The sequence below is a fragment of the Tachypleus tridentatus genome, chromosome 9 (genome assembly GCF_004210375.1).
Source record: "Tachypleus tridentatus isolate NWPU-2018 chromosome 9, ASM421037v1, whole genome shotgun sequence".
Lineage (NCBI taxonomy): Eukaryota > Metazoa > Arthropoda > Merostomata > Xiphosura > Limulidae > Tachypleus > Tachypleus tridentatus.
This window is the reverse complement of record NC_134833.1, coordinates 62720402-62792490: the sequence shown is the minus strand read 5'-3', so window position 1 is coordinate 62792490 and position 72089 is coordinate 62720402. Positions and strand designations below refer to the sequence as shown.

General features: G+C 32.4%; 1 protein-coding gene and 1 long non-coding RNA gene across 2 annotated transcripts; both read right to left on the bottom strand.

Moving 5' to 3' along the window:
• Positions 1 to 22578: 22578 nt before the first annotated feature.
• LOC143225310 (uncharacterized) lies at positions 22579 to 27410 on the bottom strand. The gene is made up of 2 exons (XM_076454457.1): positions 27144 to 27410; positions 22579 to 24969 (listed from the first exon to the last, which is right to left on the bottom strand). The coding sequence occupies exon 2, from the start codon at positions 24786 to 24788 to the stop codon at positions 24198 to 24200; it is 591 nt and encodes a 196-aa protein (XP_076310572.1). The 5' UTR covers positions 24789 to 24969; positions 27144 to 27410; the 3' UTR covers positions 22579 to 24197.
• A 21100-nt stretch (positions 27411 to 48510) lies between these two features.
• LOC143227111 (uncharacterized) lies at positions 48511 to 59742 on the bottom strand. Its single transcript, XR_013014887.1, has 2 exons — positions 59328 to 59742; positions 48511 to 48872 (listed from the first exon to the last, which is right to left on the bottom strand). It is a non-coding gene; the product is annotated as an uncharacterized LOC143227111 (long non-coding RNA).
• Between the last annotated feature and the right edge of the window lie 12347 nt (positions 59743 to 72089).

Here is a 72089-nt window from a genome sequence, read left to right as displayed (position 1 = left end):
ATTAGTAAAATATTTTCTTATCTATCATAGTAACACTATTAGAATGTTCGATATGTATAAATGAAATGACAAATGTTGGAAGGATTTAACACTGAATTCTACCCTCTTGGGTGTTTAATGTAGCGTTAATATTTTGTTTATGTGTAACAATTTTAACTATAAGTTGCAACTACTATTAGGTTCATTGATAGAACAGTCTTTAATTTATGGATTTACAACGCTATAACCAGGAGTTAAATTTTTAGCGTTGGACATGAAAGATAATACAGTTTCACTTTTGCTCTAAAATAAACAAACGAACGAACTATTCTTATAGAATTAAATGTCAAATTTCGATACCTACGGTGGTTAGATTGCAGACACGTCACTGTTTAGCTTTGCTCTAAACAGCAAACAAAAAATTATTTAATAACACGTGACCACTATAGCTATGGTTTCTTTCTGTCTGAAGAAAGTTTCTATACCAAATTAATAAGCTTGAAGAATGAATTACAACTTTGAACTCGTGTAATTTGGAACATTTCTTATTTTGATTCTTTTAGGACTTGAAAATGATGGCTGTTTTCTCCATTGAACCTTTATGTTTAAAAATAATTTAAAAGATTTCTTTTTTATTTTATAAAATATACTACTGAAACAAACAACACATAATTAAGTAGCTTATCAAAATCACACGGCACTCTTTGCTTCATCACAACCTGAAACTGATATTTCACAAATCACTAAGAACTCAACAATGTTATTGTTTTGACAGTTTTATTTTCAAAATAGACGTATTTAAGTGTTAAACACATTTCAAAGAAAAGGAAATCACGACAGATTCATATTATTATAAATAATATGTAGATGCTGATTCTCATTAGCTGTTAAATGATCCGTTGAATCTGTAAATATAAATAGCATTAAAATGATTAAGTATTATGTAAATTACATCAAATAAATCCAATAACTTTTCGTATATCAGTCCAATTAGTTAATACCAAATATGGTAGAAGAATCACATAATACTGACAAGCGTTGTAAAATAGTGACAAAACTTGGTTATTTTAAAATATTTTCCTTCTTGGAGTAAATGAATCTTGTCTTTTTCAGATATTTGAGTTAGAATGTTTTAGTTCATGATTCAGATTCTTTGTATGTACCGTTTAATATTTCTTCAGTGAATGTCGCATTTCATTCGTCAACTAAAAGTCGTTACTAATGTATAAAACGTGAAGAAGACACATTTATCTTTTGTGTCCATTAACCATATAACAATCATTCTCTGAGAATTGTTATTCTAAAGTGTTGTGTTTATTTTGTTTATTAGTTTCGCGCAAACCTACTCATGGGCCATCTGCGTTAGTCGTACCTAATTTAGCAGTGTAAGACTAGACGGAAGACAGCTAGTCATCACCACCCACCGCTAACTCTTGTGCTACTCATTTATCAACGAATTGTGAGGTTTACCGTCACATTATACCTTTCCCAGGGCTGAAAAAGCGAGCATGTTTGGTGCGACGGGGAAACGAGCCCGCGACCCTCAGATTACGAGTCGAACGCCTTAACCCACCTGGTCTTGCCGGGCCTGAAGTTTAGTGTACCAGAAACTTGTAAATGTGGGTTACCAGTGTCGAGTTTGTAATTACTATCCTCACCTGTTGTTTTGGCATGATTGGTTTTATTTTTGCTTGCCGTCTCTTATTTAGCAGTGAGAGACTTGAGGGAAAGCAGCTATTCATCACCACCCATCACCAACTCTTGGGGTACTATTTTACTAACAGGTAGTAGGATTAATTGTTATAATTATTTTATTTTGGTTTTGAATCTGTTTTTCAAATTAATCTCTTCTTTAATTATAAGAAATATTTCATTAGTTTCTGACAAATTTGTAGAGTTATCTTACCCATTTTAGCTTTTTTTTCTATAATTTCAAAACATAAATGGAATAAAAGTCAACAAGAGAATGTTAAGAAAAAACATTTGTTTTAAAGGAAAAGAGACTTTATAATCATATGGTTTTCATGATGCCATTGTTCCTTCATAATTATATTTTTCCTGTCAGTATTCAATGTACCACACCTAAAATATCTAATAAAAATAAGATTCTTAAGTTATAACACAACTTTTAATCATGTGGTTTCTAATCATTTACAAATGCCATTTCTTTATTAGTTTATAAAAATTAAGCTTTGTGACCACATTTATAACAATTATTTCAGTGATAGACTTTAATAATTCCTTTTGGAGTTACAAAAAAATTGTGGGCTGCCATGTAACTTTTTTGGACACCTTATTTTATACCTTGAAATAAAACGTTTCACAGAGAAAAAACATTAAGAAATTTATTAAGAGTTGCTGTGATTCGATTGTACTAATTTCTAATTTGTATCACTATAAACTTTTTTTAACAAAGGCAAATTATTTAACAAATAAAATGTTAATTTTTCATTTCATTATTTCAGAATTAAACAACTCTTAACACTTATTTGAACAGAGCTGAAACCTTTCAGCAAAAGCAATATATATATGTTAAATATTTATTTTCTTTCCCACAAGAAAACCGGACTGAAGACCGGAATTTGGTTATCCAAGGCTCATCAACACAGCTTTGGCCAGCAAATCAAATAAATAGTTATTAGGTCCATTACGTCGGTGAAGCGTATACAATACTCAAAATGCCAGAGATAAAACTTGTTATTGATCTACAACGATCTTTAACCATATAAGCATGCGCTTACCATAACAAGTGTTTATATTATCGAAAAATTCATTTAATCAGTGTAGTAAACTTTATATTCTGATGTATTACATAATCAAAGTAAACTACACTTAGGAACCTGTGTCTTGTTAAATATAATTCAAGTTACAAAAAACTTATACTGAAATAAATGCACTTTAAACTGAAGAAGACGTGATAAGTTCAGTTTCGGAAAACTGTGAGAGATATATTGGATATCAAATATAACAATAAGTAGAGGATATCGAAGGAATAGCGTTATATAAAAACGAATGTGAAATACTGAAAACTATCAGATACCATGAAGAAAGTATGAACTTCAGAAAGTAACGCATACATGAAAAATAGCAGATGCTGACGAATGCACCGTATGTGGCAGATACTGAAAGAAATTACATCAATAACAAATAGTAAATTAAACGTAAAGAATTACATAAGATATTTATAAACACAAGTAGTAACATAAGGAGAAATAGTAGGTGCTACAAAGGGAATGACAGAGATTATGGATTAAACGGTATGTTATAAATATTAGATACAGAAAGAGATGTGGGAGCTGGAAATAAAAATGATGGTCTAAGTAATTCATAAGTTTAAAATTTTTTAGCATGCAAAGTTTTTCAAATAATATTTCACTTTAAATATATTTTAATATTATAAGTTCCTTAAATCTACACAAAATTACTTTAAAATATTTCAACTGCTGGTTCTTCGTACAAGCTTACTGCAAATTGTATTTCAAGTGCGACCATAATAATTAGAATATTTTCCTTCCCTCAATTTTTCTTTATATATTATATTGAATTTGGAGACCAAAGTCTCAAGATTAATGTTGAATTAAGCTCAAATATCGTATGATGTATATTGCGAATAAACTATCTATTAATTACTTACATAAAAAGAAAGTCATACCCTTTTTGTAAATTAGTAACTGATCTGTCCCTTCAGTTAGTTTACGTAATCTAGTGTGTATGATGTAAAACTATTTTGTTTTAGGACCACCACTGTATGTATGCATTACAACAACTTAAAACAGATCTATTTCACAAACAAACAATTTTAACATATTGATCTTACCTTATCGACGTGCCTAACTGTCTTCATAAAATTATTCTTTCTTTCTTGTGGACAAACCATCACACTTACAATTTCTAAAGAAGTATGGCTATCAAAGTTTAGTGATACTTACATAGTGTTGCGAGCTACAAATTTCAAATTTAATAATAAAAAAATGGCTTTTGGTTAGAAACTTGTTTGTTTGTTTGTTTTGAATTTCGCACAAAACTACTGAAGGGCTATCTGTGCTAGCCGTCCCTAATTTAGCAGTGTAAGACTAGAGGGAAAGCAGCTAGTCATCACCATCCACGGCCAACCTTTGGACTACTCTTTTACCAAAGAATAGTAAGATTGATCGTCATATTATAACGCCCACAAGGCTGAAAAGGCAAGCATGTTTGGCGCAACGAGGATGCAAACCTGCGACCCTCAGATTACGAGACTCCCCCCTTAACACGCTTGTCCATGCCTGGCCTGGTTAGAAACTACTCATTTACTTAAGTGTGCATATATGGATATATTTTATGAACTTCACACTTATTTCAGTATTTGAACATAATAAGTCTAGAGCTTTGCAGTATCAAGCTATCAAATGAAGTAGGATATACTTTACTGTGTGAACAATTCACAATTTGTTTTAAAAAAGTACCATTTTTCTGGTAATGAAGAGTGCTTATAAGGCACGCTGATGTGACTACATCATCTTGATTTTGTGGTCCTAGAAAAAATCGTGGGCATCTTGTAGCACTAACACAGAAGAGCTGTCCAAATGTTCCAGGTAATGTTACATGAAATATGTTTTGTTTGTTTTTGGAATTTCGCACAAAGCTACTCGAGGGCTATCTGTGCTAGCCGTCCCTAATTTAGCAGTGTAAGACTAGAGGGAAGGCAGCTAGTCATCACCACCCACCGCCAACTCTTGGGCTACTCTTTTACCAACGAATAGTGGGATTGACCGTCACATTATACACCCCCACGGCTGGGAGGGCGAGTTTGAATAGTGTGACGGTGTTCCGAACTCACAACCCTTGGGTTGCGAGTCAACTGCCTTAACCACCTGGCCATTTTTAGCGCGACACGGGCGCGAACCCGCGACCCTCGGATTACGAGTCGCATGCCTTACGCGCTTGGCCATGCCAGGCCTACATGAAATAACAAATAACAATTTTTCCCTGAAACGCAATGTAATTGAAATGCTACCACTACGTATCAGTTATTAAGACGTATTGGTTTTCTGTGTAATCATTTCAATATAATCTACTCAACATCTCTATACCTTGAAGGACTGACTTAAAACATTAATGAAAAGAATGCACTGAAATATTCAACATTCTAATATATTAAATAGTATTTATAAACTATTTAAATAAATTATTTCACTTTAATGAACTGATTTCAATCCTTTTCTAAGATTACATACTTTGTCTTGCTATTTTTATGAAACCATGCTAATTCTTTACTAAAATTGCTGGTTCTCTTATGGAATAACAGATGTAGTTCATAGTCATGGCAGAATTGTATCTTTGATACTATTATTATTATCTGTGTCAGTCTTTTTCACAATAAATTCTCAATTTAGATAATCAATATTTAAATTAATGTACATAATATATTGAAACATACAGGCAAGACATTTGATAGTTAATACATCATGATGATGAGAAACCCACATGAAGTAAAAATTTATTCTAAAGACTGTTGGTATAGATATTAAAATTTTGATTAAAATAAAGTACAGAACAATGTGTTGACCTGTGTCTAAATCGTCATTTGTATGAGTAATACTGTATATTTTCATTTCTTTTGCATTCTGAATCATTGTGTAAGGTCACATTACGGTGAAATTTATATACTCACAGTTATCATGCAATACTTCTAATTAAGTCTTAAACGGAATAATTCAATATTGTTCATAAAATGTCAAAAATTAATAATTTCAGGTAATTTTTGGTAATTAAGTAATTGAAGTCATCATCTAAATTGGATTAAAGAGACCCAGATTTAAGTAATCAAACTTTTTTTTCCTTCAACACATTTTTAATTTTAATTTTTATTCATCATCATCATTTGCCACTCGATTCCATCAAGGAACATCGGGCCGCAATTACTGCGGTTTCCGTAACAGGAATTTAAGTGAGTAGGTTGTTAGCCCACTGCATCTAGCCGTTCCTAATTTAGCAATGTAAGACTAGAGGGAAAACAGCTAGTCATCACCACCCACCGCCAACTCTTGGGCTACTTTTTTACTAACGAAAAATGGGATTGACCGGCACATTATAACGCCCCCACGGCTGGGAGCGCGAGCATGTTTGGCGCGACGTGGACGCAAACCCGCGACCCTTAGATTACGAGTCGCACGCCTTAACGCGCTCGGCCATGCCGGGCCATAATTTTTAATACACTGGCTTAAAAAGTAATAAATTTATGTTGTTTATTTCATATAAGTATGTAAGAAGTAATGACTTTAAAATTTCAAACACATTAAAAATGACGAATGCCCCTTCTTCTATCTTTATGCCCTTATGTTTTACGTAGTGCAAATTCTTTATCATTCAAACTTCAAAAATTATTTAAATTTGATTTTGTTGTAGTTAAGTGTAAAGTTACACAGTGAAGTAACAGCACTACCACAAGTAAATCTTATTTAAAAGCCTTACCAATGTATTCAGGGAAAAAATACTACTAGTATTATAAGAATTGAAGCTATAGAATTTAATTAGGTCACCTTTCATAGAATTAAAACTTGTGTGAGTATCTAACAACAAACACCACGTTTAGAACTGATATTAATGAGTTCAATACCTTTACAACATAAAACAATTTGAATTTAAAAAAAGAGAAATAAAAAGTGATGATGGGCAGTAATAAAAAATATGTAGTCAAATTAAATTAAAAGTAGAATATGTGTTTTTCGTATAGTAAAGCCACAAAAGGCTATCTGTTCAGACCACCGAGGGGAATCGAACCCCTGATTTTAGCGTTGTAAATCCGGAGACATACCGCTGTATTAGCGGGGGACAAAAGTAAAATAAATATAAAAATAATGATCAAAGACTTATGAAATATCTGAACATTTGCTAAATTTAGTATCAAGAATTTGGTGTCTGAAATGAGAATTAAGCACTGAAACATATTGAGCCATTTCAGTCTTACACAATTATTACTCATATATATATATGTGCTATTCATGTTTTAACCACCTACAAATTTTGAGAATAATTCATTGCAAACTGTTTAACCTTGTAGTTGTGGAGTTGAACCCATTTGACTATTTCTGTGATCCAAAGTTCAACAATATGTAATATAACTCTTAGCTTTTTTATTACAAAAAGAAAGAGATTATTTGAATATGTATTTTAACTAAAGAATTGTTATTTTTATCGTGTAGTTGTTTCTACTCTGACTGAATAATTTTAGTATTATCAACAATGTATCATCCAACTAAATGTTTAAAATTAAAAACAAAATATGTACATACCTTTTCATTTCTGATTGATTAAACTTAAATTATCTCTTTTTTCTTATATTCTTAACTGTAAGTTTGTACTTTTTTGCATATAATTTAATTTTGATGTTTGATATTTTTTCCTGTCCTTTATCACTTAATTATTATTGCAATGCATGTTAACAGGTATTCACTGGCATTATTAGGGTATCAGTAGGCAAAGACACTAGTTTTCTTCCGAAGAGGTGGATATTTACCTACTGCACTAATCCCAAAGAAACAAAGCAGTTTGACTTATATTGTAAAGTATTATTAAAATTTTCTGACGTGCATTTTAAAATATAATTAACACATAATTAACTTAAATGTAAAACTAAAGCCCATATCCAATCTAACTATCTATCTACTTAATATATTTAAAATGCAAGCAAGGACAAAAGCACCAAAAACGATATGAACGATTTCACAAGTTCCATATGGAAGCTGAACTAGTTGAGAAATCACAACTCCATGTTTAGAAATCTGGAATCTGTTAAGAGTTAAACTAAATTCTTTTTTCTCGGAACATCCGAAATAGCTCGAAATAAGAATGCTTAAACTGAAGAACTGACCTAGCTTTTATCCACACTGGAATGTTTATGTATATCAAGAAGTATACAAGTTACAAAATTTATAAGATAATATTTTGTTAACCAAACTGAAGTTTAGGAATATTTCTTTACGTTTTCTTTTGAAATAAAGAAATTAAAACTTAGATAACATAAAATTTTGAACTACAGGTAAATGTAATGTTAATTTTCTTGGTATACATTGATGGTAAGATTGTTTAATTCAATTTTGAAACACAGTTAAATTTCATGATGTGCACTGATCAGATGTTCCTACAATCATATAGTTAACGTATTCAATGAGCAAAGAAAACATAAGCATAATTTATTTAGACTTCTGTTGAATCTGTGCTCATTTACTTAAAATCTTAAAGGATGTTCCAATTTTAAAATTATGGTGCAATTTTGAATTTTAGAAAATGAACAGAAAATTAACAGAACCTAGAAATAATGAGATTAACAAAATTAAAGTAAAATACAACAAACATAACTGTATTTAACCTTACCCTGGTATCACTGTATTCATTTATAAGCTCTTATCTGTGATCTTAGAGAATTTTCTGAAGGTCCTTAGAAGTATTTTCATCAACAAGAATTCCCAGGTTTCACCCCAGTTTCATTTCCAGTTTCATACTTAAAAAGGAAAAGTCAAAATATAAAACTAAACAAAAAAGATTGTTTAAAACTCTTTAACACAAATGAATCACTGCATTCTCAGTTGTACAGTTCCCTGAAAATTTATTACAAGGTACTTCAAAAAATATATAATTATAAATGAAGAAAATACATAATACAGTGGTCAACTGTTTCGTCTACTGTATGCAAATTACTAAATAAGCAAGATATTTCAACAGATAACATGATTTATTTATGTTGATGTGAATAAAAATGAAATTAATGAGGATTCATGATCAATGATATTTAAGAAATTTTAAATTTTAAGTTATGTGCACTTTTGTTTGAATGAGAAAATGAAATGGGATTAAACAGTGGAGAGAACCAAAACATTGAAGAAAAAACTAGCAAGTAGAGAAGGGTATAGCAGTGTTAGAAGATAGTTTTAACAGTAGGCTAAATTTACAAAACTGTATTGTTAGGAGTATAAGAAATAAAACAAATGACCTTAGAAACTAGTCTAAACAAAGGATTCTGATATAATAGGATTAATTGATAATTGGTTAAATATTGACAATTATTTTATGATTTAAATTTCTCTGAATTACAAGCTTATAGCTTATTTATTAAGGTGATAGAAAAAGGAGTAGCTTTCATGTAAAATCTGAGTTACAGCCTGTATAAGTTGAGGGAATTCAATCTAGGACTAATGACATTAATTCAATTTCTGTTTCTTTTAGCTGGATGAAACTGATAAGCTAATAAGAAACTCTATCATGACATAAAAAATTCAATTATTTGCTAGGATATAACTATAAAATTTTAATTTTAAACACACAGAATAGAAAATTCTAGTATTAAATTACAAGTACAATAGGTTTTTAGAAACTGTTCAAGATGGTTTTCCTCAGTAGTCCATGGTATTTTTGATTTACTGTTAATATCCAATAAAAAAATAGTTGATAGCATGAAGACTGCTGAGTCGGTGAATGTAATTGATCATTGCTCAATTACATTTAACGGTTTACTGCAGACACAGATTAAGAATAAAATGTTTTGAGGCAGAAAATATTTAAATTATGAAACAAGAAGTATCATTTGTGAGCTTGGCAACTGAGATAGTTTGAGATACTGATGAAATGTACAATATGTTTAAAATAAATTATTAAATATCCATCTTTTTTATGGACAAAAGGAATGGTTGCAAGAAAAACTCTGAACCTGATAATCCCGAGACATCCACGATGTATATAGCACAAACAATAAGTAATTATAATTAAACTTAACACCAAATATCATTATGATCCTCTCTATATTTCCCCTTGAAGATGAACAGAATTTTCTGAAGGTTCCTGCATGAAGAAAAGTTCTTTGGGCTATCATCAATTTCCTTTCCTGTACCCAACCTGGAAAATTATATCATACAAAAAATAAAACATTTTAAAGGAAAGTTTGATACCTATTTGAATAACAATGGAATATTCTAGGTACTTATACAGAATTTCTAACATATCAAATGTTAGAGATGCAACTATTTGTAGTTGTTTAGTTGATAACTCTGAAGTATTTTTAGTATTTTGCTTTTAATTTTACTTTTAAATTCTCTAGAAGTACTAGATTTTGAGTTATTTGTAATTTTAGTATTTAATTTAGAGAATACGCTTTCCTAGTTCAATCAATATAAACACTTATGTGAAATATTTAATAAACTTCTCTAAAAGCATTATATTTCATTTATACTAATACTTAAGAGCTTTGGCAGTAGTGGTTAAACATATTTATTGACATCAATAATATGAATCAAAATCACATTTTTACCATAGCCAGTGACGTAGTTTCAATATGAAATGCATATTCCAAACAAATGTTTAATCTACGACTTAAAGAATAACAGTAGCAAATTTCCCCTATTTATTTATCTAAAATGTTTGCTTTAATCAATTACTGAAGCATTATAAAGTTGGTAAACAAACTTCAAAACATACATGATAAAAATATTTTCATTGCTACGTCAGCTTTCTTCTAATAAGTATAACATTTTAATAAAAAATACCAAAGAACTGTCTTCATTGGAAATGCTACGTAAATGACACTGCAGTTACAAATAGCATATAGAGATGTGTGGGATAAATGACTAATTAAATATGATATAGAATACATGTATTAAGTTTTCATTAAATAAAGTAATAAAAAAGTATAAATAATTTTAAAGCTTTATATATAGTTATAAAAATATTTTAATGTTTTGTTTTATATGAATTTACAGACTTTTGGTTTCAGGAAGTGGTCTATCCTGAAGCTACAGTAACAAAAAAAAAACAACATCTCCACAAGCAATTACGCACTTCAATATCTCAAGTACGGTATATAATATCGCCTGAAATTTTCTCAAAATTTTGAAATAGTTGGAGGAGATACTTTTAATATACGGTTAACATTATACCTTAAAATACACTAGTACTTTACTAATTTAGATAATAATAGAACTTGTTCTAATCTTGTTATTATATATGTTTTTCTTTTACACGCAGTTAAGTTTATAATGATATAATTAGTTGCTTCCTCTCTTTGTACACAGTGAAATATCATAGAACCACATTATTAATAATCGTGTGGGAAACCAACTCTTGTAAGATTGGTTGAATATTTTTTATCTATTGTAATGACACTGTTAATATGTTTTATACGCATAAAAACTAAAACGTCATTTTCCAGAATGACCAAAGAGTATCTTTATTTTTTTTTTATATTTTACGTGTGTATTTCCGAGAACAGCTGCTTATTTAATTTTATGTAGGTCTAGTGGCTAATTACTTTTATGGGTCCGACATCCTATGTGATCTTACATAGAATAAAACTGTCAATGAGCTCATATTCAGACCATGGGCACCGCTTTGTGTACAGCTTAGATGTTTATTTAACAAGAAACAAATAAATTTAGTCAATAACACTTGGCTCGACCACGTGTTAAGAAAGTTCTAGAAATACATTGATAAAAAAGTTCTAAGAACGAATTATAAAAACATGATTTCATGAGGTATTTTATTTTCTTTCCTTATTGAAATATTTTGTGTAAAACAAATTAGGAGACATATTTATTTTGTTGAGAAAAGAAAGAACGAATTTTCTTTTTCTAAACAAGACATCGAAAAAACAGCATATGTCAAATAAAAAACACAAACTAAGTAGTTGTATTGCTTTAAAGGAGTTTTATTTTCGAGATAAAAGGTATATGAGAGTTAACGCATCCAAAAACGGAGGAAACCACGAGAGATAATGTGTAGATGCTGTTCCTCATCAACTGTTAAGTGACTCGTTGAAGCTCTAAATATAAATAACATTGAAATACATAAATGTTGGTGTCTGTTCACGTACAACAGATCCACTAACATTTCATTAAATATACTAGTCAAATTATTTAATACCAATTGTGGTATAAAACAACATCATGTAGTCAGTGTTCTATAATGGGGACACAATGAGCTATCTGAGTTCTGTCCCTTACAAGTATGAAAACTCGGTTTCCAGCGGTGTGAGTTCACCTTGGGGAATATAACCCAATGATGTAGCATTGAGTCAGTGTTGTAGTCGAGACCACAGTGATCGAGAGTGAGATTACAGAGCTCGATACGAAGACATTGTAATAATTTACATAATAAAAAAATTATAGCAAGTAGAATAAAAATATATATGCGTCAAACAAACTTTATTTATATCTTAACCACAGATATTTTAAAAATTAATTGCGTAATCGTCATTTTAACGTCTCGTCCCATGAAGAACAAAAGAACGAGTTACTAAAATAAATCAAGAAGGTCAGTAAATAAATAGTTTAAAGCCAAACGAAATCATAGTAGACATCTTTTATGAGATCCAGTGGTATAGCGATATGTCTACGGACCCACAACGCTAGAAAAGAGGTTTCAATACTAATGTTGGGAGGAGCACAAACAGTCCATTGTGTATCTTTGTGTTTAACTAAAAATAAAAGTTGTGGAATATCAAAAATAATAGTTCAGATTTAACGTAAGCGTGCACCTGATGAAGTTAATGGAAACTTAAAGTTAGCTCATGGGTAATATTAAACGTAAGTTTTCTGATTCGCATACTTACAATACATTATACTAGATATATTACAACAGATTATTTGAAGCATCGATGTGAGTTGGTGAGATGAATTCTTATATAAAGTACCAGAAATACCCGCAAGTACAACTGCTAGTTCCTTCGAAAGGTTATCGAGCCTAAGTCTTTCCTGGAAAATCTTGACATTCAACAATATTTATCAGCTGTGAGAAAAATTATTTTATTCAGATTTAAGTTAACAATGAGACAGCATTACTGTATTACATCACAGTATAGATTTTATTGAGGCATATCTTTGTAGGCGCATTTTTATGTTGCAACACTCCTGATATTTTTACTGAAGAAAAACAAATAAACTTATGGTTTGTTTGTTGATAGTTTTATATTTGAAACTTACTTCTTTTTTATGATTTGTATTACTTAACTGTAAAACTTACAAGCCTTTATTTTTAATTTCTAATGGTAAAATCTGAAACTTACCAGTTTTTTTTTCCAATTTTGATTGGTTTAATCTGAAACATATAATTTTTGTGGAAATCTCAATTGCTTTACTTATTGTTCAGCTATAAAAATACTTCCAAGAACTTATAATAAAAATAGTTCTAGAAGTGGATGTTACATCCTTGATAGAAGATATCTGTTAAAATTTTCAAAACCGTACCCTATCTCCTTAAATTAATTAAAAATTGCAATGGTACGAATGAGACAATTAACTTTAATAATATAGCTATGCATATGACAAAATTTTGCTCTAATAATATTTGATATAGTTTTCAGACTTTTTTGTGTTACTCCTGATCAAATATAGGCATTAATGTCAAACATCAGTTTCCTCATCATGTCTATAGAGTTGCGTTTTGTCATCGTCAGGCTTACCTCCACAACAAAAGCTGCAGAAACAGCTTTCATGTTGAATGTTGAAAACGTTGCCCTTTTCGTGAATATTGCAGTTGAGAAAACCCACTTTTATATCATTCATTCATAATTTGAACTATATTATAATTTCACTAAAATTATCAGAACTTTGTTGGTATATTTACCATTCATTGCGTAGCTTTTTCCGGACTAGACAAATTGTATTTAGATTTAACTAATTGTTTGAAGATACATCCACTAGAAGAGGGTAATAAAGGCAATGGTGTAGTATTGTGGAAATGCTTTCCCATCTACATATATAAGTTTTTCAGAGACGTTACGTTGTTCCCTGATTAAATCGAGCAAATACGCCTTTACAAATTTCTAGCTTCATGAAGATTTTCCTTCCATTAGAAGAAGGAAGACAAAAATTCATATACTCTTTCGTCCAAGCTGTAGGCAAGTAATAAAAGTATAATAACAGCAGTAATCACAAAATATAATGTGTACTTCTGCAAATAATGATTACAAAAGTTTTCAACAAATTATGGTCAGAATTTTTACTTCTCAATATTAACACGTACTTTAAGTAGTTATGTTATTCAGAGTTGATTTAGAGAATCGACGAAACAAATTCAACAGTATTGTCGAGATTTTTCAATACGAACAATGGAATTCCAAAATAAATATCATAATAGTTTCAATTTTTAATTCTTTCATACCTCTTTCCTATGTTTATTTAACATTCAGAGGCTGAATTAGAAACCTTCCGATAATAAAGCAGTGAATAGCCGCTACTTCATAGCAAATTAACTTATGCTGTTTAATCCCCGACTTCATAGTCGCAAGGATTTTCAGTTTGTTTGTAGTATAATGATTGCAATGTACAATGTCAAAAGTATTACATAAAAGTGAAAGAAAATATTTACGACATGGCTCTGTACAAAGTCTGACGAAGTCTAATAAACTTGATAGGTATTTGATTGTTAGTTATCCTCCCGTGTTTATCGGGAATAGTTGTAATAGGTGTTTAGGAAAATCCAAATTCCTATTTCGCCATATTTACCCTGTAACCAATAAATTTTAAGTTTCTAGTAATACAAATACGGCCTGTTTTGGTTCGGCTACTATTATTATTCGTCATCTGTACTCCAACATATGGTTCCTGTCCACTGATAACGATGGACATATGCAAAAATGTTCGTATTTGTTAAGGACCGAAGACCATCAACGCTGCATAACAGATATATGTACTCTTCTGAGAGCCCCTTTAGTTTCATCCTGTAGTTTTCGTAAGATACTATTTGTCCTGGGCATATGAGATACAAATACAGTATTTGTTATGTGATAAGTCTCTTGACTGTGACTCAGGTATTTCAAAATGGACAACACCTATTTTGTATAAAATCTCTCGACTAAATTAATCTGTTTCACTGATTCAACTAAATTTCTAGGTTCATCATTAGCCTTACCAATATTTTGCCTCAATTCCACTACAAAATTTGTTAACCGATTCGTGTGTAGGAATGCCAAAAAATTTCAGTTTACAAATTATGCTCTACAGGTGGCAGAACTTCCGTCATAAAGAGAAACCACTTAAAGTAAAAATGTTTCCTCAAGAGGACTTGGTATGGGTATTAGCTATTTAACTAAAACAATGTGTAGAACAACGTTTCAAATTTCGCACAAAGTTACTCGAGGGCTATCTGTGCTAGCCGTTCCTAATTTAGCAGTGTAAAACTAGACAGAAGGCAGCCGGTCATCACCACTCACCGCCAACTCGTGGGCTACTCTTTTACTAAAAAATAGTGGGATTGAACGTCACATTAAAACGCCCCAACGGCTGAAATGCTAAGCATGTTTGTTAAGACAGAGATGCAAATCCGCGACCTTCAGATTACGAGTCACACGCTTTAACCCACTGCAGTTAGATGTTAGGTTAAGATAGTTTTGGTTTTAGTTGTTGTATCACTAAAGTTTCTTTGATTTTGGTTTAAAGAAGTTCACATTTCCTCTTTTTCGTAATGAAAATAATTTTGTTAATAACATGTAAGAAGCAAACTAGTTTAGTCTTAAGTAGAGGTCAATGTCATTATTTTAAAGGACCTCATCAATATTTATTTTCACGGTCTATGTTACTTTGATGCAACATATAATAACGTTTGGTACACAATGGACTACTTATGCTCTGCTCGCAAAGAATATTTAAGAATGATTTAAGACTATCTTTATTTTCTTTCATATTATACGTGTGTATTCCTGACAACAGCTGCTTATTTAATATAATATTTAAAATTGTATTTATTTGTAATCATTTTAATTATGAGTTTGGACTACTTCAATATCGCAAAAACTGAAGTTTTATTACTTCGTAGGCCTTACATCCTAAGTAATTTTAGATAGAATAAAATTGTTAATGTGCCCACATTAAGACTATGTACACTGGGGCTGAGCCTGATCTAGCCCCCCACCAAAATACGCCACTAGTGGTCAGATCACAAAATGCTCATTGTTTAGATGTTTACTTAAGGGAACAAACAAAGTTAATGAATAACGCTTGGCTCGATATTGTATTAAGAAAGTTTTAAAATTACATTAAAAAAGTTCTAAGAGGAAATTAGAAAAACATTATTTCCTTAAGTATTTTTCTTATTGGAATATTCTGTGTAACACAAATTTACATGGAAATATATAATTTTAGTATTATTAAGTATATCTCGTGTATTTCTCTTTTTATTCTCCTTGAATTTTTCATATTTATTTCTTACTTTACAAGTTCCAAGAAATAGGTACTGTGTGTATCGTAGATTATTTGTCATAATATACTTTTTCCAAAAAGACATATCTACATTTTGATGTAGGACCAGGTGTATACTGATAACAGAAGTATGAACATTATTTATTCTTAACAAAAAACGAAATTTTCAAAACTGAATAAAACTTACTTACTTTCAGATGTAAAGAATGATGTTGTTCTGTGTTTTTTCCATAACCTTCATACTTTTTTTTAAAAAAGAAATATAATTTTTGTTGAATTTATAAATTGCAGATTAAACCTTCAATAATGGAATATTATATGGTAGAGAAATAAGTGTAATATGAACAAATATATACAATGTATTATATAATATTATTTTAAGCTACAGACGTGAATACATAGAACCAGTCTTCGTTGTTCATTACCTTAAGCCTTGGTTATATAAAGTGAAACATTTTGAAACTTTGAAGAGAACAAAAGGAATGAAGCTATGGGTTTTACTATTTTACATCACAAGTCGAAATGTTACTCAGTTCCATTTGCGAAACACCAAAATGTATTATAATTTATGTTTGACAGCAGGTAAAGTTACAATATTTTCCAAGTAAACATTAATGTGTTAAAATTTGATAATTTGCTGTTTACTGTGTGAATTTTGTTTAAATATTAATTTTAAATGTAAGTAACATATATTTATGTTTAATGTGTAATTTAACTAATCTTAACCCTCGTATAACTGGTATGGATACATCAGGCGTCCAGGGTACTCTTGCATGTCTTATTTCTTACGTTCGATAAAATAGTAGCATCTTATTCTGTGTCAAATTTAAAATTAATACTTTGATGTTAAATCTAGTGCATAATGCAAAGAAACATGAAAAATGTGTTTCAACTGTCATTTCTGTATAGCTTCACAGAATCTTGCATATAAACAAGGCATTTATATAGTTTACTCATAAGTTTACAAAAGGTTATCACTTAGAAGTACAATAAGCCATACCTTCTTCTCATTACAATTTATTTGTTCCCACTAGAACCGCTTACCCTTTGTTAAGTAGTAAGGCTCTTGAAATTCAGCTTTCCTAGAGGAAATACTTCATAGGACAGACACAGATGACATAATTCTAATATGTGTAACTTACAGTAGATGGAGCTCTTGTAGAGTAAAGAAGTAATGTTTTTGTTTTTTTGTTTTTTTTAAACTAAGCACAAAACTACTCAGTGGGCTATCTGTGTTGTGCCCACTACGGGTGTCGAAACCCGGTTTTTAGCGTCGTAAGTCCGCAGACATACCGCTGAGCCACTGGGGGGTAAGTAGTAATGTAATCATAAAGGTATGAATACTGGGAGAAATATGTATATCTCAGAATTCGCGGAATTTCTTTCAATATCATTATTTTTCCTGATAATTTTTTGTTGTCTACTTGATAATTACATGAACATTTTTTTTTTAAATACAGGATATCATGGTATGATAACTTATATTTATTTAGCTAGACTGCAATGGACAGCTAACTAAATGTAAGGCTTCTTAAAATACATCTATAGATTTTTAAACAAGTTGGTTCATTTGATAGAAAAGTGGCTGGATGAAAGAAAGCAGAAGGCTGTTATAAATAGAGTTCAGTCAAACTGGATTAATGTTACAAGCAAGGTACCTCAGGGTTCAATGTTAGTACTTAGTGTTAGTACTTAGTACATCAGTGAAATAAATGAAACAATGGACAATAAATTACTTAAATTTACAGATGATATTAAGGAATAGAGTGTTACTAGTTGTGAGGATGCTGTTGGTTCTTTACAAAATGGTTTAAGTTATTTAGTGATTTGGCCAAATAAATAGGAGTTGGGTTTTAATTATAATAAATGGCAGGTAATGCATGTGCATCATCATAATAAGAATTGTAAGTGTTATTTGGATGAGAGTAACCTTCACAGTGTCATGAAAGTAAATGGATCTTGATGTAACAATTATTCAATCTCTAAAGTCATCCAAGCAGTGTGCTTGTTGCTAATGTTAGGGCAAATAGGATTTTAGGTTGTATCAACAGAAATACCTGAACATTTGATTGTTCAACAATAACCTTACCTAAATTTTGTAAATCAACTTCTAAGACTTAATGCTTTATTTGTTTTGTGCTATCAAACTGTGTAATTCATATCTTTTACATGTATATTTAGTTACAACTAAAAAGTCTAAATACTTTTAAGTCTGCAGGAAGTTATTCCACTAGGTGAGGACTTATTGATTATAACTTAGGCCAATATAGTATTTTAATGCTTTGGAAAGTGGTACTTAAAGTGTTTAAACTATTTACGGGTGAAAGTGTATCATCTCTTAATGTATTACCAGTGTAAACAGTTACACTGGGGAGGCTATTAATCTATTTGCTGATATATAACACTACATAATCAATTTCCTGATCGTATGTTTCATCTCTTTGCTGTTGGTGAAGACAGCTGTAATATCTTTTTTGAGAATGCATCATCTTTTGGTACATATTGATCTTATTTTTTGTCTTCCATGAAACGGTATTTTTTGGAATTCCGTTATACATATATTGATAAATGTGGTTTATCAGAGAACATACCAGAGTCTACATATAATTTATAATGTTAAATGTGTTTTGCGAAATTCCTGCCTATTCACTAAAGTTATGAAAGATACTCTAGTTCAAGAATGAACGACATACTTTGTGGCTATATAAGTGCTAGTGAGAATTAAGATTATTGTGGAAGCTGAAATTTCTAGAAATTCGGCTCATCCTTTTGAAATTATCCACTGGAACGCCAAGAGACAGTATGTATTGTTGGTTTGCTACATTTGGTATTCTGTAAACCTGAGAAATTATAACTGTGATTATTGCTTATTCATTTCAGATACTAAACAGGAACTTTTATAGATTTCGAACATAATAAATTATTTAACTTCATTGGATTAACATCAGATATTGGTATTTTTTGAAATATTACATTTCTTCATTCGTAAGAAACTCGACTTGTAATCGGTATGTGATAAGCAAAGAATTAGCTTGCTCCCTCTTTAGTGAATTGTATTAAAATTAGTTTGAAATTAATTCGCTCATCGTAAACCCTCACTAAAATATCAAGGAAGTTCTGGATCAGATGGAAGACTAATACTGTTTGTATATTTGTAAAACTTTGATATATAAATCATTATATCTAATTACTATTATTATAAATTGTATTGTATGTATTCTAAAATGCATTTGTATTGAGAAAGAAAATATCATAAATTTAATACATATCAACATTTAATTAATTTCTCAATTTCAATTATCAATTAACTTGTAACATGTAACCTAATAAAATGGAGGCTTGTTTGAGATAAACTATAATACGTAGCTGATTATAATCGTTTTGAAAGTAATATATTAGATAGCACAAAGAAATTGATGAAGTCTTTCCTCGAAAGTGTAGAATATATCGTGTAATAAAACTATTTACATTAAAAATGTCATTATTTCAATAAAACGCATAAATTAATATAAAAAAGTGACATCACAATAAAACTTTTAAAGTTGAATCGTATAATGTATTTTGCTGAAGCATTTGGATTTTTTATTGAACAAACTTTAAAAAAAAATAATTTCAAGTGGCCTGAGTTTTATAAGAAAAAAAGGTTTTAAGTTGTTAGACAATCGAAGCTGCCTCTACACCAATGATATGCTGTGCTTATTTGTAAGTAATACTCTGCTCGTTGTGTTAAACTTTGAATTTAATAACGAGAAATTAAAAACCATGCATATTCTTTATGTGTAAAAAACATTACTAACATGTTAAATTGTTTTGGTTACTGAACTCTTCAAGGTTAGCAGTATGTTTTATTTTATCTTTAAATTTGCTGCACACATTACACTATCTAACATCTTAGGGATAAAGGTTGAGTCACGTTTGATATAGTTTACAAACAATTGTTTTTAGAATTTCTTTATTTATTGTATTGCCTTTGTAAAAGCAAATGAAACAAAATATTTATTTAAATAGCATTATGCATTTTTTATTCAGACTGTAAGAAAACGGGTAGCATACTACATACCAGTTAATAAGAGGTGCCGTTTTTCATCATGGTTAAGCTTACAACCAAAATAGAAGTAGCAGTTTTTTAACTTTTGCCATTCGATTGTTATTGTATTCATGAACATTTTAGTTTGAAAACCGTTTGAATATATCACATATCATTTTAAATCTGAAACTAATTTAGAAACTTTTTGATAAACTGTTTAAATCTGTATTTTCTGATTATTTTGTGTATCTTTTAAGTTAAGGCGTGTATGTGATTTTTATAGCAAAGCCACATTAGGCTATCAGCTGAGTCCACCGAGGGAAATCGAACCCCTAATTTTAGTATTATAAATCTGTAGACTTACCGCTGTACCAGCAGAGGATTTTAGGTTAGGACAAGTCTACTTAGTTAGCACAAGGTAAGAGTATTAATTATGAAAATAGAGTTGTTATGCAACACTGATATGATTGTACAACAAGGCCACAGTTATATTTATTTTTGAGACATCATCAACCTACATGGCACCCTTTCTTGAAGAAATAGCAATAGAATTCTAAATTTCACAATCTTAGCTAATGAAACAATAATAATACAGTATAGTTCCATATTGTACAGTTACTGGTATCACTAAACTAATTTTTGAACATTCAAGTTTCTTGGTAGGAGAGCAGCAAGCTAACAGACGTAGAATGCGAAATTGCAAGTTTCAATTTCTCTGTGGTTCAAACAGTAGCTAACGTAATGCAGGTTTGGTCTAAAACAGACAAACATCGTGTACTTGTTAATTGTAAAATTTAACATATTCTATAACATGTATCATATGTAAGTGTTTCCTTTATATTTATAAAAGAACTCTTGAAAGTAAAGGTAAAGTTCATATTTTACTGCTCCTTGTTTAACACAGGTGACAAAATATTAAATTCAATAATTATCACCAAAATTCCTTAAAAGATTATGTTCAAATTTTATACAGGTTATTTGAAGTCAATGGAGAAAATAAAAATTAATTTTTATTAAATTACAATTGTATTCCTTGTTGTTTTATGTTGATAAACTCATAATAATATTAGCATTATCAGTTTTTCATTTTTCTTGTTGTTTCAGGTATACATAATTATTTCAGCCTGATTATGTTTTTCAATCTGTAATTATAAGTGCCAAATTATCAGGGGCAAGAGGCATGGATCTTTGGAATTTGTATCTTGTACGGGTAACTGTATCCTTCCCCAAAACAAATGATACTGTATCTGCATGCAGTGGACTAATAAGAGCTGTATCATCCCGATCCCAACAATTTCCAAAAATTGCGGTATTAACATTTGATTTAGATGACAATTTAAAACCATACTAAACGGAAAAATACTGTCAGAAAGTTCAAACTAGTTTTAGAAAGTTGTTTAGGTCAAAATGTTATAGGAGGATATTAAAATTAGACAATTTACTGGTAAAGTAGCTTTTTACATTTTGTTTTGTTTATGTAGTTATCTATTTTTGTATAAAATCATTGTTAATTTCCAGTCAATTTGACAGCAAGGATGTCACACATGAATAAAAATTCTATTGCTCATGTTCCGTGTTTGATATTTTTGTTTATGTTCAGAAACTTCTAGGTTGTCATTTATTCCAATTTAACTCACGTTATCCCTTTTTACAGGCTTATAATGGTATAATAAGAATGCTACATTTTTATCTTCAAGTTTTGTTCTATTTAAAAGTAGATTATTTGAATGGTGCTTGGATATTTTTTAGCTTTGTGATTATAAAGCTGATATTTTATTTTGGATACGTTAAGTTCATGTATACAACAGCCATAATAACGTATGGTGTGAATTGTAGGTGTATTGACTTATTTTCATTTGGTAATGTTTTGTTAATTTGATGATATATGATATGGATAAAAAAGTAAGTTCCATCGACGTCATTCCTTGCCCATCCCACTTTATAACTCTCGGTAAGGTCATCACTTTTAAATTAACTTAATTTATTTTTACTTTACCAATGGTAATCTTGGACAGCATGAGATACGTCCAATATGAATGAAAGCTTATAGTACTTTAAATACTATATCTTAAGCTATTTTTTGAGGTATGCAAAACTTCTCCTTCAGTTTTTATCTTTCTCTCCGTTGTGTTTCGACATGTTTTCTTCCTCCTCATTCAGTGCCTTTAAAAGTTAATGATACAATACATAAAAATTTTTGCTTTTAAAGTAATAATCAAGGAATACAAAATTATTAATATGTATTCGTGTTGTTCTTAAGAATTCCAGAAGCAGTTATATATTAATTGTAAATTATCATGAAGTACAGGTGCAAACTCTCTAATATAATGATATACTTAAGTAAAACTGATTAGTCCTGTTAAAATGAGATAATCCAAATGAATAACAAACAGGTTTTGTTAAACAAAATTTAAATGTCCCATTTTTTTTGCTCAGTTGCTCAGTTGTGCCACTGCATGAGAAAAGATCATAGACAAAGTTTCATTTCAATCGCGAATTATTTAGGGGTCGCGCATCCCTCGCAAAGTTCACTATTTTTCTTAAATTTACCCTACATTACATTGTTAATGGTAATTAAATTATTTAAAGAAAGTATTTAATATTTATTGATTGTACAATAAGCAAAAACATAAAAAAACTTGAAAGAAAAATTTATTTCATTGAAGTTTTATCTTGCCTGCCCCCTTCGCATTATTTTCGCCGATGTTCTTCTGCTACCTGAATCATATACTGAAATTGATCTTTGTTCTTGGTGCGGCCCTTTGCCGTAAACTGTTGAATTAAAGCTACTCCTCTTTCAGCTGCGTCATTTGTCACAAAAAAGTTTCTTTACTCTGTTTTTTTCTTGTTTGTACTCTTCGGAGGCGCTCCACTCTTTCGGTGGTAATGATAAAAATGCGCTACTAATATCCAGATGGTAGAAAATTTTCTTCGTTGCCGAGGTAAAAAAATCTGGAAGTTTTCTGGAAACAGCATTGCTTGCAGCATCAACTGTTAAATGTGGAGTTGGCCTAGGAGATCCTTTCACGGTATTCATATTTGAGACCATCTTGAGTTTGTCGCTATTCGTTACACCGTCATCAAAGAGCGCAAGCCCAACTGCAACCTCAGATAAATACCATAAATGCCGATTCATTGCCTTTGTACCAACTTCCTAAATCATATGATTTTCATGCAATGCAAGTTCCTTGAGTAGTGTAAGGTCCCTTCGAGCTGCCACTGAAGCATCCTTAGCTGTAAACCATGAGAGCAAGTAATGTTTAGATATAAAGACACACAAATCGCCACGTTTGCTGCAGAAATGTGCAGCACCAGAAGTACGGAAAGAAACTGAAGAACGTCCGTGTGGAAGAGATCCAAGAAAAATGACAGCTCATTCCAAGAGCTCTTTATAATCGTCCCGTGGTTGATGAGATTGAAGGAGATTCTGACAAAATTGAATAATAACATCCTTCCAAGGTTGTGAATACAAGGAGTGGCATTGCTTCTACTGCTGTTATGTACTTAGTTTTATTAATTTTAGACCAACAATCTCTAAAGTTTAAAAACAAAATAATATCTGGACCTTTTGATGTCTCTATCACGAGAGTAGAGAATACAGCGCTCAGGAGAATCTCCAAAATGTGATGTCTACAGGCAAAGTGCAAGAGCTCACGTTCAAGTAACATTTCAATCCTCAGACAGACGCCAGATTTGGATCCTGTATTGGTCGCCGTGGTGTCAAAGCGAAGCAATTTAATTCTGTCTTTTACATTCCATTCTACTAAAACTGATCCGATCTCAGAAGCTACTGAATTTGCATCCCCACTATCAATCTTGGGCACTGAAAGAATCTTCTCTACACCTTCACCTGAAACTAAAATTGCCAAACGTTCGATCTTCTCTCTGCCAACCAAGTTAGGCATCATCTTACCATCCCAATGTAATGCCAAAGGAACGTTTGGAGAAAAACTTTCCTTCAATTCAGGTGCTAGAAGAGTACGGTTAGTTCGTTTCCTCCTTATGGAACTTGGGCTAATGGTAAGATCCTAGATATTATGTCCATTATGAGCTACAAAAGGAAGCAAAATTTGCGCGGCTTTTTGGTCACTGATCTGGGTTCTGTCTAAAGCCGAAGCTAGCCTTTCACTAATGCCAACTTTTCGTTGAGACTTACTTCTTTTAACTCTTTGAGAAGAGAAAGTAAACGAATTTTCATTTTCTTCCGTTGAGAATGAGTCCACCATTACGGCTGCTGATGTTGACGGGCGTTGTTCTTCCAGCCATCGATCCCGGCGCCGTTGTTCCTCCTCCAATCTTTTTCTCTTGTTGGTTTCCCGAGCAACCCATTTTCTGTCTTCCCCAACCATGCTTCCCGGCCGTCCTGGCTTGCGTTGCATAATAAGAAAATCTTTGTCTTCTTGGATTTTCATAAGGTGTAATGCATCTGGATGTGCGATGTCAAAAAGATTCTCTAATCTTTGGACAAACGTTTTCTGATTGTCAATCGCTTTTCTACTATGCCGGTTTTTACTTTTTCGCAAATGGTAGTATTCTTGATGGAGCTTACCGAGTTTATCAGTGATTCTATATGGCGTGATAATTGGTATTTTTGCTTTGTCCCAGATGTCAAAAATCATGGTAGCAGTCGTTTTGAAGCATCGTTTAATTTTTGGTTCTGATTGATGCAAGTAAAAATAACTTTCAGGGATTCACCACGGCTTGGCAGTTTAGTTCCACTGAATAGAGGAATCGGTTTGCCTAACAACCAAATTTCATCAGTTCGCTTGATGTTTTCCAATGCCATTTTTTCTCTCCAATCTGTAAATACAATAAGAACAATTTATTAATAAATAATGCTAAGTAATTTAATTAAATAACAATTAACAAAATAATATTAAGCTAGAGCACTCTGAGAGTGCAACACAAATGTGTCTTTTAAATTATTTTTTCAAATAATTGAAAAACTGTTAAATGTGGAGTTTATTCAATTATTTTTTCAAATAATTGAAAAGAAGAGAAAATAGTTACTCATTTCTTATATTTTCTTCCTCTTTGAAGTGTTATAGAAATTTTAGTTTATTTCCGCATTTCCGCTCATTATTAGGATAATAATAATATTTGAATATATTAGTTTCCTATACATTGTAAACTGCATTTTTATCTATAAAAATACCGTGTACGCCTATAAATAAATGTTTTATGAAAAATCCAAAAAAGAACATGCAAAAGAAAAAGTATAAAAATATAAAAATGTATATATAAAAAAAAACCTACTATATTTTTAATGGATTTTTTTTGTAGTGTGCATTTTTCTGAATATACTTAGACGCATAAAATTTTATTTGAATTTTTTTTAACATTCATGGCTCCCTTAACTTCAAATATTTAGTTCCGAAAAGTAGTACATAGTATAGTTTGATGAAATGATTTGAACAATACAACGATTCATATTTGACGACATTAAAACAATTTAATTAGTAAACCAACATAGGAAGATTTATATAAATGAATTGTTACATTTACCACGTATTATGTTCAAAAGCCAAAAGTGATTGACTGTCAGTCACGTGAAATTAAATAAACGTCACTTGTAGGACTGAATACAGTAAATGTTACCAGAGCGAATTAAGTCGACTGAATGACTAATTGCGTATTTTAGTGGCAGACAACAAACAAACAAAACTATCGTGGCAGGGGTTTAGTTTAGAGAGAGAGAAATCAGAAGAGTTCTCTCTCCAACTGGGGTGTTAAGGAACTTTGTAGTTCCTCTTCGTTCCCTTACATGAGAAATGTTTCAAAATATCCGTGGGGTTTTTACTTTATTTTTGACATTTCAAAAAATGGAGTGGTGTATTTGTGAGTGAGAGAAAGGACGGGAGAACTGGACGAAAGCAGCGAAAGTGAAGTGAGCCAGACCTTGGCTCTAGGACGGAGTACACTGGCGGCTGGTGCATTGATTTTGAAATGTACTGTGATTGATTAGATACCCTGTGACTGGGTAAACGGTCCTTTCAGAATGAGGCTGGGATCTACAAGTCCGATGCTAGAGATTTTGCTGTGGGGGGAAACGGGAGTACCCCGAGAAAACCCACTTTCACGGCCTGGGCGCCGAATAATCTACCCAGTCCGTGCCCGGAAGTAGCTGGGAAGAAAGAAAAACAGAAAAAAAACAAAAAACTGATGAATTATGTTGGTGGTATACGCGGAAACTGTTAGCTGCAGTCTTGTAGATCCGGTGGTAACTTCATCATGAACTTGTTTCCACACTTGAAGCCCATTGGTGCAAGTGAGAAACGTGGTCTTGGTGGTGGAACTACCGGCTGTACTTCGGTGAGTTGTTCTTCGCTGGTCTGTGATGCTTTGTTTCTTCTCGAGATTTTGGTTTGAGTTTTCTGCGTGGAGGTAGATTGTTTTTCAGTTTGTGCTGTCGCGTCGATGGTTATCTTCGTAATGGTTTGAGTCTGGCTGGTTGTTGAATTCTGTGGAACTAGGATTGAAGTCTGGCATGAACTGTCCTTTTTCTTTCTTGAACTACTGGAACTTGGCGTGTTGCTGACAATGGGTGTTGTCGTCTTCTGACTCGGGTTGTCTGAATCCGTCTTCATGTTTCTTCTAATACGGTCTGGACTCGGCGGTATTTTGGTATTTTCATGTTGGAAGATTTCCGTTGGTTGTTTGCGATATCTGGGTGCTTGGTTTGAACCATTATTGAGTGGTCGTCGATGTGGGTGTTCGGCTCTAAAATGAAATATATGATAATAACAGCCATCTCGTAAAATACAGTCGGCACTGTACTTCGACGTTGTCACTATCTTCATGAAGTGTGTGGGATGATTACTGTTCTTAGAATAAATTCGATGAACTGCGTATACCTTGGCTTGTATTTGGGGTTCTATGGTTTGTCTAATTTCTTCTGGTTGAATTGATGGGTCGACGCCCCTGAGGAATACAGAATAAAGATTGACTGGGCTTTTAGTAGGGGAACAACTTACTTTAAATTCAATGTTCCATGACTGGCACAGATAGGTTTGGTCTGCAGTAGTGGCTGGTTGGATGAGGATTCCTCCCCGGTGTAAAATACGGTCCTGGACGGTTCGATGGTTGCCCCAGGCTTGGCTCGGGCGATCAACGTGGCGACTTGGTACGGCGTGAGGTTCGGCGGTAAGCCGTCGACGATTACAGGCGGCACTAACGGCCTGACTGGCGAGGATGAACGTTTCGTTCTGAATAACATATTGGCACGTCTGACTTGCTCGGTGACTAGCTTAGGTCTTCCGAAAAAAAGTTTAGTGGCAGCTTTCATACGTTCACTTTTATCTTGACGAATCGTATCTGTTTATGTCGTTACCTGTTCAAACATGTTGAGTTGGCGATCCGCCAATTTGAACTTGACGCAACAACGGTTCCGGAAGCACGTTGTTATTTTGTGCGCATTGCGCAACCCCTAAATATTAATGTATTGGATTGATTTTTTACGCTAGCATATTTTTTTCATTGAATGGAATCAAATTATAAGCGAAGGACTGAGTGTGACAACTTTTTGTTTTTTGACGCACCCTACTGGACATGATATAAAGTATCAAAATACTTTACTATAACAATAAAAACATACGCAGTGTTTGTACTTGCTTGCATGATAGACTAACATTTATAATTAATTGGAACCTTTCTCTTTAAACCCTCCTCAATGAAAACTTCCATAAAACTATTTTAATTTAACATTTTCTTACTTAACAGGTAATGTAGGATTTACCCAGAACAACTAATGCTACTCATGAGTTGCTAATTATTATATAAACATCCATTTAAAGCTGTATACTTCAGATGTCACCTACCCTACCACTTTCTGGCACAGCTATTTAGTTTCTTACACATTACATGTTCAACATTACAGCCGTACAAGTCAAAAGAGCTTAACTGTTGTTATCTCTAAAGGACAATGAAGACATTTAAAACAAATTTAATGAATTCCCTGAGCAAGTTATGTAGGCAAATTTCACATACTAGAATAAATAACTACCGTATTTTTCTGATTATAAGACGCGTTACTATTTTCAAAATATCTTTACGGAAATAAATGTTTTCCAGTTATAATTATTTATTTATTAAGCATCAGCATAATCTTTTTATTATTCTTTAGAATACCTCAAAAGTGGTGTCCTTAATAAAATAAAATATGGTGGTTTCATACTTTTACATCAAAACATTGTTCATTCATTGTGAAAACTTTCAAAATCTTCTTTTCTATCACTGAATTCACTGAAAACAAGCTCTGAAAGTTCACTCTAGACCAGCAGTCATCTTGGTGTGTGTACTCGTGTTAGCTGCCCACAAACAATTACTATCAATTTCCAAATTTATATGTTTTTATTGCGTTATTTATGGATATGACTCTTCTATTGTTCTACAGTCATTTCTCATGATGACCTATTTTCTTTAGTCTATGAAAGAAAACAAGCACAAAAAAAGTGAAGAGGTTAATCGCGCTAGTTACTAGTCCTTGCTGTACAAAATGCGCTATTCCTAGGCATAAGATTTATTACTTTCGGTGCATAGCATGCAGGGGGTTTTGGTATTTCTTTTTCGGAAAAAAAGCGTCTTATTCACCGAAAAATACGGTAATTCAAAAATAATATTATATGGAAATATATATGTTTATTTGTTTAGAATTAAATACAAAGTTATAGAATGGGTTATGTATGTTCCATCTACCGCGAGTATCGAAACCCACTTTTTAGCGATGTGAGTTCGCACACGTACAACTCTGCCCCTGGAAAACATTGAAATATGTTGTTTGAAAATATTTTATACGTTTATACACCAGAATACTCAAGGTTAACTATATATTTCACGTGGGAACATATGTTCAATTTTTTATCCATAAATTCAATAACACCAATTTGTTAACACAACCATTTTCCAGTAGTAACAGGGCATTTATCTCATGTATATTTGAAATCTTAGTGTGTAGAAAGAGCTTGTATTGATTTGACCTAGCAAATATAACTAATGTTTATAATATGCTCATCACAAAATTCTATTTTAAATCATGTAATAAAACATTTTGGTCCATAGTTTCAAGTCGTAATTACACAAAAAAGTCTTAACATTAAGGATTATCGAATTTTGAGTAAATTTTAATTATTACAAATTTGGACGAAAAGCCTAAATATCTACAAATATAAGTAAGAAGAATATTACGTCAGAGAACAGGTTAAGTTCAAATGAAAATCTCTTAAGGGAAATGTTATTTTAAATACAGCTTAAATCGGGAGTTTTCTTAGTGTGTGGCTTGCATTAAGTATGATTAAGAAAACGATTAAATTAAAATGGTCAAAATAAAAAATCATCTTTTTGTGACAAAATTGATTTTGTGAAACTAGTTACAAATCTGACTACTTGAGAACCTAAATTACAAATATGTATACTAGAAATGAAGATATATATCTATCAAAAACAAAACTAATTCAATCTCATTATTATGTCATGTATGCTGTTTGTTCTCTTCATAAAATAGTTGTGAAGTTAGTTTGATTCACTATGTACGACCCCCAATGCAGTTTTGTACTTAAGCAAAAACACAAATATATGCATACTATCAGGCATGTATTTTTGTGGTAATTATTGGGCATCTCCTTATGAGGGAGAACCATACATCACATAAATGGTGAATAGTAAATATTACAAAAAACATAAGCTTGGCGTATGGGAAGAGATAATTACATTTAGGATCAATAAGATTAGTAAGCATACGCTTGGTATCCTAGCTTACATTTTATGCTAAATTATGTGACTGGAGGTGAAAAGGCAGAGTGTGAATCTTTAATATATATAACACATTAAAACATTCATAGAATAATTGATTGATAAAATTAGCTTTCTGGTCTTTCTGTTTCTCTTCTAAATGGTTACAAATTCCTAAAAATACTGGCATTTAGGTATAATTTAAAGTGAGAAACTTCCAATTTTCGTTTCAAAATCAAATAGAATTATCTGAAATGTTAAATTTAAACAAAACATAAATAATATTATATTGGGCATTTAATACTATGTTGAACAATTAAAATCGAGATATTATTTTTGTCTGTTGAAAAACACTTCCTAGAAATTTAGAATAAAGTTTTTGTAAAAATATAATCTAATAACAATAGTAATGATTCAGATAAAAACATAAGCAGTCTGTCACATACACATTTCGTTATAATTTACTTTTACTATGTTTCCAATGTATAGAGAGTTTACTTTTCTGAAATAATTTCACTCAGAAATTATTAGACTGGAAAAACTTAAGACAATTTCATATTTGTTGTTTGAAATTATTGTCACTAGAGGCGCGGCATATACTATTTTTGATTGTATGCAGTTTTACTCAGCACAATACTTATGGTATTTGTGATAGCCAGAATAATATTAAAAAGCCCTTTGGTTTATTGCAAGCTATGTCAGCATTACTAACTGTAGTAGGTGTTGCTCTGGTATCAAAACTACAACAGAATAATGAGTTAAAAAGTGTAAATATATCAAATCTGGTTTAGGAAGTTTTGTTGCCCTTCAGTTTACAATATTATGTGCTTTTAAGAAAACTTGTACCTGCTGGTTGAAAGACACTTCTATTTCTGTGATTTTCTTCAATAATGAAGGGACTGGTGTTACTATTAATCATTATAGTCTTGAAAGGAGAACCATTGGGTTCTCAGCCTCAGTGCCCATGGTCTTAATGTGGGCTCCTTGACAGTTTTATTCTCTATAAATTCACATAGGATATAGGACTCATAAAAGTTATTAGCCCTTGGACTTATACAAAATTAAATCTGTCATTATTGACCACAAAGTAATGAAACTTATGTTCTTGCGATATTAAATTAGTCTAAACTTGTACTTAAAATGATTACAATTAAACATAACTTTAAATGTTATATTAAATAAGCTGCTGTTCTCGGAAATACACACGTAAAATATAAAAGAAAGTAAAGATAGGCTTAAATCATTCTAGAAAATGACATTCAGTTTTTAAGGGTATGAATGATATTAACAGCGTCATTACGATAAATAAAAATATATATGTGAAAACGGCTAGTACGGGTTGAGAAAATTTTTATTACATGAGCGAAGAACGTTTTGACCTTCTTCGGTCATCGTCAGGTTCACAAAGAAAGAAAGATATAACTGACCACATGTTTGAAGGGGAGGGATTGTGTAATTGAGTGTAGGAATGTACAGGGCTTGCTTAAATGTTTGATTATATTTATTAATATAGGTATAAAGGTGTTCCTTTGTATTCCTTTATTTTGGGCTTGAGTTGTTGTATAAGTAAGGCTTCTTTAATTTTGCGTTTATGTTTGTTTGTTTATTTTGTATTTTTTTTATGGTTATGTTGTGTTTATTCGATTTGCAGTGTTCGAAAACGTGTGAAGGTGACATTTTATGTTCTTTGAATCTGGTTTCCATTTTTCTTCTTGTTTCTCCAATTTAGAAGTCGTGGCAGTCATCACTTTGTATTTTATAAATAATGTTGGTGTGGTGTTTGTCAGTGTAGTTTTTACATAGTATTGACCATAGTTTTGTGCCTGGTTTTTTAATAAGTTTGGTATTAACTGGAATGTCATATCTTGTTACAAGTTTTTACTAAATGCTAGTTATTTTTCTGCTGGTGTTGGGAATATACGGTATGCAGCAGTATATGGTTTCGTGACTTTTTAATTCGTGGGATAGATTTACTTTTGGTAGTTGATTTTACTTTTTGTCTAGGTGTGTGCGTATAATGTTTTCTACGTTTTGTGGAGGAAACGTATTGATGTTGATAAAGTATTGTTTTATTTTGTCTAATTCGTTGTTAATTTTATTTGATGAGCAAAGTTTTATGGCTGTGTTTATTTGGTTTCTTAGTATGTTGAGTTTTTGTTTTGTTTCATGTGCTGAGTCCCAACGAATGTATAGTCCAGTATGGGTGATTTTTCGGTGGATTTCTGTTTTAAATTGTGTATCGATTCTTGTAATTTTAAGGTTAAGAAATTCTTATTGATATGTATAAAGTTAATGTGATTGAAAAAAAATTAAGTGTGTGTTCTGTAGATGTGAATCCCTCAACCGTGTCATTTTCATATTTGTACAAGAATAGTGGTGGATCTAATGCTATATTAATTGCTTGTGTTTCAACTTGTGTCATAAAAATATTGGCTAGAACTGGTGATACTGGGTTGCCTATGCTTAGGCCATTTGTTTGTATATAGTTGTGTTTTTGAACATGAAGTTTGTCTTCATCGTGGTGAATTCTTTGAGGGTTGCTAATTCGTTGCTCGGAATATCTATTGATGAGTTAGGATCTCGGATATATAATTTTAAGGCTATCTTGCAGGCTTCAGGGGTTGGAACTGCCGTAAAGAAGGATATAATATTGAAAGTGGCCATTAAGGCTTTATGATTAAGTTGATTAAGATTAGACTTGAAATTAAAGAGTCTTTGATGAATGAGCTGGTTGATGTTACATATTTGGAGAATGCCATTGCTATGTATTTACCAAGATTGTAGTTAAACGATTCCTACGTGGACATTATTGGTCGTATGGACAATCTTGTTTATGAGGTTTGGGGATTCCGTATATTTGTGTTGTGCGTGAGTCGATCTTGCAGAGATAGGAATAAAGTGTTTTTGAAATTGTGTTGGCTTTTCCATTTTTAGTAGTATTTTATTTAGTTGTATTTCGTGTGTCTTTGTTGTATTTGTGTTTATTGGTTCAAATTTGTTTGTGTCTGATAAAATGTTCTTTTGTTTTAGATGTATTCATTCGTATTAATTGTGACAATAGCGTTTCCTTTATCTGCTTTTAGAATTTGTATATTTTTGTCTTGTTTTAGGTTTTTAGTAAAACTAGTGTCTTTTTTTGGAATACTTTTTTTTAATATTCTGTTTTGTGAAATTATGTTGATGGTTTTGTGAGAAAATTCTTTGAAAAAATCGTTTAAGATGTTGTTTTTAGGTGTTTCTCGAAAATATATTTTTTATATTTTTTCTGGGAAGTTTGAATGTCAATAAAATGGTCAAAGTTGTCTTCGTTCTGTTGGTTATTTTTGGTTGTTTTCTTGTTTTTGTTTACTGTGGAAAAAAACACAAGCCTACTTCAAATCACATAAACACAACATAACCTTGAGAAACATCCAAATACCAAATAAAGAAACAAACATAAACGCAAAATTAAAGAAGCCTTACTTATACAACAACTCAAGCTCAAAATAAACCAATACAAATGAACACCTTTATATCCATATTAAAAATATAATCAAACATCTAAACGCGCCCTCTATATTCCTGCTCTCAATTACACAACCCTCTTCAAACATGTGGTCAGCTATCAGTCAGTTACCTGTTTCTTTCTTTGTGAACCTGACGATAACCGAAGAAGGTCGAAACGTTGTAAAATATTTCTCAAACCTTAATCGCCGTTTTTACATATATATTTTTCTCTACAAGTGGGGTTTCTCGTCATCACGGATGAATAACAAATAATCAACCAATCTTGCAACAGTCGGTTTCGTACACGATTATTCATAATGATATTCTTTGATATTTCACTGTGAACAAAGAGATGCAGCAGCTAAATATTCCATTGTAAGCTTTACTGCGTGTAAAAGAAAAAAAATATGTATATATGTTATCAGAATATTATGAAAGTAATCCTAATCATTTCACATTACCTTTAACACGAATATTAAAATTCACACCCGTGTATGCATAAATAATAGTGTACGTATTTGCTATACAGCATTAGCCCTTTTTCTCAGGTATATTACCCCTAATGGTACAGTGGTATGTCTGCGGAATCACACTGGTAAAATTAGGTTTTAATACCTGTGGTGGATAGAGCACAGATAGCCCATTGTGTAGCTTCATTTTTAATTACAAATAAACAAATGTTTTCTTAGAATATGCACATTGTTTCAAAAGTGTAACAAAGACCGTGAAAATAAATATTGATGATATCGGTTTAAACATCGACTTTTTCTTAAGACTGAATTAACTAACTTCAGACATGTTATTAACAAAACTGTTTTCATTACAAAAAAAACAAGAACAAGAAATGTGAACTTCTTTAAACCAAAACCAAGGAGTTCTACTTACACAATAACTAAAACAAAATGAAATCAACATAAAGGAACACCTTTATACCTATGCTAATTAATAACCTAACTTCTAACTGCAACGCCTTTTACAACCCCGTACACCTTTACACTTTCTTTCCTTAGACTCGTTGCAGACTCTCTCTTTGTTAATCTGAAGATGAACTAAGACGGTCGAAACGTTGTTGTGAACGTTGTTTGAATGAAAGTGATAATACCCATATCAAGCCGTCTTAGAATGACATTTTTATTTCAAGTGGTTTCTCGTCATCACGGAAGATCATTCATCTGTTGAGCAGAATTTGTAATCTGCAATTCTTTGGTATGTCGTACACGCTAATCGATTTACAAATTTTGCATACACTATATTTTTGCTTCTTTGACGTTCAGCACGAAACCACAAATTCGGATACCTGTGGTCTACCTACCACGATTATCAGGACCAGGCACAGCATGACCAGGTAGGCGTTCGACTCGTAATATGAGTGTCGCGGGTTTGAATCCCGGTCGCACCAAACATGCTCGCTCTATCAGCCGTGGGGGCGTTATAACGTGACGGTCAATCCCACTATTCGTTGGTATAAAAAAGTAACCCAACAGTTGATAATGGGTGGTGATGACCCGCTACTTTCCTTCTTGTCTTACACTGTTAAATTAGGGACGGCTAGCGCCGATAGCCCTCGAGTAACTTTGCTCGAAATTCAAAAACAAACAAAACAATTATCAGAACCTGCATTTTTGCCTTATAAGTTTTCAGACTCAGAGCTAAGCCACTTGAGATCTTAACTGAGGCCTTAAGAAACTCTACACCTCTCTAAAAACACCATAAACATGTTTAAATTGTGAACTGTTTTCAGTTATCAGAAATGTAACATAAAATCAATCCGTATTTTATAGAAAATTAATTTTGATCTTTATCTGTAGGTGATGATGTGGATTCCAAGAGAAAATTCAGTTGGAAAACACTCTGAATTTAATGTCTTACCTGGCACTGTTATTTGGGAGTTTCAAGAATTTGTTTTTAAATTCGTTAACGGGCTTAAATGTTTCAAGATATTTTAATTTTATTTATTTGTATCGTTACAAGTTTACTTGTAATAGGATTGTATGTCCTCTGGCTGATCGGTTTCATTTTCAGCCTCCAAAGCCCTTGTTTTTTTTAAGGCCAATATTATGTTGATGATTGCAAAAACCGTTTCATTTCGGAACCACTTGGAAAAACAACCAGAATTATCTATCCTGAAGAACTGAAAGACTAAGATATGTGCGAAAACTGTGATAAAATGTGATCGAAATATATGATATAAATGTGATATAAAATTGGTAGTGTAATGTTTGTTTGTTTGTTTTTGAATATCACGCAAAGCTAAAAAAGAGTTTTTTCGGCTAGCCGTCCCTAATTTAAAATTGAAGGACTAGTCGGAAGGCAGTTAGTCATCAACATGGTCCGCCAACTTTTGGGCTACTTTTTTACCTTCGAATAGTGAGATTCATCGTCACATTATAACGCCTCTACAGCTGAAAGGATTAACATGAACAGGAATTCGAACCTGTGACCCTTGGACTGTGAGTGAAGCACCTTCATTGCAATGAAAAACTATTAATATGTAAATAAATAATCGTTAAGCTACAGTAAAATTTATTAATACGCAATAAAATGAATGATGTCTATAAGTTACTTGGATAAACAAAATTTTAGAAAATATTATCAGATGTAAAGTGTATTTTAGAGGAGAGTAGCTACTTATGCATTTGTAATTAATTTTAACTCTATGTATAGCTACTTTAATAGCATTCAATGTCATTAATTCACTATCACCATTGTTAACAAATTAGTATTTTACACCCTGAATCATAATTTTCCGCTACGAATAAATTTTCAACGTCACAAAGGTTATGTTTTTTTTACGTTATCAACTGTGACCTTGTTGTTTGGGCACTCAATTCGCAGTTGACTGTTTCGAGTTCTTTTTAAAAAAAATATATTCTTTCCCTCTAAGCTGTGGAAATGTGAAAGTGCAATATTTAATTCCATTATACCATAGTAAAGAATAACCCACTATTTGATAGCGGATGACATTCACTTGGACATCAAAAAGTAGGAAACTTGAAAATCATGCAAATTACATATAATAAGGAGAAGCAATGTTTCCCGGTTTGCTTTGTTAAACTATTTTTGGTAATTTATTATTTTTTCATAATTGTTATTTTTATTGATTTCATTAGAAATATTTATTTGGATAAAAATCACGAATAACATCGATGATTTATTTAAAACACCTCAAAATATTCAAAGCCATTTCAACCGCGCATGATAAGGTACACTAATAATGTCACGCTGATTGTGACGGTATTTTTTACTTCATCTGAAAGTTAAGATACGTGGGTAGTTACAAGAAAGTATAACCGTTATATATAACACGTTACGTTATATGAAATTACAAAGATTTCTAAATTGTCTTGCAAATGATAATATTTATACACTTTAGCACACAAGATGTCCAAGTCTAAAAATAGTTGTTTAATGTATTTCTAATATAATTGTATAATTAACCTTTTCGACGTACCTCTTTAGAAACATTTGTTAATCATTTTAGAGAGTGTGTTTTCTGGGTCCTCACGACCTGCTGCAAATCTACCAGTGACACATTGTTTGAGGTTCTGCAAGCATTGAGTTGTAACACGTAATGTAAGTTACGTAAGATATTACAAAATTAGAAGTTTGTACAAGCACATAATGTATGTGTTTCAAGCTTAAGAAGTGAGTTATAGTTCTGTTGGATGATATCATATTTAACATTGCCTTGTAGTGTCCTGGGTGACTATTAAGTTATTTAATGCATTCCTCTCTTAATAATTCCCGAACTATAATGTATGTGTTAGAAAAACTTTCATTCTTGACTTTCATATACGGTTAAAGTTTCAATTTTAACGTAAATGAAACGTCTAAACTGCAAGAAAATCCGCTGGATTAATTATTCAATGACGAATATTGTGAACGAACACACATTGTATGAAGTCACGAATCACCGTTTCTGTAGGGTTCTGGAATGTTATTTTTGAGAACTGCCAAATGTAGATACAAAAGGGACTTTTCTGGTTATAGTTCATTATAGAACATTTTAATATAAGTAAATATTTCAAATATTAGTTATATAAAAGTAAATAAAAAAATATATATAATAGTTCAACATCACCTGTATATCTGCATCTCTTCTTTCAGTACACGTGTCATTGAAGAACACTTCTTAATTCTGGTAAGGAAATTTTGCAAATTCACACTCTCGAATTGCATCTGAAAGCTTCAAATGAAAAATTCGTTCTAACAAATGAATTAAGTTTTATATTATACGATTTTACTTCAATAACATTTAATTTTATAATTAAATTTTTGTGCCAGAAACGATATAATTGTGCTAAATAGTATCACAACTACTTTGTAATATGTTTTTACTTCTGTTTGTTTACACTCAATTTAATACTCTTCTTTAGACATAGATAACTACTTACAAACAGAAAGTATGTAACATTCATAATACAGAGTCAGTAAAGGGAAATTATAATTGAAATGAGGAAAAGTAAATGAAAATTACGCCGTTCTAGATCTGTAATTTATTTCTAAAGTTAACAGATTCAAGACAGCAATACATTGTTTAACAAATTGGAATGAATTGTCGAAGCAATAATAGTTTAGAAATACCAACCCACTCTGAATTATCTATAATTTTTTATTTAGTACATTTTCTCAGCTCGTTCAGTTTCTCAGGCTTGTCTTCTTTTGTCTCTGAATAAAAAAAAAAAAAATTCTGATTTCCTTAAACTAGTTATTTTTCTCATGTTACTAATCAACGTTTGTAGAAACATATTTAATAAAAGGAGAATTTGCACTTATGGGAAAGTAAGAGATGAAAAATAACAATTCATCATAACGGCGTATTGGTTGACTGGTCAGAATATTTCAGAAGATTTATGTATAAAACAGATCAAAGATGTTTATTGAATATTTCAAAATTGACAATCGATTTCTTTTAGCTAATAACCACACTATTAAACACAGAAGATTTTACTTTTTTTTTTTTTAAAGTACGGAACTGCAATTGTATATATTATAAATCTATGTTTTTCTTTAGTTTCTATTGCTTGGTTTTGTACAGCTTAAGCATAGATAAGGAAAAGAACATTTATTTCAGTAATAATATTACGAAATATTTAATACACTAATAAATTTTGAATATAAAGTTATTGCATAACGTTTGCTAACCTACATCGACAGTTCTGCCTTTCGTCAAGGCCCGGCATGTCTAGGTGGGATAAGGCGTTCGACTCGTAATATGAGGGTCGCGTGGTCAAATCCCCGCGCACCAAACATGCTCACCTTTTTAGCCGTAGTGACGTTATAACGTGACGACCAAACCCACTATTCGTTGATAAAAGAGTAGCCCAAGAGGTGAAGGTGGTGATGACAAGCTGTCTTCCCTCTTGTCTTACATAGCTAAATTAGAAACGGCTTGCGCAAATAGTCCTCGAGTAGCTTTGGGCGAAATTCAAAACAAACCAAACCAAGCCTTTCGTCAACGTGAGGGCTACGAGAACAACAACAGTTGCAATTAAAACTTTAATGTTGAGAATGTTTGCTGTTTTCATAAAGATTTCTGTTTAGAAACTCCATTGTTCTATCATAATCCAACAGCCTGGAGCGAGTATTTTTAACCACCCTAAAATTAACACATGTTTTCTTGTACATTTACCAATGATTGCGTTGTTCTATCCGGTTTAAGAAATTGCGTTTGGGAAAACACATATCAGAGATATATTTAAACACAAAAGACTTTCCTTCATATAATAAAGTCATTGATTCATATTTGTTACTATACAATTTCATTCCTTTGTTATTGTATGTTATACATATTTCCGATTTGAAGCGTTGTTTAATTGTATGTTTGTTTGGCGCTTTGTGGCACAAGGCGGCTAGGCTGTCTATGCTAAACATCCATTAAAGATAAAGAAAATATTAAACTCTATAAAATCAATAAAAAAGCGAAACATAGCGCAAAAACAGAATCAAAAGGCTTATGTTCCCAAGAATGCTAAAAATACGATCAATATAAACATTATCACCATCGTCAATGACATTTTCTAACGTGAATGATAAATTTGGAGAAAAAAGCCTGTATAATACAGTCAGATTGCAGAATCTTCCATGGAAAGTCTCCTCACCATGTACAGGAATACACACCGAGGGGTTTTGTTTATGAATGAGGCTTCCAGCATATTATAGGTCGTATTAGGAACATAGTCTTTACTAGTTTAGATATAGTTACCTCTTTCTTTCTTTGTGAACTTGACGATGACCGAAGAAGGTCGAAATGTTTTCACTCCTCTGCATAAACATTTTCTCAACCCTTACCAGCCGTTTTCACATATATATTTTTATTTGTCGTAATGACGCTGTTAATATGATTCATACCCATAAAAACTGAAAGGTCATTTTCTAGAATGATTTAAGCCTATCTTGACCTTCTTTTATATTTTACGTGTGTATTTCCGAGAACTGCAGCTTATTTAATATAATATTTAAATTTATGTTTATTTGTAATCATTTTAACTACAAGTTTGTTTTCTTTGTTTGTTTGTTTGATTTTTGAATTTCGCACAAAGTTACTCGAGGTCTATCTGTGCTAGCCGTCCCTAATTTAGTAGTGTAAGACTAGAGGGAAGGCAGCTTGTCATCACCACCACTGCCAACTCTTGCGCTACTCTTTTTAGCAACGAATAGTGGGATTCACCGTTACATAACGCCCCCAACGGTTGAAAGGACGAGCATGTTTAGCTTGACGGAGATGTTAACCCACGACCCTCAGATTACGAGTCGCGCGCCTTAACATTCTTGGCCATGCCGGGCCTACTACAAGTTTGGACAGATTTAATATCGCAAGAACTCTAGTTTCATTACTTGGTGGTCAACAATGACAGATTTAATTCTGTTTAAGTCCAGGTGCGAATAACTTTTATGGGTTCTACATCCTATGTGATTTTATAGAGAATAAAACTGTCAAGGAGTCCACATTAAGATCATGGGCACCGGGGCTGAGCACCCAAGCACCTACCTAAATACGCCATTAGTGGTCAGGTCGCAGATAGCTCATTGTTTGAAAGTTTACAACAAACAAACAAAGTTAATTTATAAAACTTGGCTCGATCATGTGTTAAGAAAGTTTCAGAAATACATTAATAAAAAGTTCTAAGAACGAATTACAAAAACATAATTTACAAAAGCATTTTCTTTCATCATTGAAATATTATGTGTAACACATATTTAGGAAACATTTTTATTTTATTGAAAAAAGAAAGATCGGATTTTCTTTCTCTAAACAACACACCAAACAAACAATATATATTTAATTAAAAACACAAACTGAACAATTGTATTGCTTTAAAGGAGTTTTATTTTCGAGATAAAAGGTATTTAAGAGTTAAACACAACGGAACACGAAGGAAACCACAACAGATTCAGATAATGATATTATAAGTAATATATATAGATGGTGGTCCTCATCAGCTCTTCAGTGATCCGCTGAAGCTGTAAGTATAAATAACATTGAAATACATAAATGTTGTTGTCAGTTCACTTACAACAGAACCACCAACATTTCATTACATATATTAGTCAAATTATTTAATACCGATTGTGGTATAAACCAACAACATATAGTCAGTGTTCTATAATGGTGACACAATGAGTTATCTTTGCTCTGTCTCTCGCAAATAAAAAAAATTCGGTTTCAAGCTGTGTGAGTCCCTTGACATACCAACGTGTCACTGTGTGGAATAAAGCGTTTTATAGATATATAGTGATAAATATGGATTTCTGTTAAATGTCTTTAGACATAATATGAAAAAATAACGTATTAAAAGAAAAAGGGAGAAAGTCATCTTGAAAAATAGCCACATATTTGGAAAATATATGAATAATTAAGTGCCAGTCAACTGTGCCAACAAATAAAATAAATGTCAGAATAAAATTAAATATACTAACTAATAATACTATTTACTGTACATTTTGGTTGTTGTGAAATTCCTTATACAAAGTGAAATTTGTGATAAATAGTCACTATAACGACTGTATAACTGTTGTAAAACAGTTATGTTATATGGAACTACAAACATCTTTTACGATATTGTAAAGAATAAGTTTACACTCTCTAGCACATATAATGTTCACGTTTCAAGATATTCATTTCATTTATTGCTTATGTGTTGATATATTTTGATTTTCTCACCTAACATTCTCAGAAACAGTTCTTAACAGCATCTAACATTGTATAGTCCAGACCCTCTCCAGCTTTTAAAATTTCATTACCGACACATTCCTTTAGTGAAGAGGTAAATAAAATGATAATAATGGGAAATGTTATAAAATTGAAAGTTTGAAGAAAACACAGAAATAATACAAAATAATAGAGATCCCATAACCTGAGAAGTTCACCTTTCTTCTTCATGGGTGATCTGGAAATGGTTACTTTATTCATTCCATTGGTTATAACTGACAAATTATAACAAACATTGCAGCAAAATTATATAAGAATGCAGAAGGAATCGTGGGACACACCTCAAGAAATATATTACTTTTTACATCAATTTTGCCAAATTCAGACCTACATAGTATCCATTTTCTACTCTTTCATGATATAATTAACAGTATTGTGTTTTACCTTATATTATAGGTGGAGAACAACACTATGACTGTTGCGTGGAGTGACGATATTTCAAGATTATAGTCATCCAACTATTAATGGTCAGGTGTTGGAAGAAAAAGACTCGGAAGAGTCCAGAATTTTGCTTTTTTTGAATTTTCGCGCAAACTTACATGAGGGCTATCTGCACTAGTCATCCCTAATTTAACAGTGTAAAAACAGAGCGAAGGCATGTAGTCACCACAACTCACCGCTAACTCTTGGGCTATTATTTTACTAACGAATAGTTGAATTGGTCGTCACGTTATAACGGCCCCAGGGCTAAAAAGACGAGCATGTTTGGTGTAATTGGAATTCAAACCCGTGACCCTCAGTGTTTTATCCACCTGGCCATGTCGGCCCATTTTGTTTGGTGTCTCGTTGGTTTGTTTATTTTTTTTTATTGTTGTTTCTACTTGTATGTAAACAAGTAGGCCTGGCATGGCCTAGTGCGTAAGGGGTGCGACTCGTAATTCGAGGGTCGCGGGTTCGCGCCCGCCTCGCGCCAAACATGCTTGCCCTCCCAGCCGTGGGGGCGTTATAAGGTGACGATCAATCCCACTATTCGTTGGTAAAAGAGTAGTTTAAGAGTTGGCGGTGGGTGGTGACGACTAGCTGCTTTCCGTCTAGTCTTACACTGCTAAATTAGGGACGGCTAGCACAGATAGCCCTCGAGTAGCTTTGTGCGAAATTACAAAAAACAACCATGTAAATAAGCACAGTTTTAATGTTTATTTCAAGTGCAAATAATATTTAAAGTTTCAATTTTTAATATACAGTCCTGATGCATTTTAGTTTTGTGCAATTTATCTTAATTTCAACTACATCTCCAACTAAAGAGTTAGTTGGTAGCTTAGCAATAAACTTGTGGTCGCTACACTTTAGAGTTCGATTCCCCACATATGACAGAAGCTTTATTCTGAACAATAAAACCAACTACTTTATCAGCCAGTCTTCTGCTTGTTAATGATTTAGAAATGGTTTGTTTTTTATTTTTTCACACATACTTTCATCTGTAACAAACCATTGCAGTTATCCTTCATATCAAGCTTTCAAACCACTATTGTGAATATCAGGCAACTGCCTTCTACCTTTATCTTTATAATATCATATTCCTCTATTTCTGCGTGTATTTAAGGAAAGGTTGTAATAAGGGAGAAGATTGTTTGTTTGCTTGTTTGTTTTTTGAATTTTGCACAAAGCTACTCGAGGGCTATCTGTGCTAGCCGTCACTAATTTAGCAGTGTAAGACTAGAGGGAAAGCAGCTAGTCATTACCACCCACCGCCAAATCTTGGGCTACTGTTTTAGCAACGAATAGTGGAATTGACCGTCACGTTATAACGCCCCCACGGCTGAAAGGGCGAGAATATTTGGCGCGACGGGTATGCAAATCCGTGAGCCTCAGATTACGAGTCGCATACCTTAAAACGCTTGGGCATGCCAAGCGATAAAGATCTCTGAACTTAATAACTCTTCAGAAAATGGAATGTGAATGAGGTGTTTAAAGTTGTCATCTTGTTGATGCCTCATTTTTCTTCCAACTTTAATTATGGCAATTTTAAGATTAAGGGAACAAATATACATTTTCTCACGGTAGAAATAACCTGCAACTTAGTCACCTTTGATTTCTTTACAGCTTGGTTGTCCTTGGAACTGTTTGCCTTCAGGTTTCGGAGATGCAAATAATTTAAAGCAAAACGAAATAAATAATTACCGATAAAGGGTCGTTTCGAAATGTTACGTTATCAGGTAATTTAATAGCCCGCATAGCCTAGATGGACCAGAATATTTCTTATTGTCATGTAAGAATGGATTGAACACTAAAAAATTCCTTCCTACTGCAATAAAAAATAAGTTAACATTAAAAGACATACGATGTGTGAATATTACTCTACCAGGATGCAAAACATGTAATTTCTAGAAGGTCTGGGATCATATATCCGCCTCCAAGAAAGGTTTTGAAGATTTAAAACTGTGAGAGTAAATCTTGAGTCACTGAATTAAGAGAAGTGAGTTTTAATACATAAGTTGTATTATACATTACATGAAAAAGTCGTCAGGCCAGTGCCTGGGTGGAGCAATCCCTTCCTATGGCTCTAATATTATGTTAATAGTTGACTTATAATACCATATATTTATACATCTGCATCTATTCTTAGGCAAATCAAAATTTATATGGTAATATTATAGTTATGTATTAGATTTTATGATGCTGTGTATATAAATTTTTAATCAAGTACTTCTAATCGTTACGTTGTATTAACACAGTTCTGTATTGTTGTGCAAATTTCAAATTTGATTAATAGTTACCTTATAGTACCATATTGCTGCATCTATCCTTCTACAGATAAATAGTTAAATATAGTTAGATAAATAACTAGGTTTGAAATTAATCTTTACAAATGCATTTAGAGTAGTATCCTCATAAAACCTAAAAAACAGAAGCAACTGTCAAAATTAATTATCTAGTATGTACGTAGTTGCCTTTAAAATATACTAGAAAGAGGCTTTTAAACAATTAAATTTTAAAATAACAATTACTTGAAACCATCCTAGTATAAGGTAAAATTGATCTAAACCGAATAGAGTATAATAAATGATAATCAATAATAAATTGTAACTTCTAGATGAAAACATTTTTCAGCTCATTTTGTGTGAAGTTTCGAGCAGACGCACTTCATCAGGCACTAATGATCTTTAATGACTGAAAATATTTTCATTTGAACGTATCGAATTATCCTTTACTTAATTTATCCAAGTTTATTGTCTCATGCTTTACGGAATAATATGCATCCGTAAGCCTGTCCAGTTTGTTTTTAAAACAGGGTAGCTTGAAATAGACTAAATATAAGCCCGATCCCGTGACTGAAGCTACACCTACTTACGCTGTATCCAACATATCGAGTGGCGACAGCCTCAAATTATGTTCAAAACATTTGGGAATACAAAGGGAACCATTTCGAGCGATAGTTAATTATACAACAAAACTAAATAAGATAATTTAAAGACTAGTGATATAAACGTAGATTGAACATAAAATGATATATTAGATAAACATCACCTTCTCATCCGCTTCTCTTTCTGCTTTGCACATTTCTCTCATGTACTCTTCAAAATTACCATAAGAAAATTTTGAATATTCACATTTTGTAACTGCATCTGGAAGCTTGAGATAAAAAATACTTTCTTGTCAATCAACTTTAATATTACATTCTACAACTTTGTTTTCATGAAAGTTAATTGTTTAACCATATCCATATGGCAGGATTCATATGATTCTTGTGAACTCTATTATAATTACCTTTAGATATATTTATTTTCTCCTTAGTAATAATGAAGATGATATATTTATTTATACATGAACAGCCACTTAAGAATTGAAATAAAACAATATTTCGAAGGAAAGACAGAGGATGGAAAACAAAACTAAAAGAAACAAAACCACATTGTTTTAGATCTGTAAACTGTATCTAAATATAAAAACACATTTATTGTGTAAACATTTACACAATAAAAAAATAAAGCAAGTAGAATGAAAATTACATGCGTCAAACAAACTTTATTTATATTATAACCACAAATATTTTAAAAATTAATCGCGTTGTCTTCGTTTTTACCTCTCAACAACGAGTTAATAAAATAAATAAAAAAGTCAGCAAATAGACAGTTTAAAGGAAACAGGATCACAGTAGACACGTAAAACAGCCCACAGTGATATAACGATACGTCTGCGGACCACAACGCTAGAAACCGATTTTCGATACTCATGTTGGTAGGAGCACAAATAGCTCATTGTGTATCTTTGTGTTCAACTGCGAACAAATACATGTAGAATATCAGAATTAATCGGTAAGGTTTAACGTAAGCACGTGCTTGAGATGAAGGCCATATAAACTTGAAGTGAGAGAATAAGTTATATGCTTGATTAATTTTTTTTTAATTTCGCGCAAGGCTACTCGAGGGATATCTGCGCTAGCCGTCCCTAATTTAGGAGTGTAACATTAGAGGAAAGACAGCTAGTTTTCACCACCCGCAGCCAAATTTTGGGCAACTCTTTCACCAACCAATAGTGGGATTGACATTACATGATAATGCCCCCACGGCAGAAAAGGCGAGCATGTTTGGTGCGAAGGGGACGCGAACCCGCGGCCCTCAGACTACGAGTCGCACGTCTTAACCCACCTGGCCATGCCGGGCCTTGCTATATAGTTGTAATTATTTCTGTACAACACATGTTATTAATCTGGATTCACGTTCAGGCACGCCTTAACACGCTTGGCCATGCAAGCCAAAGAAGGCAGAAGCCAGGTCTTCCAAAAAGTTAATTTATAAATTTGTTAGAATTGTCTGTTATTGTCTTCAAAAATGATACTCTAACTATATTAAAGAAATCAGTTAAACCAGAGTTTTGAACGAAAGTGATGGCCGCGCGGGGCATATCAATGATTGCGAATTAAGCCCTATTTCATAACAAGTAATACCCATGAAACATCTCTACTAAAAACAACACTTTGATTCGAATGATTTGATGAAAAATATGACAAACTGATCAACTAATCTTGTAAGAGTTATCTGATTTATTAACGCTTTCAATACCTTCACTCATGTGGAAAAATTAGGATACCCTGTGAAAGCCTGTGTATTTTTGTAACATTTTTGGATAAATAGATATTCAATCTCAATTTGAACAAAACTGAGAAATTATAGAAATATAACTTAACTATTGAAAGTGATGAAAAGACATTTCAAGATCTTTTGTAAATGTAATTCTACAAAAATGCATATTCTAATTGAGGAAAAAATTAGGACACCCTACCCCCTAATAGCTAGTGTTACCCCCTTTGGCTGAAATAACTGCAGTGAGACGCTTCTTCTAGCCATCTACCAGTCTCTGACATCGATCTGAAGAAAGTTTGCCCAACTCCTCAATGCAGAATTCTTTTAGCTGTGAGATGTTTGAGAGGTGTTTTGCATGTAGAGCCCGTTTTAAGACATCCCACAGCATCTCAATGGGATTGAGATCTGGGCTTTAACTCGGCCATTCCAGGACTCGCCATTTCTTAGTTTTCAGACATGCCTAGGTGGATTTACTGGTATGTTTGGGTCATTGTTGTGTTGCAGGGTCCAGTTTTGCTTCAGCTTTAATTTTCTTACAGATGGTCTCACATGTTCCATCTTGCAGTCTGCTCTCGGCGTAAACTTGCTTGGATAACCAGACATGGACATGTTGGCAGTTGTTTTGAAAGCCATCCGCTTGTTGACTGTTTTCCGGACAGTGGAATGGCTGATTTCAAAATATTGTGAGATCTTTTTAAATCCCTTACCATACTCCTAAGCTGCTACAATTTTCCTTCCGAAGGTCTCAGACAGCTCATTTTCTCTCACCATGGTGCTCACTCTCACTTCAACAGTCAGGAGAACACCCAACTTAATGTCTGAGGTTTAAATACGAAAAGTCTCATTCAAAATGCTGAGTAACGATCTTCTAATCATGTGCACCTGGTGTGATACACCTGTGTGTAAGTTGAACCATTTTAAGTGGGAATAAATGTGGGTGTGTCCTAACTTTTTTCTCACTTAGAATATGCATTTTTGTAGAATTATATTTACAGAAGATCTTGAAAAGTCTTTTCCATAGTTTCAATTGTTTTGTTATATTCCTATAATCTCTCAGTATTGTTAAAATTGAGAATAAATATCTATGTATCGAAAAATGTTAAAAGAATACAGAAGGTTTCATAGGGTGTCCTAACTTTTTCACATGACTGTAGGTATCGTGGACAAGTATTAAAACTGAACAACTTGATGATATATTGTCTATAGAGAAGTAAAGAAATTGATACACAAAAACACAAAAGTAGTTTATTTTTGTTTTTTTGGCGTAAAGTTAAAAAAACGCTATCTGAGTAAGTTGACCTAAAGGAATCAAATCCTTAATGTTTCTCTGGCCTGAAATACCATCATGTTTATATTAGTAGAAAATATTCTTATCACCACATTGTTAAGTTAGTGACTGGACGACTGCTAAGTTACTAAAGTCTTCAGAACATTTTTCTCTGTTAGTAAAAACAACACAAATAAATAGATGACCCTTTTCGTAGGAGATATCAGTTATAATGAAGATACATTGATAATACTTCTCAACATTTTCAAAAAATGATCATGTCAAAAAGTTTTCAGACTAACTAAATTTGCAATACACATGCATAAAGTTAAGCAAGAGATGGAAGAAAGTACAATTTAGCTTTTTCTAAATGTCAGAGTAAACAAATTATACAATCTCTTTACATACCTCAACATAATTTTTGATTACTTATAAACTCACTTTCCATAGTTTCATACAAAACTCCTTCAAATCTAATCTTGTTCTAAATCTACACATCTGTTGTGACTACTATCTTCTCTCCGACATTTCCAAAAGTGATTGAATATGAATAAAAAGTTATTTCCTTACTTTTCTGACTTAAAAGCAAATATTTTTTTTACAAATGAAATAGTACTTACCAAGAAGCCACACACATATAGACACATACACTATCTCAGAGAACCCACTAGTCCTCATCTCTCCTTTCATTGGCAAGTAGTTTTAAACTCAATTTTCAGGCTGAAAAAACGAATTAAGTAAATTTAGTACCGAAGTCAACATACAGAATTCTGAGAGAAGACTCAGGTCAGCAACATTAGTGTTTAGGAAAATGTTGATGACAAGAAGCAAGACGACAGTATATTGATACTTCTGTACACAGTACGTCAAAATAGATACCATTTAGCGAGATCACCTGGAGGCCAAGATATAAACACCTAATGTGATAGTTGATGTTTGAAAATCCAAGACTGCTGGAAAATTTGTTGAAAGATGAAATGAAAGATCCCTGAAAAAACAAACAAACAACAACTCAATTTCACAAGGGATGCTAGTCTTTCATTATAGTTTCAAGGTTTATTAGGATTAATTTTCACTGATTCCTATTCACCCATGCATTGTTTATAAATACTTTTGTGATTGCTGTGAAGCCCTCTTAGTTAGTTGGTCACACATCACTTACAAATTCTCTCAAACATAAAGAAAAGCACCAGTGAACTTTAAGACACTTAAAAGAAATTTGTAAACTCATCTCTGATACCACTTAGGCAAAACTTTATACCACAGGTTTCTGCTCTAGCCTCATATACCAAAAAAATTGTATAGCGTGAATTTCAGCAAAAAAAAGTTGTTTATAAGTAATTAATCCATCCAAGATTTTTATCAATTGCATAATTGAATAACAACCATTTCATAAGTCTCATGAAATTCAAATTTTAACTTACCTAGAGCAGAAGACTTAGAAGATAGAATGGTGATAAGATTTGATAAATTCTAATCTATCTACCTTATAATACTGTAACTAGATAGAGCTTTTGTAGGGTAAAATAGTAATATAATCATAATGGCATTAATTTAAAGAATATGCACATCTAAAAATATGTAGAATTTCGTTTAATATTATTTTCATTCTTGATAAATTTTTATGTTGTCTACATGATAGTTACAAGAAAATGTTTTTAAGTACAGGACATCAGGTAACGATAAGTTATATTTAGTTAGCTAGCCTTAAAATACCTCTATGGATATAGAGATACAAGTTGACTCATTGGATAGAAGAGTGGATGGATGAAAGAAAAAAGAATGCTGTTATAAATGGAGTTCAGTCAAACAGAATTAATGTTACAAGCAAGATACACCAGTTTTAGTACTTAGTTCTTTGGTGATTTACATCAGTGAAACAGAAGATAATGAAGTACTTGAGTTTACACATGATATTAAGGTACAGAGTGTTACTAGCTGTGAGGATGCCACTGCTGTTTCACAAAATGGTTTAAATTATTTAGTGGTTAGGGCAGATAAATAGGAGTTGGGTTTTAATTATAATAAATGCATGGTTATGTAGATGGGTCATCATAAAATGAATTGTAAATATCATTTGGATGGGAATAACCTTAACAGTGTCACGAAAGAAAGAGACATTTATGTAACAATTAATCAGTTTCTTTAGCCATCCAAACAGTGTTCTGTTAGTAGGGAAACTACTGCTACACCAATGATATGCTATGCTTATTTCTAAATAAAACTTTGTTAGTTATGTTAAACTTTGAATTTGATAATGACAAATTCAAAACCATATAGGCTCATTATGTGTAACAACATTACTAATGTGTGAAACAGTTTGGTTATTTAATTTTTCAAGGTTAGCAGTATATTTCATTTTAATTTTTATTGTACTGAACACTTATGTTACACTATCTTACATGTTAGAGATAAATGTTAAGTCAAGCTAGAACAGCAGTATGTTTGATATAGATTACAAAAATATGTTGTTGGGAAATATTTATACGTTGCATTGCCTCTGTAAAAAGCATATGAAAAAATACTTATTTAAATAGCATTATGCAAATTATGTTGTTCAAATTGTAAGAGACAAAATAGCATACTTCACACCAGTTAATAATAGCCATTTGCGTTCATAGTAGTTAGGCTTACAACCAGAATAGAAGTGGCAGTTGGAACTTTTCTTCTCAGATTGTTACTGTATTTCTGAACATTTTTGTTTGGAAACACTTTTAATATATCATGTATCAAACATCTGATAGTTTAGATTTGAAACTATTTTTGAAACATTTTTTTTTTACAAATTGCTTAAATCTGTATCCTCTGATAATTTTGTGTATCTTTCAGGATCGGACAAATCTCATTAGTTAACACCAAGTAAGAGAATGTTCATCATAAAGATGGATTTTTCATGCAATGCTGATATGATTGCACAACTAAGACACAATCTTAATTGTATTTGAGACACTTGTTGACATGGTACCCTTTCTTGAAGAAATGGCAATAGAATAGAAAATTTGATAATCTTAGCTTGTGTAACAGTAATAATACAATATATTTCCACACTGTACAATCACTGGTTTCACTAAAATAACTTGTGAACATGCAAGTTTCCTGGTAGGAGAGCAGTAAGTTAACAGACATGGAATGCTAAAATGCAAGATTCGATTTTCCTGTGGTTGATACAGCAGCTAGCCTAATGCAGGTCTGCTCTAAAAAACAAACATGTAATTGAAAAAGTACTTGTTAATTGCACAATTTAACATATTGTATGACATGTAAATATTTCATTTATATTTCTAAAAAAGAACTCCTGAAAGTAATAGTGAGATTTAGATTTTATTGCTTCTTGTTTTACATAAATGACAGAATATTAAACTTAATAGTTATCACCAAAATTTCTTGCATAGGTTAGGCTCAAATTTTGTACAGATTATTTTAATTCAATAGAGCAAACAATGTAAGTATACAACAAACGTGATATTGTCCATTTTAATAAACTGTGTTAGTATTCATTGGTATTTTTTTGTAGATAAACTCACAATAACATTAGCATTTCCATTTTGTATTGTTCTTATTGTTTCAGACACATATAATTCTTTCAGCTTGACCCTGTTTTTAAAATGTATATGACAAGTTATCAGTGGCAAGAGACATGAACTAAGGAATTTGAATCTTGTAGGTGTAAGGGTACCCTTTCCCAAAATAAATAATACAGTATGTACACCTAGGTAGGTATTTCATGTTTATTGGCACAAAGCTACTAGGCTATCTGTGCCAAACAAGATGTAGTATACTATAATGGTATATGGAAATGAAGGTAAAAATATGTAAAATATGCAAAGGTAAAATATCTAAAATTAAGAGCTGCCAGGAAGACTGAAGCATTAAGTACTAACTTGCTGTCAGTCACCTGAAGCTGGCCTTTCCAGTTCTGGGTTCAGGTCAAAATAAAATAAAAAATGTGTAGACAAAATCATGCTAAAACAGTCCAACAAAAACCTTAAATTAAAAAGACCAATGACTCTAAAAAATGTAATAAACATGAGTGAGGCAGCCAATATCACCTATAATATTGGCTAATGTCAAAGGCAAACCTACCTTAAAAATATGTTTAAAATGGCGTTGTCGTTCTTGGTTGTAATGACGGCATGATAAAATATGTACGATTGTGACCTGAGTGGCACACAGACCACACATTGGTGCATCAGTACCAGATAAAAGGAAGTGGTGAGTTAAGAAACTGTGACCAATGCGTAGCCTAGCCAAAACAGCTTCGTATTTTCAATCTTCACAGATACAAGATGGCCAAAGAGCTAAAGAAGGCTTGATTTGATAAAGCTTATTATTTCGCTGCTAACTTCAAGTCAATTGCCAACTGGTACGGTTAGGTTTTGAGAACTGGACCATAGTCCATGTATGGAACAGGTACGGTGGTGATAGTGCCAGAGCAGCTGGACTTTGCTGCTCTGTCAGCTAGCTCATTCCTACCTGGTATCCAAAAAAGTGGACAGAGAGCGATGGGTTAGTTTGTTTTGGATATTGATAAGAATAGGATGGTAACTGACTTGTATTGATGTTAGGGCCAATAAAAAGCTGAGTGAATCAGTATAGATCGTACAACTCGTATATTGCATAGTTTCAATATGATTCAAAGAAAGAGAAGTGGCGTACAATTTGGCAGTGAACAGAGAAACTGTAGAGGGTATTCTGTGTGCTACAACCGAACTGTAACAAATCATGGCAGAAACTACAGAGTCACCTGATTTTGAACCATCCGTATACATGGGAATGGATGGATTGTTTGAAAGATATTCAGCAAATAAAGAGCGATATTTCCACTCGGGAGTACCGGCCTTCCTCAGATGACTCAAAGATAGGTCACAGTTGGGGATAGTAATTAGCCATGGTGGACGAGGTCGAACTGTTGGCACTGCTATGTTATTCAGAGATATATTCAATTTTTCTCATTGTGCTCGAATACGAAGACTAAAAGGAACAATGGTAGATTTTCTATAGTAGAAAAGTATGGCAAATTGAAGATGGAAAACACAACTCCAAGTAGGATGCTGTGGTAAAAATCAAAGTTTGGAAGCATTCACAAGAGACCGTTGCAAATGGAAAATATACAGAGGGGGTTCATGGGACTCCACATACAAATTTTGGACAGGAGGTGTACGAAAGGTCCCAGTGCAAAGCCGAAGCCCCGGATGGTGGATAGGATCCAGCATTTTCAGTACTGAGGTTCTGTCAGAACCATAAACCATAGACCCATGGTCAAATTTAGATCAGATAAGGGCACGATACATTTTAAGCATGGAGTATCGATCTGCTCCCCAAGATGTGGAAGAGAGGACACTGAGGATGTTCGGTGCTCTTATACATTTGACACGAAATTGTTTGATATGGGAAATAAAGGTTAATTTACAGTAAAATATAAGACCTAAGAACGTTGCATCACGGTTGACAGGAAGTACAACATCATCAATACGAAGTTCTGGATCTGGATAAATACCCCGTTAGTGACAGAAATGTACACAAACAATTTTAGAGAGAGAAAGTTGAAAACCATTTGCTGTGTTCCACTTAAGTATAAAATTGATTGCAGTTTGTAGCTGCTCCTCAATAAACCTCGTGCGATGACTGACATAAGATGTGAAAGTCATCTACAAAAAGACCATTTGCAATTGTAGGGTGTAGCTGTTTACTGTTGGCATTAATCTTTATAATGAAAAGTGTGACACTCAGAACACAGCCATGAGGGACTCCATGTACCTGTGGAAGAAAACGAGAAATTGTTGAGCCCACACGGACATGAAGTCGGTGGTTAATTAAGAAATGCTTGATAAAAATTGGCAAATTGCTACGCAATCCATACGAGTTAAGGTCTCGCAAGATACCATATCTCGATGTTGTATCACAAGCTTTCTCTGAATAAAGAAAAAGCAACAAGATGTTGTCGCTTCAAAAAGACTTCTCTAACTGATGTTTCAAGGCGAATTAAGTGGTCTATCGTGGAGCGTTGTCTTTGGAACTTACACTGAGTGGGTGAGAGAAGGTTGGTTGATTCAAGAAACCAAACAAGTCGAGTATTAATCATCTTCTCTAAGGTCTTACTGAGACAACTCGTCAAAGTAATGGGACTGTAATTCGAAGAAGACTTTGGATCCTTCCCAGATTTAAGAATGGGGATGAGAATAGCTTGGCACCAAGCATCAGGAAAGATATTCTCCTACCATATTCGGTTAAAGACAGCCAGGAGAATAGTAAGAGAGGCAGGAGAAAGGTGACATAGCATCTCATAATGTATATCATCAGGTCCAACTGATGTATTGCTAGATTGATTAAGTGCAAGTTTGAGTTCCACCAGTGTAAAAGAGCGATTGTAGTCATAGGGACGATCAGTCGAGAAGGAAAGAGACAGATGTTTAACTCGTGTTTTAACAGCTAAGAAGGAAGTGGATCAGTTTGAAGAGCTAGATACAAGATACATGAGAGAAATATTCACCAAAAGTCTTGATAATGCTCCAAGCATCATAGCCATTGAATGTTAAGATAGAGAGGGGGCAGAAGTATACCGTCCTCTCACCTTTTGGATATTGTCCCATATGACTTTTGAACTGGTGGTTGAAGAAATGCTGGAGATATATTTAATCCAAGATTTCTTCTGGCTTTGACGTCTAACTCGCCAAGCGTGTTTACGGGCTTGCTGAAATGCAATGCGGTTTTTAAGCATGGGATATCTACGAAATTTGTCCCAAGCACGTTTCTGAGCTTTTCGTGTTGTAGAACATGCAGAATTTCACCAAGGACTGGGAGGCCTTGTATAAGATGTTGAGGTTTTGGGGATGCACTGAGTAGCTGCTTGGACAATATAGTTAGTTACTGCTGCTACACAATCATCTATCAATGATTTACATAAAGTAGCAAGATCAAGTTCTGAGAGAGCAGTGAAAGAGGGCCAGTTAGCCTGGTCCTATTTCCCTTGAGGCACACGGGTCAGGGGCATTGACACGGCCAGTTTTTTTTACTATAATAAGAAAATGATCACTACCCCGTGGATTGATGTCAACCTCCGAAGAAAAGCAAGTGAAAAGCGAAGGGGAGTGAATAGAAAGATATATAACAGTACATGACTGACTGGGTGCATAAAAATAAGTGTAAGAGCCAGTATTGAAGAGAGTTTAAGTTGTGATTCAGGAGCTTATGCTCCATAGCACGACCTCTCACATAATACAAGAACCATTCCATAAGGGATTATGCCCATTAAGATCCCCCAAAAATTTAAATAGAGATTGGCTGTTGCTCAATGAATCATCATGGTCTGAGGGATGATAATTTTTTTTCCAGGGCTAAGGAATATAGAGCAAACAGTGATGGTACGACCCAAGATGGTTGGATGGCAACAGCCTCCAAGGGCGTATTCAGTGACAAGGAGTGGGTGGGCATATGTTGATCAAACAGCAGTGCTACCTCCATGTTCTTGTTTTACACATGACTTGTCATTTTGGTATAAGGAGTATTGTCGAAGTTTGGCTGTATTAGTAGGTTTTTAAAATGTTTCCTATAAAGAAGGACATTTAGAATGATAAAATTCAATCACATTTTTGATGTAATTTATATTTGATTAAAAATTGAGGACGATTAGCACAGATAGCTCTCGAGTAGCTTTGTGCGAAATTCGAAAACAAACAAAACTCATCGATTTCTCCAAATCGGAAGATTTATCAAGAGCAGAAATTATTCTTGCTTTTGGTTAAAAAGAAAACCAATAACAACGTCAGAAAGAAATACAGACGTTTCTTGCAAGACAGAAGGTATAAGAGAGATGTGTGGATGCAGGCAGAAAACGTAATGAAACTATAAAACTAACTTTAAATTCAACATGGTTGAAAGTAACCAAATCACACATGCAAAAATTACAGACAGTGCAAAATTTACTTCTCACTAAAGCAAACATTTCTCCTATATTCACAAACATACTTTTATTACACAATTACATAGACGTTCCCATGTTGTCATCTAGACGTCAAAATAGATGAATATATTACTTATTCAAAACTGTTTAAAATATATTACTAAGAACACTGAAATACAACGAACGATAGAGAAAAAAGTTTATACAAGTGGACACGAAAAATCTACGTCGTATTTTTATGGAGTGGCCTTTTGTAATATGCTTGCAGTGGCTGCATTTTGTAATAACTGATTTTCCCAGCTACTGGGTCAAATGTATCGTAGAATGAATGTGGACTTTATCCGCGACACCCACGAACCAAATCAGCAAGGGAGAAGGGAAATAAAAGTTGAGGGTGTACCTTCTCCTTCCTGATCACTCGAATAAATAACGATCAATGGTCTGAGTGGAAAAGTAAAGACGTATCGTAACAAACCATGACATGCAACTGTCTCTTTTTGCCTGCTTGATTCCGACCGTCCATTTATACAGAACACACAGAGCTTCACTGGATCAAGACGTAATTAAATTAACAGAAAGTCATTACAAGCAATAATAACCATTCATTGATTTAATGATTTTCCGACTGTCTATTGTCTACCCAAGTAGTCACAGTCTCTTCTCTCTTTGTGTTTCAAATATTGTTTCTACACTTTACATTAGATTTCCAGTCTGTTTATTTGTTTGTCTTAAACTTTTTTTTTTATTTTGTTACATCTTGCACGAATCTCCCTTTACGGAGCAGACTAAATAATACTTGTGAGAAAAATGTTTACTCTGAGAATGTTTAAGAACGTCAAAACGTATTTCTGATACAATCTGTTCTATCATCAATTTATAGCGCCTGTGGGTGTCGATTGATTTACTGATTGTTATTTTCAAATCATTTTAGCATAATGTAATCAATGCATTTTATTAATATATATTCAATATAACTCAATTCAATTTGTGTATAATTGTTGTGTGTTCTTCTTGTTAGGTTTTAACAATTTCGGTTTACTTTATTTTTCCAACAACTATTCAGTTTATGATTTTGTTGCAATTTTTCTTTTAAATAATTCCTCCCAAAAATTATTAAAACTTTTCAGTTCTTCTAGTAATTATATATTTGAGAATGTTTTCATAAATAATTGTTAAACCTCTTTTTGTTTAATAAGTTGGAATATATTTCAGGCGAACTTGAAGGTGGCTTGTAACGTCGCCATTTCTAATCAAGGTACTGTTATAGATTATTCTTGTTAGAAATTCTATTCTTGAGGGCAGTATTCAATCACTTTCATGGTAAATCGGGAACAAATTAGCGTGGGACGAGAATAAGAGGATAATCTAGATCCAGTAGCAACACATTAACTAAGTCATATATGTATTATTATCGGAAATGAAAAAACAGAGATTCTTTAGTTGTAAAATTCACGAATTTGTGAAATTCCCGCTTTTAAGAAAATGAATAATTCATGGTGTTATCTGACATCATTTCAATGTAAAGAAGTAAAATTAAAAATTACACCATACATTTTAGTGTTAAAATTATTTTTTACATGTTAAGATAGCATAAAAATTTCTAATCAGTGGTTCGAAAATATTGAACTGAAAAGCCATTAATTCATTATTATATGTATCTAACTGGAACATCACCTAACTAGGCATCCATTTTTATGAACTTTAGGAGATTAATGCAGGATACTAGAATACAAAAAACAGTTTGTTTTATTTTAGGATATTCCGTATCAGTAAATAAATTGTCGTTTCAATAAATGCTTTTGTAACTTACGTTATCTAGATTTAGTCGGATTAATACTAATTTCCAGATATTTTACCTTTATTATATAGAATCAGTTTCATTTCTTTGTTTCTTTGTTTTTTAGTATAAACCCATATTGTTATCTATTCACACTATTTTTATCACAAGGTATCTAACTATTTGTAAATCTGTATATTTACAGCTAACCTTACATGTTAACGGTAGGTATTTGTATTTGTATTTGAAATACAAACTTTATTTTTGTTATTAGATTTTATAATTACCACATTTTTATATGTAATCTTTCTTGGAAGAATATTCTTTCAATCTCAGCTACCCGTGTCACAAATACCCCATATGTTAGGGTTTACTTACACGATGAAATGTACAATAGTTAAAAATGTTAAAGTATAACGTTAACAACCTTCATTTGAGTTTGATTTTAAAATACTTTTGTGTCAGATTTCATGCTAATACTTTCAAAACAATAGCAGACTATAAGAAAATTGATAAAAGTTTATACGATGTTAAATAGGATGTTCTGCACACCAGAAGAGTAGAACCTCGTATTTTGGACTGATAAATATCTAGACTTACAGCTGAGTCACTAGAAGTATCAATGAAAGTTTGTGAAGTGAAACATTGTTGAAATGTAACAAAAATGTTGTCATAAAGGTTTGCATCTAGTGTATGATTTTTTCTAAAGATGCTGCTGGTGATATCGTTTGTAATAAACAAGTGTTCTTGTTAGTTATAATAACATGATAGATAATACTTTATATTTCCAACAGCGTTTCGCTTTTTCTGGCACGGTACATTATTCTAAGTTGATTCAAGCTCAATTTTGTATTGTGTTATAGAACTTATGTATAAAGTTTGGTAAATGTTTAAACATAAGGTAGAAGTATTTGATCCCATTTAACTTCAGTTATCAAGCATTTTATCAGTCCTTAAAAACCAAACACGTTTAATGAGTAAATGTACCATTGGTTTCTTTTATATAACAATAGCTCACATGTATTACAATCACAAAGTTTATAGTGTTTATCTGTCAGAGGTGGAATGTAGGTGTTCGTGTGCTTAAAGTATTGTTTGAATTAACGACAACTATGGCAAAAAATGTGGAATTATATAATATCTGTTTTCACTTGTTTTTTTTTTTTACCTATATCTCTTTGAATTCAGGACGTTTTATTATGAGTTGCTACATTCGTTGACACTGACTTTAATAGTTAAATTTATTATTTGTTATATATTACTTTTAGAATAACATATAAAAGATGAATTATTCAAGGTGATTTAGAGGTCAATTGACAGGCAAATAATTTAGAACTTGTGAAATATGAGGAGACGATTGCTAGTCTATATAGTGATGTTTTGCTGCCTGCACTGTATGTGGTTATATCTGTGAGGTCAAGGAAGTTTTTTGGTTTCGATTTAGATAATATTTTACATAAAGAAAGCAAGTCACCCAAGAATGTAAACTGTAGTATCTTCTACTGGTAGGTTATGTGATATTCCGAGGTTTTAGGCTATTTTACATGTGAATAATATTTATCAGTACATGAATATCGCAGGTGGTTCAGGATAAACTCAAATCTCTTGTCATAAAGCAAACCTTTTAGACAACACTGTAGGCATTTCCACAGCTACATTTATTATCAAGGTGCACTAAAACCCTACTGTCATCCATTCCTATTTACATTTTAATTCTTTCCATCCCTATGATAAGAAAAAGACAATTCATAAAAGACAGTTCCTACCTTGAGACGTCTGTGCTCCAACAACACAGTCTTCAGATGTAAAGCAAATGACATGACTCGTTATTTTAAACGTCACAACTATTCTGACAACACTACTGAAAAGGTTAAACTTGCTACATTCACTTTATCACAAGGTGCCTCCACTTTAAAGAAAAACGCATTGTAACTGAGTTCCTTTAGCCTTTACATATCATTCTTTAAATAGAATTTGTAGAATTGTCCAACGCAACTTTACCTCACCAACTAGAAATACACCACGACCTTTTTACCAATCCAACTATACTTTCTTTCAAATATAAGAGAAATTTTAAAAACTGTTTATTGCAATTCAAATTATAGACTGGATCGTCTTCACTCACACAAACTATTGGAACGCGCTACTGTGGACGAACTATTTGCCCAACACGGGATTATATCACCAGTTTATCGACTCATTTCAGCTTTATCTTTTCACACAGAAGGCCATTTCAACTGTATATCAGATTGCATTTCTTATTATATTCGCTGTTCTAAATGTAAAGAACTCTATACTGAGTTAACTGTACATATTTTAGGTGACATGTTCCATGAACATACATGACTTAAACGCAATGCCCTTAGCTTTAAATAAATAAAGCATTCGTACTGGATAAGTGAGGCAAATAAGTCTGATTTATTTATACTCAAAGTAAAATATTTCTCAAGCAAAGATACGAAAAGAAGTGAGAAGTATGCATATTGATATACTACTGCACGGTCAAAGTTTAAAATGTAAAAATAAAACATCTTTTAAATCAGTTTTGACAAAAGATACCTTTCAACAAAAACTGTAGGTTTGTATGAATTCCAGTATCAGAGTTCATGGATTGGGATAATGTGAGCTCAACATATTTAATATAGGAAGCATAACCACAACACTATTAATATTCAATAATACTCGAATTTTGGGTTTCGTTTTGAAACCATTACAAGTTTTGTGTGATTTCATTTTTTAACTTCTTTATCACAATGTTATGTTCCATCATTCAAAGTGATCTTGCCAACTAGAAACATAAAATCATCTAAGAAATGAGTATACTGAAATAAAAACAGTTTAAATTAGAATGTTCGTTATCAACCTAAACATTCAGAGAAACAAAAGCAAAACCAATAAATATAATATCCATGTCATACACAGTGATGTCTGTCAATGTTGTATGTTTATCCCATCATTGTGAAGATCATAATATAAACTGTTTTTTAAACATTCATTTTGTGACTGAGTTATAATACAGTAATTCTCAATAAACTGTGTATTTTTCTTATAATATATGTCTAGTTTCTTATACTTACACTCAATAAGCCAGTTTACAAAAATCAACATTTCTTTATTTTATCAGGTGATTTAACTCATCTGTATTGGACATTTTGTTAGGTAAGAAAAGTTCAAAGAAGAAGAAGACCTCTTTTAACCTTATAAATTATTTGGTTTTGTCGATAAACCATTTCTTCGTTTTGTATTCATTTCAAACGAAAAATGCATATTTAGTATTAATTTGAGTAATTTCTTCGAATTCAAATTGACATTGGTAAAGGGAATAGTGTAAGCACAAAGAATGTGACTGTATTTTTTGTCTTTGGAATTTTATCTAATTTGAGCAGTAACGTCTCTATACACGAGGTAATCGATCACCTGTATTCTGTACCAAGCAAAATAGACAAATCGAACTATGAAATAGAAATATCTGTAAGCTGTTATTATGTTAAAGCAACAAGTAGTACATTGTATCATGGAACGTGTGTTCGTTGAAAAGTTCTGGATTAAAACGAGGATTAAAGTACTTCTACCCAAGGTAGGTACGTGTTCTATATATCAAAGTTTATCGTAGCAGAAAAGTTAAAATGTTGCCGAAAAAGTAAAGCATTAGAGAAATGTTATTCCATTTTACTACTAGTTTTATTGTAATAACATCATAAATTTTTTGGACCACTGAATCACCTCTCGTATATTATCTTTTTGTATTTTATTTCAAACAAGAATGCATGTTCAAAAATAATTTACATAAAAGGCTTAAAATTCATAATGATGATAGCATTCTGAGTTAAAATTGTAGCTAATTTAAATACTACTGTTTCTTTGCACGAAGTACTCGTACACATCCCTTTCGTATCTGAGAGAATAAGCCCACCGAGCTATGAAATCGAAATATTTGTCACCAGTTAATATTTTAAAACAACAACAGGAACACTAGCTCATAAAGCGTACGTATTTGTTAAAAAGTTATGGATTTATAAATGGATTAAATAACTTCTTGCCTTGGTAGATACGTGGGTTATACACATAACACAACAAGCTTATTACAGAAGCTATAGAAAAGAACACAATCATTAAAATATTGCAGGAGATGTAAAGCATTATAGAAAACATTTCATGATGAAGCACGTGTGTAGAGCATTTACTGTTTATAAAGAATATGTGCAATAGCTTACTTAGAAAGCAATAGTGTATTTGATACAAAACTATATACTACACTGATATCTGTTATATTTCATAAATGTTTCACATCTCACGTCTTCATCGATTTCTTGGTAAATTTTCATTATTTTTAACCAGTGTTAACATTAAGTCATACAGGCATTAGGTACGTAATAATAACATATTGAAATTAAAATCATTGCTGTTTATAAAGACCTCACCAAACTACTTGTGGTTTGTATATGATAACCTACAGTTTGATTGTGTAATCACTTAGTTAAATACATTTAACAGTGATGATATTTCATCGTTTAGGTAGATATCGGTACACAAGGTATTTACTAATTAGTTAAACAGTGTAGTCCATCCATTTGAGAATCAGGAGCCAAAATAATGTTTATTCTGAATATGCGGGATAAACAGTAAGATGATTGTAGAAAAATTGGGAGTAAAATAAAACTGTTAAATTTACGTTTAGAATGAATTTATTTTGAAATTAGTACACTACAAAGAAAACTTATAATAAAGTTTCACAATCGCAATTATTCCTCAATGCTGTCGTTTTTGAAGTTAAACATTAAGCTACATAATTGGCTGTCTATGTTCTTCCCACTAATAGTATTGAAACCCAATTTATAGATTTCTACATCCGCAGCTCTATCGCTATGCCATTGGAGTGCACATCACTGTGCTCGCTGCCAAGTGTAAATAGTAAATCCAAAGACATGGACGCAATGCTTCCGAGATCAAACGTTTAACTTAATGAATTAGTGTCCAATTGCGCGACAGGCAAAAAGAAATCCAAGCCATCTTTTTATCATTCTATTAAGGTTGGTTAAAATACGACATATCAGTATTTTAATTTGTTATTTTGAATTATATATCTTACATACATATATGTATGTTACACAAGTAAGCACTTTTTAATAGCCTTCATAACATACATTTTATCTGATAATCAACATTGTTTCCCTAAGAGACTGGCCAACCATATAACCATGATCCCTTTCTTTTCATAACATTATTAAGGTTATTTATATTCAATTTATACTTATAATTGAAGTTACGATTCATGGTATGCTTTTTCTTACATTTATTATAATTAAAACCAATCTGCCATGTATTTGCTCAACTCAATAAATGATATAAATCCTTTTGTGAACCACCAACATGCTCTTCAAAGATTACAACACCCAAGACCTCAATATCATTAGCAAATTTATGGAATTTATTGACTATTTTTTCATATATGTCATTAATGTAAATAAAAAAGAACAACGGTACTAGAACTGAACCCTGTGGTGCCAAACTTGTGATATTAATCCAGCTTGACTGAGCTCCAGTCATAAAAACCATCTGCTTTTTTTCATCCATCCACTTTCCTATCCAATGAGCTAACTTGTCCTTCTCATCTTTAGGAATGCTTTTTTACTTGCATTTTATGTGACGCGTTATAAAATACTTTCTGAAAACCTAGATACACCAAAATGACACTCTTATTGTCAGCTGTGTAAATAATAGCCTTTTCCATTACTTGTGTTTTATCTTGGTTTCGATCCTAGGTATTGTAAATACATTCTCAAACATAAACATCAGAATAGAAGGAAAAGTGGCAGCTTTATGTTATGTGAAATAAGTTTGTTCATAAACAATTAGATGAAAAATTTAGACCTGTGTTTTAACTATAATATAGGTCTAAAAAGCTTCTATCTCCCGTTTATCTCACTTATCTTCCTCTTAAAAGACGCAAATGCACTATTAAGCCTTACCTTCGAAAAGAGTGAGGTTTCATAAGTTACACTGCACAACAAAGTTTTTGCTTCTTGAACATTGTTGGGTGTTCCTTATAGATTTTTAGCTGCTGATCAGGAAAATAACACCCAAATGTGCCCATAACGTACTGTTTCATCGAAATCTGCAGTTTTGTTATAATGGAAAAACTATATCAGGGCAACTGGAATCCGTCAATGCATGCTGACTATTGTTGAACACTACAACGTGATTCACCGGACATTGAATACAAAAGAAAATCAGGAACAAAACACTTTTAACTAGGTTGAACTTAATAGCGTAATAGAAACATTAACGCAATTAAATACGTTATTGCCGGTAAACAGTTAACTGTATTTCTCAGAGTTCCTACGTGATGAAGCAAAATCAAAATTATATTTGTACATACAAACCAGGTACCTGTCACAATCAGCAAAAACTATTAAGGAAGCAGAACTTTAAAAAAAATGTGTGCTGTGTTATTTGTGTGTTGTCCTATATGTTTAACAACCATGATGAGTTATGTAAGTGCTTTAAAAATGGGGTAGAATGAATGAAGAGAATCTTCTCTGTTTATTCGTCAAAATGCTTAGCCTCGTTCTCGCAACCACCTTGACGCACCATATAAAGAAAAAAAATATGTCATTGTTTATCGCTCAATTGAGCAATTTAGCTGGATATTTTGTTTCGTCTACCGTCAACTTATACTTTCCACCGATGCTTTCGCCTCCATTCTGCCAAATGAAATGTATACCGGACCTGCCATCATCAGATTAATGTGAAACACATCATCTCATTCGAACAAAACAAATGATAGCCACTCAGCTAAACTACAAACCTGCGGGATGACCTCAGGACTGCTCAGGCTTCGAACACCCTAAGGAGTTAAATTTTCTTCAAGAAACAACGCCAAAGAGTTGCGTTGTGTATTTTTGAAATAGCCAATAGCTAGCACAACTCCACACATGGTCAAGTATACATACAAGTAAAATAAAATTTTTAAATATACTGAACGAGGTGTAGGAGTGCCAGGAGCGTAAAAGAACATAAAAGATTAAGAGTTACTGATATTATGCTGTGTATAAATCCCTCCCTCGCCCCAGACTTTCTTCATATTATACTTTAACAAGAAGAAGGAGTACAAAATCTGCATTTTTTCTCGTTTAAATATCGTTCACTCTTCCCGACTGTTTGATTATTAATTTTCTATACATACACTGCTGGCCAAAATCTTAAGGTCAATGAACATAAAGAAAAAATAAACATTTTGCGTTGTTAGACTCAACCACTTATTTGATTAGAGCTTTAAAAGATGAAAATAAGAAAACGGAAAATCAAAATAAAATAATTTTTAGCATTTAATTGGAAAAATGTAAACACTATGAAATTAGCCTAAATACTAGCTGATCAAAAGTTTAAGACCATACCATAAAGAAGTTCTAAGCATGGTAGGAAATGCTCAGTAGTGAGTTGCACTGCCGTCATTGCGAATAACTTCAAACAATGGCTTTGGTATGGTCGATATAGGCGTTTCCAGAAGGCTGGCTGGAATATTATTCCAAGTGGTAAAGAAGGCTTCACGAAGATCATGCACTGTTTGGAATTGACGTTCATTTGTAAAGACTTCCCTTGTCATCCACCTCCAAACATTTTCAATGAAGTTCAGTTCGGATGAATACGCTGGATGGTCCATAAAATCACGTTATGAAAAAGTCCTTTGTTTTGCGGTCGTTGTGGATTGCAGCGTTGTTCTGCTGAACGATCTAGTCATTTCAACACAAGCGAGTGCCTTCGGTCAATTAGGATGCTCTTACCAACATGTAAATGTACCCAGCTGCCGTTTGACGCCTCTGTATAACCTGAAGCTTCAATGTTCCATGAAAGGAGAAAGCACCCCAGATCATGATGGAACTTCTTCCACTGTGTCATGTAGAAAATGTTTCCGGTGGGATATCTTTATCGTGCCAGTAACGTTAAAAGCCATCTGAACCATCCAGGTTAAAGTTTTTCTTATCAGAGAACAAAAACTTTTTCTATGTCCTATGTTTGGTGCTTCTCAGCAAAGTTTAACCAAGCTGTTTCGTGGTGTGGAAGGAGGCGTGGCCTTTGATGACGTTTACAGTTTTTAAACTCTTTCTTTCGTAGATGTCGCCTTATTGTTCTTGAGCTGCATTCTGCGTTCTTAAAAGTCTTAATCTGATTCGACGATCGGCTGGTGTTTTGCCGGACAACCCGTAGAAACCTCCTGCTCAATGCCGGTGTAATTTTCTTGGGCCGACCTGTTGAAATTCTCGTTCCGTATCTCTCAGGGTCTTTTAAGGAATTTGCAACAGCAGTTTAACAACGCTCACTCTCACCAACAATGGCAAGTTGATGAGACCTTGCTTTTGCACCTCGACAATTCTGCCACGTTGAAACTCTGCCATGTTTTTACCCAAGTTAACACAGGCGATGTCAGTTGAAGATGTTGAGAACGTTACGTGTTTACCAATTAACGTTTCGTTTTAGTGTGGTCTTAAACTTTTGAACAGCTAGTATTTAGGCTAATTTCATAGTGTTCATATTTTTCTTATTAAATGTTAAAAAAGTTTTTTATTTTTATTTCCTCTTTTCTTATTTTTATATTTCGAAGCTCAACTCAAACAAGTGGTTGAGTCTAACAACGCAAAATACATATTTTTTTTATGTTCAGTTGCCTTAGGAATTTCGCCAGCAGTGGATATATGTGTGTGTGTGTGTGTACTTTTAATACACGCACAAAAGTGTATCCAATTCATGTATTTTTTGTGAAAGGCGAGGGAGAAGGAAACGGATAAACATATTTAATTTATAATCGTTAGTTATATAAAGAGTTTGCAAATATAAGTCAATGGATTTATAATATTAAAATACGGTTCATGGACATGAAACTCTATATTTGTAAATTCAATATTTTGCGAAGGCCATAGCACAAATAGCTAAAAACCTCATGAAAGAAAAAAACTATACGTTGCACTAATCGCTAGTATATTATTAGTAAAATATATTACACTTGAGGTATAAGGAAACTTGTATGATTACAAATAATTTATTTTACTTACTGAGATGCACGTTAAAGGTTTTTGTGCTAAAAATTTTACATTTAGTTACCCCTTTCTTTAATATGTCAATTTTCTAGTTACTTTTTTCTTTCCGTGTTCACTCAATATATAATAGACTGTCGTACACAATTCTTTAAATCATTATTATCACTGATTGTTTATAGAATGATTTATATTGTCTTTGATGTTTTATTTATTTCTATAACTATTTAATATAGTGTTTAATATCATATAATAATTTTTGCTTTCAATTTTGACTACTTTAATAGCAGTGAACATCATCATTTCATTATAACCTCTGTAAAAAAAAATATTATATTACACTTGAGTTATACCTTTCTACTACCGATAAATATTCAACATCATGTAGCTCATGTTTGGTACGTTATTAATTATACCATCAGGGAGGGGCCACTTGATTCGCAGTTATTAAATATGCCCTTTTAGCGTAAGTGTGTTAAACTGTGATATTTATTCCCACGCTATTTTGGTAAGAATATCGCACGAGTCAATGGTGTATTTCATTGACTGGTTAACTTCTGTTTTGTATAACTGCTATAATATTATATATTTATTTTAATATCTACGTTTGTTTCAGTTCAATGAGTATAGCGAAAATACCGCTTATCTCTGAAGTTGTAGAAGATTCATGAGTGTAAGAATCAACAATATATGTTTTTCATAGTTGCCAACCGAACTTTCTAGAATCTCGCCTAAAGTTTATAAATCGATGCGCCAGAGAGAAAGTGTATTGTTGGTCTGCTACAGTTATTATAATATAAACCTCTGTAGCTATTACTGTGATTAAAGCTTATTAATAGGAAAACAACAGATCTTTTACAAGAAACATTTATAGGTTTAAAAATTACAAACCGTTAACTTCAGTAAATTAACATCAGACGTTAGTATTTCTACGAGAATCATTTATATATTTTCGTCGGTGGAAAAACTAATATGTGAAGAAGACAGATAGTTTCCTGTCAAGTGAAGAATACCTGTGTATCAACAAAGAATAAATTCGCTCATCGTGAAACATCGAAAAATATTCAGTTCCAGTCCAGATGGAAGACTCAGTATTGTTTGTAAGTTTGTAATTCTGTTGTATATAAATCATTACTTTTAATAACTGTCATTATCAATTGTATTGTTGTTTGTATATTAAAGTATATTTGTGTTAAGAAAATGTTGTATGTATCAATGTTTTTGGGAAATTTGATACATATCGACATTCAAATATTTTCTAAATTAAGGTTGAGTTATTTCAATATCGCAGAAACTCGGGTTTCATTTATTATCTTTATACATTTAAATAAACAGATAATTTTCAAATACTCTTATTTTCACTTTTTGTTATTTGAAATTGGTGGATGTTTCGTTCGTTGAAATGTTCTGTGTGAGAATAATATGGAAGACTTTATAATTACAAAGAAAGACTACATTTTCCTTCTTTAAAGAAAGAGCTTATGAAAACAACAACAGGTATTTAAATAAATGATGTCTTTGATTCACCACAACTTAACCTTATTTAATAAACCACTACTAGTATAACAGTTTCGTTGCTTTATGAAAGTTTTATTTTCTAGATCAGAGGTTCCCAACCTTTTGGCACTCGCGACCCTTTACCTAAAAGTTTGAATCCCATGTGACCCCCCTCATAGGGCTTACTATCAGCAGGTTAATTTTTCTTTTATTTTCTGTGAAGGAGAGGGAAAGAAACATCTATAAAATATTTAAAAATTCTGTAATTATTTATTAGCAAATTAAATCACATTGGTCCAACCTGAATTCACAAAAAAGAACATATATTTCTTAAAATAATATTAACATAGGTTTGAACAGCTATCCAACCCAGCTAGTGAGATGCCTGATGTTGCATTTCAGCAGCAAGCTTTGAAATTCGTGGCTGAGCGTTTGTTAGAGCCAGTCTCATGTCATCTCCAACATCCAATCTGTTCCTATTCTTTATTTTTATATTGAAAGAGTGGAAAATCCTGCCTCACACAAGTAGGTAGAAGCAAATGGAACAAGGACACGTAAAGCTATCATGCTGACTTTGGAGTATGACTGATACATAGCGCACCAGAACTGAGTCACGGATTTCACTTTGAAGAGATCACGAGCTGAAGAGTCGTTCTTTAGATCCAGAAATTCATCTTGGATATCATCTGGGATGCTGGATACATCATGTTCAGTACAAAATGGGTTCCTTACCAAGGCCTCCTGTTCCTGTTATAGCTCAGGGAAGTAACGCTCGACTTCCTTTTCTATAGACTGAAGATGTTCGGTAATCTCATCCTTGAGTAACTGATCCAGTTGGATCTGAGACTCATCCGTCACTCCACAAAGTTTTTCAAACATAGCGATGTTTCCAAGATTGGTTTTCCCACGCCAGTTCTGCAGTTTGGAAACAAAGGCCCGAAGACTATCTTGAAAAAGGAGAACATGTGTTTCCCTTCCTTGAAGCTTCAAATTGAACTTGTTCAGCTGGTCATAAATGTCGGCTAGGTACTCAACCCTTTTATTCCATGCTTCATCTTCAAAGTGAGCTACAAGATCTTTCCTTTCTTGAGTCTCCAGGAATAGCTTTATTTCATCTTTCATTTCAAAGATATGATTAATAACGTTTTCTTTCGACAACTGACGTACTGCTGTGTAGAAGAGAAGGACTTCGTGGTCAGCATTCATGTCTTTGCATAGTTCTTTGAAAAGGCGAGTGTTGAGTGCTTGAGTCTTCACATAATATACAATTTTGATTACAGATTCAAGCACTTCCTGCAGACAGGCAGGGAGAGTCTTATTGGCGAGAGCATATCGGTGAATCATGCAGTTGATGCCCTTTGGTTGAGGTGCTAGCTTCTTCACTCTCAACTGGAATCCTGATTTCGATCCCAGCATAGCCGATGCCACATCCGTACAAAACCCAAACACGTTTTCCCATTAAAGATCTTCGTCTTGAAAAAAAGTTGAAACTTTTTCCATGACATCATCAGCTTTTGTTGTGGTTTCAAGTGCACTGCAGAATAAGAATTCGTCTTTGCTGTCACCTGAATTAATGTATCTCACGAAGACAAGCAGCTGAGAACACGAACTTACATCTGTCGACTCGTCGAGCTGAAAGGAGAACAAAGGGGAACCCTTGATTTCAGTTCCTTCACATCCATAGACATTTTAGAAATGCGCCTCTGTATAGTATTATTTGACAGTGATACTTGCAGCATCTTCTTTGCAATTATGGTTTTTATTTGTAAACTGATTTAATTACTATATTTCTATGTACAATAGTTAACATACAATGCTTCAGTGAAACTGGTCTTGATGTGAAACATATCTAGTTTATGGCCATAAATAAAAGGAAAAAAAGGATAGTGTTATTTTGTAAACTTTAACAACAACAAAAAATTTGTGGTTGTTATAGTGGAATCGATGGTTGGAACGAAAAAATATTACATATTAATATTTAAAATGGTAAAAGATGTAAATGTGGAATCAGTCAGCGATTGTACCTTATAAAATAAATCAGACATGAGTGCTTTAGAAATTTGGGCACAAATAGTAGGATTATAAATCAACTTTCTTTTTGCCATCTAGTGCTCAATATTGAACATTTGTTGTAATTTCATTTAATGTATAAAATCTAATTTCTAAAACGTGTCAAATCTTTTGAATAAGACATGGTTACACTGAAGTTTTGTGTTAAGTAATTTTTCAGTAAACTGTTCCAGCTTACCAAGTTATCAGTTACCAACGAGAATGTAATTTATAAATGTAACAAAATGTAAAGCTGTCCACGTTAAGTCAAGTTTCAATACAGATTTGTTGCAAAAAAGAAGAATGACGTGAAATTTAGTAATAAATATTGAAAGTTTGACAGTAGCACATCGTTAAAAATATCTACAGAGGGACATTTTTCCTATAAAACTTGTTAATGTGCTCTTTTATACACTGCTAAAAATTGATAAGGGTTAACCAGAGATCTCAGTTTTGAATTTATGAGAGCACAATCACCATTATTAAATAATGTCAACTGCATCTCAGAGTTCATTTTCATGGAAAAAGTATGAACTTGTGATCTGATATATAAATAACTAGTGTTGCAATTAATAACCAAGGATAGTTATGATTACCAAGAAAGGTAAACTATTTACGAAAAATAATGTAAATTATAAAAAAACAATAAAATTGTAATCGTCTGAGGTTAAGATATTTGCTATACAAATAAACATTAAGTGATTAACAATATATTTCAAACAAGCATGATACATTGGTATGTATCTTGTTTACATAGTCTGTTAAGTGTTAATCAAAGATTACAGTATCCTAGCGTCAGTTAATCGGTTTTGTAGTCTATTACTGGAGTCACAAAGAAGTGTTATTTAATAATACAGATTTACAAGTACCATAATTAACAAGAAAATATTGTGTAGCAAACTGCAAGACCACTTTACAAACTTATGCATGTCCTGTATTGAAATGGAATGAGTAGGTTAAAAGACTGCTGGGATAATGTGGACAACTATATGAAAGCTAATTTTTGGTCATTAAAGAGACTGAAGGTAAGCGACGTATTTTCAAATATCTCCCAAGGACATCCTATCGGATCTGTGTGTGATGATCCTCTTTACAAGACTATTTATTTGATATCTATCTCTTACAGGTAGATCTTACTCAGTGAAGCATGATGAGCTTAAGTGTTATTTTCCATTACAAGAAATTTCTAACTCATTACATCTGCATACTACTATACTAATGGTTCTAAGATTAACACCTGTCAGTTGTATTCCATTCATAGTGCCATGTCATATACATAAAATTCAATCTGCATTTTGGAGCTACGTATACTCTTCAAGAGAACAATAACCATTCAAGCTAATATATTTATCCCTTAGAAGCTGTCTTAGTTTCTTAAATATGCACACAATTCATAGAATGGAGACATAAAACATAGAAATAATTTTATTGATTTGTTTCAGTTTTAATATTTGTTTAAATCAATGCACATAAAAATGATAACGTGCTAGAAGTTTCTTCTATTGTGTTTGATAAAGATCAATATAATTTTGATGTCGTAAAGATCGAGATTTGTCATAATTGTGTCCGAACTACATACATATAATTATCTTTCATAGCACTAAGTTGAATATTTAATTAATTATATTTATTACCAACTTATATCAGTATATCCCGCAGTAAAACGTATTTTATTGTTCAATACACACACACATATATATAAAATTTTATTCACCTCTGCTTGAAAAATCTCGACTTTCGTTTTTCTTTGCCATGTGAAATGTTTGAGTTCCAATTTCTCAGCTTCAGAAGTTTACTAACTCACAAAATAAGCTGCTTTATCCTCAAACCAAATATAAATACAAACAATGAATAATAATAAACAATAAATTTAAAATTTTACTTTCTTACCTTCTTGATTTGTTGAGTATCAATAAATTTGTCAAATCGACAAAACAAACCTTCACCCCT

Excerpts from the sequence above, each read along its gene's own strand:
- LOC143225310 (XM_076454457.1), bottom strand. The coding sequence starts at position 24,788 with ATGATTTTTGACATCTGGGACAAAGCAAAAATACCAATTATCACGCCA.